Source organism: Rhamphochromis sp. 'chilingali', assembly GCF_963969265.1.
Source record: "Rhamphochromis sp. 'chilingali' genome assembly, chromosome: 12".
NCBI lineage: Eukaryota > Metazoa > Chordata > Actinopteri > Cichliformes > Cichlidae > Rhamphochromis > Rhamphochromis sp. 'chilingali'.
In genome coordinates, this window is record NC_137939.1 from 29,853,018 (window position 1) to 29,912,011 (window position 58,994).

General features: G+C 39.1%; 4 protein-coding genes across 5 annotated transcripts; 1 reads left to right on the plus strand and 3 right to left on the minus strand.

Moving 5' to 3' along the window:
• Positions 1–1,397: 1,397 nt before the first annotated feature.
• rnf41 (ring finger protein 41) lies at positions 1,398–6,280 on the minus strand. The gene is made up of 7 exons (XM_080898665.1): positions 6,144–6,280; positions 5,259–5,341; positions 4,040–4,148; positions 3,673–3,944; positions 3,435–3,570; positions 2,991–3,094; positions 1,398–2,888 (listed from the first exon to the last, which is right to left on the minus strand). The coding sequence occupies exons 3-7, from the start codon at positions 4,127–4,129 to the stop codon at positions 2,534–2,536; spliced, it is 957 nt and encodes a 318-aa protein (XP_080754791.1). The 5' UTR covers positions 4,130–4,148; positions 5,259–5,341; positions 6,144–6,280; the 3' UTR covers positions 1,398–2,533.
• A 2,273-nt stretch (positions 6,281–8,553) lies between these two features.
• ankrd52a (ankyrin repeat domain 52a) lies at positions 8,554–29,200 on the minus strand. Its single transcript, XM_080899581.1, has 28 exons — positions 29,009–29,200; positions 28,302–28,385; positions 28,133–28,211; positions 27,865–27,935; positions 27,459–27,659; positions 27,291–27,378; positions 27,020–27,162; positions 26,642–26,854; positions 26,075–26,153; positions 25,842–25,956; positions 25,583–25,665; positions 25,354–25,471; positions 25,150–25,218; positions 24,893–25,033; positions 23,688–23,750; positions 23,448–23,559; positions 23,198–23,269; positions 22,899–23,100; positions 22,690–22,777; positions 22,433–22,550; positions 21,508–21,727; positions 21,315–21,402; positions 21,153–21,236; positions 20,507–20,652; positions 20,289–20,371; positions 20,040–20,122; positions 19,567–19,658; positions 8,554–18,570 (listed from the first exon to the last, which is right to left on the minus strand). The coding sequence occupies exons 1-28, from the start codon at positions 29,033–29,035 to the stop codon at positions 18,299–18,301; spliced, it is 3,234 nt and encodes a 1,077-aa protein (XP_080755707.1). The 5' UTR covers positions 29,036–29,200; the 3' UTR covers positions 8,554–18,298.
• A 1,562-nt stretch (positions 29,201–30,762) lies between these two features.
• coq10a (coenzyme Q10A) lies at positions 30,763–35,253 on the plus strand. 2 transcript variants are annotated; one of them, XM_080900024.1, is made up of 6 exons: positions 30,763–31,327; positions 32,860–33,009; positions 33,091–33,283; positions 33,450–33,551; positions 34,381–34,559; positions 34,796–35,253. In XM_080900024.1, the coding sequence occupies exons 1-5, from the start codon at positions 31,191–31,193 to the stop codon at positions 34,546–34,548; spliced, it is 750 nt and encodes a 249-aa protein (XP_080756150.1). In that variant the 5' UTR covers positions 30,763–31,190; the 3' UTR covers positions 34,549–34,559; positions 34,796–35,253. The 2 variants fall into 2 exon arrangements, with proteins under 2 accessions (XP_080756150.1, XP_080756149.1); XM_080900023.1 differs by having other exon boundaries at positions 34,381–35,253.
• Positions 35,254–40,718: 5,465 nt separating this feature from the next.
• cs (citrate synthase) lies at positions 40,719–57,573 on the minus strand. The gene is made up of 11 exons (XM_080898463.1): positions 57,414–57,573; positions 53,488–53,538; positions 53,109–53,216; positions 52,268–52,333; positions 50,359–50,490; positions 48,316–48,504; positions 47,945–48,144; positions 44,930–45,059; positions 43,626–43,727; positions 42,453–42,662; positions 40,719–42,355 (listed from the first exon to the last, which is right to left on the minus strand). The coding sequence occupies exons 1-11, from the start codon at positions 57,462–57,464 to the stop codon at positions 42,185–42,187; spliced, it is 1,410 nt and encodes a 469-aa protein (XP_080754589.1). The 5' UTR covers positions 57,465–57,573; the 3' UTR covers positions 40,719–42,184.
• Between the last annotated feature and the right edge of the window lie 1,421 nt (positions 57,574–58,994).

Here is a 58,994-nt window from a genome sequence, read left to right on the forward strand (position 1 = left end):
TGCGTATTGATATCGAACGTGAACAAAATCCGGGACTATACTATTGCTGGCGAGTTTTACGTTAACTTCATCCAATTAGAAACGAGTATTTTGTTATTAAATTGTTGCAGGAATTGCTGTCTTGTGTGTGACTGGGTGCAGTAAGGAGTGTATGTAATGTGTGTGTGAGCATGCGCGTGAAGGAAACGCGGGGAGCGAAAGAGGAAAAAGAGAGTGAGAGAGTGTGTCATGGGTAGAGGGCGACCGGGAGCAGCGTTCTAACGGGCTACAGGCTATGCAGTGTGTTTCCAAAGTGTGCAGTACTGTTATTAAAGCCTCATCTCTTCAGTACTCTCCGGTGCCTCGGCTGATTTCTGTCTGCCTCACTACTCCACAAAAGTGAAGGGAGTTAACCCCGAAGGAGGACAAACTTCGGCCCTGGAGGAAGCATCTCCCCTCGTGTCTCCCGACCACGGTCAGGGGACTGACGGCGAGGAATGGTTAACAAAATAATAAAAGTTTTGTTTTTTGTTCCTTTTTACTTCATTACATTTGTACACCACTAACGACGGATACGTTACAGATAAAATGAAAAATTGAACTTACCATGCAAGATGTCTGTTATGGGTGAACGCCGTACAGCTTCTGGTGTTATCGCACAGTATGTGAATGAGTTGCTCACGCAGTAGCCCATTAATATAACAGAGAAATTCAAACAGTTGCACTGCCTGTTTATTTCCTAACAAACACATATATAGCTGCAGTATAATGCAACCACACTTTAAATTTTCTTAAATGAGGTGAATGCTTCCTCTGCGTCTCCATTAAACCAAGTTCTGTTTATTTAAATTATGCTTCTTGTGGAAAGGCTTAAGTACTTTATTATACATTTACACATATTCTGAGGTGTATTGTAATATTCTGGCCAGTGCGGTACTGCAGCATACCAGTCCTCAACCAACCACATGACATAATTATATGTGTGGACTTTAACAAGAACCACAATATTTGGTAAAGCACATGATTTCACATTCCACTGAGCACAATGGTGAGGGATTAAGCTGCACAATGAGGACGAGGCTGGCAGGAGAGGATAACAGACATGGAAAACATGTGGGTGTCTGGGTTAGAAAAGGAGAGTGAGTCAGGTCAGAGTAGTCAGACTTTTCCCCCCGTCTTTAGTTTTGTGGTTAAACTTTCCTCTTTTTTCGTAAACTGGGACAGCACCACCTCACACTCCATATCGTGACTTCTTACAGGCTGCAGCAGTTTTCTCTGGACTTAAATCTTTATATAAAGCAGTCAGCTGAAGTGAATTATGAAGTGTACTTCCCAGCAGTTCTCTGATGACATGTTGTGGTAAAATAAGGAACTGCATTTTTTCCTAATTAGGAAGCCAAATAAAAACTCAGGCTTTTCCAATGACAAAAATCCACCCAGATTTTACATTTTATTACCTTGTCTGTACAACATGGTACATAACAGACACATAACAAAAACAATAACAAGGAAAATAGTAAAGGGAATTATCCACTTGTGTGGGTTTCTATAACAACAGCTTTTTTTGCTCGTCTTACTACAGCAATGAGTGACTAATGGCGAAGCATTTCTCCTCTTGAAAGCCTTAAAAGTGACTTTACAAATACTGGTACAATCTCCAAGCTGTGTCTGGTTTTAGTGGCATTTCAGCAACAATGTTAGCCAACTGTGAATAATGAAAAAGATGTCCATGATGTAAATGTCTATATTTAAATCAGAAATGAGCCACAACACTTTTTCAAAGCTCATTATACATAGTCATATCCCAAACTTTAAAACTTTCACTAGACCCAACATACAGACTATATGTACAACTGAGGCAACAAACAGATAGAACACAAAATCAATTTCTTTCTGCAGTGAACTTCAAATGCACCGATAAAGGCAGAGCTCCAAATGTCACATGATAACATCTTCAAGCATAATTGTGTGAAAGGCAACACAATAAATAAAACAAATGGCACAGAAGGTCTGAACAATCTAAACTGAGAAGCACAATGTCTCTGGGAATATTCACAGGAAACTAAATACTAAAGCAAGCACGTCCCTGTAGACAGTAAGAGAAGCTGACTAAAGAGAACTGAGATTAACAAAAACAGAAAAATCTAATTACAGTGAGGAGTATAACATTTATAATTCAATATAGTATTTCTATTTACAAGCATTTATACAACAGAGCACATTAAACTGGGGTTTGGGCTTATTACTCTATCAGGACATGTAGCAGAACAATCAGATCATATAATGCACTAAATATAAACCTTGTAAACATCACATCTCACCTTTTATCTTAGATATCAGTCAGTTTAAGTTTATATTTGCCAGGTTCAATAAGCATTTGTCCTTACTTTAAGGCATAGGTATCAAGCTTAGGAGTAAGCCTAAGAGTTTACTTTAAATAAGCCAGATTTATTCAAAAGGTTTCACTCCAAAGAGAGAAATCATACTCATCACAGCAAACCCCCAAAGCAAAACGTCCCTATTCGTCGCTGGATCAGTTCAGCTAGCTGCACAGTTATAAGATCTCCTCGACTCCGTGCGCAAAGATCATAACCAGGCCGGGTTCCAGGATCATATCCTCCCCCATATGCTGATTCTCACAGGCCATCACCACCACTGCCTGCTTGCCAGGGATACGCTTGGCAACGTAGTTCTCATAGTAGCGCCTGTTCATCTGCCGCGTCTCGAGAGTGGCCAGTCCCTGCGGCCAATTACGCTCGTGGGCGTTTTCGATCAGGTCGTTTACAATCGAGAGAGGACAGCCGCTGTCTATGAGGGATCGCTTGATGACTGCTTGGAGGACAGCATCAGGAGTGGAGATCATGCCACCCCAGCGTGTCACTCTAGCAGGCTGCATGGAGTTTACCCACCTGAAGATTTAAAAAAAAAAAAAAAAAAAAAAAAAAAAGAAAATTAGGAACTGAATTTATTTCAGATCAAATATTGGGAGAGGAAAGGAAAGCTTCACTTACTCAAGTATCTCATTGTACTCGATGCTCTCCTCAAGGTTTTGCAAGTTTGGGTTTGCACTGCGAATTGCTCTCATGTAGGCTTTTAGCAGCTGAATGTCTCGTTTCTGGAAATGAAAAGCAATACAGTGAATGAAAAACCTCTCAAAACTGCCTCAAGTACAAAATCTGTAACTGTCCATTTAAAAAACCCAAATAGATTCACATCCACACCAAAAAAAAAAAAAAAAAAAAAAAAAAAAGTGCAATAAGAATGAGGAGACCATTGTTATTGCACGTCCATCAAACACATATAATAGGCATGCATCTGTGTCTTATACCACAAAGACATGGCACTCGAATTATTTCTGCCAAATATCATACAGACAGACAACTGTTAATATTTTATCAAGACTAGACTGAATATTTTGTCAAAAATATACTATTGTGTAGGCAAAATACTCTTACTTGTTCCCCCAGCTGGTGTTTATGTTCGGCTACAGTTTTTTCCAGCTCTGAAATTTTAGTTTGCTGCTGCTGGACAACGCTCCGCAAGTGTTTAATACAGTTATGATTGGGCAGCTCATCTTTGGGCATTTCAAGCCTGCAAGAGTGAGAAAAACAGAATATTAAGAAAGAAAAGAAAATTTAATACTATAAAATACAAAGGAGGCTTGTAAGGATTTATTCTATGGAATCCACTTACCCACATCCCTCCTCACAGTTGACAGGCCTTTTGGGGTTGTGCTCACAGTCCTTGAGATGTGACTGCAGCTGGTCCAACCGCAGTGTGGCTGTGCAGCCAAAGCTCGCATTATCACAGCTGATCTGAAGTTTGGACAACATGTTGCGCATAATGCGGGGCACAGGACGGAGGTGAGCCAGCGTCACTACTGTGCGGTCAACAGGACAAATCTGCTGCTGGGCAAACCACTGCGTTATACAGGCATTGCAGAAAGCATGCTCACAGTGTGGAGCCTGAGGTGGAAAAATGCATATGCATATAAAACAAATGTAATGTCAGAAATACAGATAGAATTAAAAGGTGGGGGGTATTTTGATCAAAGACTTGCCTGCACTGGTTCTTCTAACACTCCACTACATATTGGACACAACAGGTCTTCATCCACCTCCCCTTGAAACCTCGTAACGTCGTACCCCATGGTACATTACCCACACCTCCTGAACAACACACAAAAAGGTTTTTAGCCATATTAACTTCTTAGAGACAACTGTAGACAGATGATACTAATCTGTACAAAGACTAAGTATTTTTAATTCTTATGCAACAGAGAGGCACTGACTAATCCTAAATTTATTTGGGTGTATGATAATGACCCCAAAGTGATTTAAAAAAAACACTTTTAGTGACAAGAAAAACACCAGATGGTACTCAACTAGCCTTGAGGGGTGTACCACAAAGCGAGACTAATAGGTCAGCAGCGTATGTCAAGCTTAAAACTCAAGAGTTTTCAGTGTCACAAAAGTGGTCACCATGGTAACTCATGTTAAACTCTTAACCTGGTCCAGAGCAGGTGTGTTCAGAGTTCTGGTTTACAATTGTGAGCAACTGCCACAATTTAATTGGTACTCTTAAAGACAGCATGATCCAAGTGTGCTACAGATTCTCTGCTGAAGGAAACCATTTTATATATAGCACCAGCTGAACAACACTAATAAAAATAAATGAAGCCATCACAGTGCATACTGTGGACCACATGTCATATAAATGTACATGTATTCAGTTGTCATAATTCGTAGTAGACTGCTGAAAATACAGCAGATTAGAAATTAATCAGTCAATTTGCTGTATATCAGTCACAGAGTATATTTAACCAATAAAATCAATTTAGCTTTGATCTATTGACAATGTCTAGCAGCAACAATTGCCATTTGAGGTATGTATGTTCTTCATAGATCTCTATCACACAATCTGGCAATTTCATGCTGAGAAGCAGTCATGTGCATCAAATTCCCTTTTTTTATGCAAGTGTGAGAATGAATAAAAATCTTCGTTTTTTTAAAATAAAGTTTTAGGTTTGGTAAAGCCAGCTAATGCAAAAAAACAAACAAACAAACAAAAAAAACAAAACCCCTGGATATGTTGAACCTGCTTCATAATACAACTGTGCTCAACACCATCAGCTCAGTCTGAGTTTACATAAAGAATCAAAAGCAGTTCAGATTCAAAGAACAAGGGCAAGTTTACCAAGACATGTTGACAAATTACTTGCCAAGCAAAGCCAAATAATCTGCCTAAATCCTTCACACGTTCAAATATTTTAAGCCTACCTCACGCACAAAAGGCCTCAAATGTTTCCATTCAGGTCCTGATGTTTTGCTGATACATCACATCTGGTAAAATGGCCTCCTTGCTAAAAGAGTTTAAAAAAAAAAGAAAAAGAAAAATTATAATATTCACAGTGATTGTTAGATTCATTACAGTTCTTGCATGGGACAAAATCCAAGATCGACGCAATTTATCTGGAGATATATTAAAAAAGACGTGAGCTCAGTCGTTTTCAAATTTTCTTGCAATAATCTATATTCTTTACCTAACAGCATCTCACACCTGTTTTATCCTTATGAACATCGTTTTCTGCTTTAACCAAAAAAATGTTTTAAAGGAACAATGACTCAAGACATTGAGCACACAGCCCTGTATCGATGCCCTTGACCTAACGTTGTGTAAATTAAACCCTACTATCACCTATGGCACCTAATGAGAACATCCTGTCATTCCAGCTGACTGGCTGATGACCCAATTTGACTGAAAGCGGCACATGTAGGCGATTTACAGACCCCCCATTTCTCCAGTTGCTCTCAACATGCCCTGCAAACATTAGCATCGCTAACGTTAGCTATATGGAAGATATTTCGTTGACAACGCTGTACTTTGCTCCAGTTATTTGGGGTTTATAATTAAAGCAGCTGGGGTCAGCACACAAAAAGCACCTCAATGCTTGGATATAAGAACCCCTCTCTAGTCACGAATTACATGTAGCTATCGCTATTCCACTAACCATCCCTTTTAGCAAATACGGTACCGTTGGTTTTCCCTGGATATTAGCATCAAGCTAACCAGACAGAGCTCAGTCTAGGCGTATTACACAGAGAAATGTCCGCTTACAATTGCACACGCTAGAAGAAAATACCATAACTAACAGATATACTTACCTACGCGTGTATTAAACCAGTTCTTTATGACGAATTCTGTGGGGGGGGGGTTTTCAGACGTCCCAGTGTAGCTAGAAGCTTGATAGCCACGTCCTGTGCTACATCCTACACTTCAGCGTCGTTGAGACGCAAGCGAGCGGCGACGTCATGACGTACCGCTACAACGTTCGTTTGATTGGTCCTTTAACTTTTTTTTCTCTCTATCCATCTTTCTATCTTCATTCATCTACAGACCACATTATAATACACGTTTACTCAAATCTGACTAGAACTACCAGTTAATTTTTTCCGTGATGGTTTCATTTGTAAAGACAAATATGGCACAAATACATACAGTAATCTGAAACAGACTTGAGCCACCTCTCATGTCTTTATAATTTGCTTCCAGGAAGCAAAATCTTGTATTTTGATCTTCTTGTATTTTTAAAGTTCTCTTCAACAATACGTCTTTAGGTTTCCTGGATGATTTTTCAAAGATTTTCTTGGGACATTGGTTGCTTTTTTCATTCATTTTCAGTCTATCCCTATTACCCACCATATTCAGATAAAAACATTTTTGTCTCTGAAACTACTTACAGCATTGCCTGAACTCTATTAGACAAGCTTTTTGGTACTTGAATCATTCAAGCATTAAATTAAATTAAATTTGTCTGATTTTAAATTGCATCTTTAGGTACTTTGTTATTAGCAGCCTGTTGGAAGACAAAAGAAGTGGAAGGCCTACAAAAAACTGTGTCTGAATGTTATGTCTGTAACAAACAGGAAAACAGCCAGCAAAGACTTGACACAGGACCTGAGTAATGCATCATTAGAAATGGTCTCAGTGGAAGAGTGGCAGTCAAGAAGACATTCTTAAAATATGAAAACAGAAAATGCTGAGGTATGCCAAATGACTGACAATGAGTTGCAACGTGTGATTCAGTTTAGTTAAATTAAATTGTATTTACAGTTCATTAACAGTCGCCTTAAGGTGTTTTATATTGTAAGGTATACACTTGGCAATAATAAAGAGAAAACCCCAACAGTCACCCCAACTCCCTGTGACCAAGCAGCTGGTGATAGCAGGAAGGAAAAACTCCCTTTACCAGGAAAAAAAAACCTCTTGCAGGACCAGTCCCAGTGAGGGGGATCCATCTGTGATGACCTGTTTAGTGTGAGGATGATGAATCCAGATTTTACGTTTTTGTCTCAATGTTTGGAGGTGGTCAGGAGAGAATTAAACAATGAATGGCTTAATTTATAACCATCAAAATGACCACAAAAAGCATACTAAGTTAAAGAATACCCGGACTAACAAACAAAAAAAACATACACACACAATGGATCACGATCCGTCATGGACTCACCTTCCCAGAGCCTAGACGTCAACAGTGTGGGGGTGACTTTGACAGGGAACAGAACACAAATTAGCCAACATCCAAAGAAGAACTTTGAATCTCTTTCAAGATGCTTATAGAACTATTCCTGAAGACTACTTAAAGACTAAAATGTGTCTAAGAGAGTTCAGGCGTCCTTTAGGAATACCAAATATTGATTTTCAATCTTGTTGGAGTTGTGCAAACTGCCTAATATACCAAATTTCAAGATATGTCTGTGCATGTAACTGAATTGCTGAAACCATTTGCCATTTTCCTAGCAAAGCATAAAGAAACTGAGGGTTGCTCATTACTTTTCCACAGCACAGCCACACAAATATGACACGATTCTTTCTCAGCCGTGAAAGAACATGATGTTATATTTAGGACAGAAGGTAAACAGGAAGGGGGAAAAAAATAGGTAGAAATATCCAGACAGAAAATGCACTTTATGCAGAGTGGGTGGATCTGGTTTAGCAGAACAGGGCGCACACTGAAATGAATGACTCAGTCTATAACAGTGTGAGTGCATGCTCCTCCAACACTGACACTGTGTCATTGAACTGCACTGGTACTCTTATAAATATGTGAGGAAACTTAGAGCTAGTTACAGCAATATTCACATTACTTTTGCATGCAAGTCAGTCATTTTATTACATTAGTTTCTTATGAAACTAGTGGTTCAATCTCGTATAAACTCCAGCAGATCAATATTTTAATGTCGCTTGTTACTGTATTTTGCACAAAAACAAACACTTTAAGAAGTATATAAATTCCTTATGAGTAACACACAAAGGTCAAAGTCCAATACACTCCCATCATACTACTATAAAATGCGAGCTAACAGTGGTGGTAAAAACAGTCAAGTTCTTTGCTTTGTCAGTTCCTCATTTGAGTTGAGAAACCTCAAGCCTCAAGTAGATTCTCACATACACACACATTAAAAGGTTTAAATTGTCTACTCAGCTATATGTTTTTTTCTTGGGTTCCTAGTTTGAAAGACACTGCAGAAAACACAACACACGAAAAACATAAATAACTCCAGACTCAAGAAATATTTAGCAATAGCACTTTATTGAACACAAACAACCCTAAGCCACAATACTGAATGACGAGACCAATTGGCTGCAGCAAACATTTTATAAAATAGATTCAGGTTTAATGTCACTAAATTGTTTTTTTTGTTTTTTTCCTTTTAACGTCAGAAAGACAGATGCAGGTTTTTCCAAAACAGTGAATGATCTTTTACATATTTAACATTTCTGTAACAAATTATCATTCACATGTTCACACAAAGGAATAACAAGGCAAAGTGCTTTCAGGATTGCATTGTCGAAAAAAATTAAAATAAAACAAAAACAGAAAAATGAATGGCTTGAGGTTAAAGGTGAGACGGTGGGTGAGAGGGGAAGGGTGGGGGAGTTGGGCTGGTCCTGTTTTAGAGTAGGCATGGGTGAGCTGTTGGGTGGGTGTGAGGGTGGTGGGATGGTGGGGCCTGGTCTGAAAAACCTCAAACCTTTCACCTTTGTCCCGTACCCCTTTGTAGTCAAAACTGGATGTAAAATGTTGGGGCAGTGCGGAAACAAGACGCCTGTGTAGCAGAATTTGGTACAGAGTGGACAGATGGATTCAAAGGCATACGGCTCGAGGGGCTCAAACTCATCCACATTTACAAATACACCTTACTATCATCCCTGTGACAACCTGTGATATCATTACAACTGTAGGGGGGAGAAAAAATAAAAATAATGAAAATAAATAAATAAATGGCTGACCCAAAAGGAAGCTGTAAACGTTGAAATATTGTATAGCATAGGGCTAGATAGGGAAAGTATATGTATAAGAGGAAACCAAAGAAATAAATGCTGTTAAAATATAAAGCCAATGGTTATTCATTTTCTTAAAAAGATGATTCCTCTGACCATTCGCCACTGAATGTTAAAGGGGATAGACTATCATCATAATCTGCATCATAACGTTGTCTGGCTTCACATTCCAGTGGTATTTTGTCGTATAAATGCTTCTCATAAATATTTTTTTTTTCAAACGTCAAATAGACAAGTACACATACAGCACAACCAAGCACACTTTATGTATAACTACCATTGCTTATGATAAATCTGTATTCCCGCACTGTGAATAAACTTTTTTTTTTTTGTAAGTCAGAACAGGTGGAGAGACGAACAATACTCAAGGCTGCAAAACAAGGAGGTAGGAGAAATGCTACTGAAAAAACAGCAAGTGACGCTAACGCAATCGTTCACTTAAACAATTGTGACACACCAGGCTTCCTGAACCATGCTAGTGCCAACAGCTGCTAGTCCAGTTGGAGTTTGACGAGCTGTGTTTTAACAAGTGTTTGATTTTAACTTTGAATATTGACTTGGCTATTTAAAAAAAACAAAAGTGTATCTGCAGCTTTCTGACAGCTCCTGCATTGACTGGGGTAGCAGCTGTGGTGATGTACTAGTTAAAGAAATCTTAAGAGGCTCATTCATCTTTACACAAAAAAAGAAGAAGAAAAAAAATGTCTGAATCGTGTCTTAACCCTATATTCCCAGACTGGTCATATTTCAAAATTGACTAATTTCAACTTCATTGGTCCTGTTGTCATCACAGGTCTCGAGACCGCGCTGCTGGTGATGGCATTGACTCCTTTACACACAGTAGAATAGTGTATTTGCAGATTTGTAAATGAGGTAATCAGCGTTAGGCTAAATAGGGAACCCTGTCGTTGACACACACGCCCACTTCATTCACCAGCAAAGAGAAAAAAAAATAAAAATTCTCAATCAGAGGGACAGGACTGTGGAAAATTAAATCAACTTTGGAATGTTGGGTGGACAAGCCAACTTTTTTTTTTTTGTTTAACTTTCTATGAAGGTGCACTGTGAAACTCTTTGATTGTAATTCATCACATGACCTGATTCAAAGTCCTTCCACTCACGATAAGAGCTCCTTTGTCATTACCCCATAATAAGCCACTCAAAAAAAAACAAAAAAAACCACAAAACAGGCAACCCATTAATCTAGCGTTTCCTTTTTAAAACTCGCAATGACTTAAGGCTGCATCAGCAGCAGATCAACGCCTGCTTTAAGTCCAGTTGTGAGAGGATTGTTAATAGCTCGTGAGTTGCAATGAGGTGGCAACATCTACAGTGAAGCAGACTAAACATAAAAACACGGAGAAACAAAAAAGAAAGAGGGACAACCACTACTAAAATGTCACAGAACATGCAGTATACATCCTTTCCTACAGTAAGCTATTCCTAATAGCACATTCAAGGGGGCTCCTAATGGGCAAATTCTTTGATATGGCTCTGCTTTAGAGTAATCAAGCTTGGTGAGAGACTACTTCTATTATGGGCTCACAGAAGGAGCATGTCGATAAGGTGCTCCGTCAGAAGATTGCTGCCTTGGTTCAACTGCACGAATGCGTTGTGTCATTCAGTTCGACGGTAAACACTGGAAAGTGTTTCGAACATTTGTTTTCCTTCGTGTAAATAAATGTTTCCCCCCAAAGACACATCTTTTGCTGGTGAAAACAAACGGCACTTTCAAGGGGAATGTTTCTCTAAAACCACAATCACAGGACCTCCAAGTAACAAATTCTGAAAACACACAGGCTATACAGTAGATATAAATCTCATGAGTTTCTTAACTGTACAAGCTTTAGGCTACACACTGAAAAGGGAGGGACACGTAAGAACCCTTAATGCTTAACATTGAAAACAAATATAAGGCATTTCATATTTCCATTTATCCGCATACATCGCCGACAGCAGGTCTAAATATATTTTTTGTGTTTTTTTTGAGAAAACATTTCATTCAAGGAGGAAGAAAGGATGCATATACACATCTACACATGCAAATGAACATGTCTACACCGGCTATTAAACCAGAAGTCCAAACTACAATACCATCAAAGTCCATCCATAAGAAAGAAGAAGAAAAAATGCTCCTACTCAAATTTATCAACTTGTGCAGGGTCCTTTGTCTGAGCAGGCAGCTGTTAAAGATGTATGTCGATCACAGTTTTAAGAATGGAATATCACACACTCCACAATCAAATGCCACCTCTCTGATCACAAACAAGAGGACCACTTGAAATCCTTCATTTGCTACAGATGAGTGACTTTTGGTGTTAACAAAAAAAAGGGCATATTAAATATTTTTCCCAACTGAGGAAGCAATGATAAACAAAAGGTTATTGCACTTTTATCTTCCATTTCAAACGAGGTCAGCTTGAGAGAAGATGATCCATGCCTTAATGTCGAAGTAAGACAACAAATGTTACGTCACTCCTATAATATGATCACACTGTTATTAACACTGCACACAGCTACTACTGCAACCCTACTTGTAGTCAGTCTAGCCTAAAAATAAAAGACAAAAAACAATCTCCACAATCAAATCGCAACACAGTCACAACAAACAGTTTACCTATGTCTGATGTTGAATTCAGGTACCGCATCGTTTCACAATCTGCACTGTGAAGTTACTAACCGTCAACGAATACCCAAGAGTTGAGAAGAACAATCAGAAGAAAGCTCTGAAATTCCAGGCAATGGTCTTTCTACAGTTAATGTGTTACTGACAATCAAACCTCATGTTTCCTGCACTAGAGTTAGATGTTTTTCCTCACTTCTTTGCCTCAATTTGGTCTATAGGCTCCTTCGCTTCTTATTGTTGAGAGAGCCAGCTGAGCCCCGAGGTGCCTTCTTTGGATTTGTGCTTTCGTACTATTGATCCTCATCCATCTGATGTTTGATGTGCCCTAAATCGCATCAGTACTGTGCAAGTTATTCAGCCTCCCGAAGGGAGCAAATAGTGAAATCCAGACTAAAACTGTAGGAGTTCTTTAGAGTGTTTTGTTTGTTTTCGTTGTTTTAACTTGGATCACACTAGATTGAAGTAATAATGCTCAGTGGGAGTATGAGCCCATCTACTGTAGTCATGTATGTTCAGTGTAATTTCTCTTTCCCAATATAAGGCTTCTGGGAAATACAAATGGAAGACCGTACCTTTCGGTAGTAACAAATAAAAGGCACCATGCCAACACTGTGTTCGATATTACACAGGTCTTATTGGTGGGGGAAATTAATGACCAAGTGTTCAGGCAGGGAAGGCGGTCAAACGAGCATTAGTCATAATGTAAAACTTGTATTGTTCTGACTTACAGAGGTAAAGTTTTATAGCCACCTTCATTTCCCACCTTAACTTAGACTCTACCCTTCGCTCCACATGACTTGCGTCAGATAACAGAGTCATTGGTTGATCGTAATGAAGAGAAACATGTCGCAACAGGGTTAACTAAGCTTTTCAGTTCAGTTTTCAATTCAAAAAGGAAAAAAAGAAGAATAAAAGGGCTTGTGCATGTTTAGGTTCGACATGCATATGTTGAAAAGTCACTCACACTACAAGAGAAATCTTCACAACTGGCATCAGGAAGGAAAAAAAAGAAAGAAAGAAAGAAAAAAAAAGAAAAAAAAAAAAGAACGCCCCGCCCCCCCAAAATCACAGAGGATAAATGTCAGCATTGTCACACAAAAGATCACTGATGAGGTAAAACTGCAGGTCCAATAAAAAGTACAAAGTGCAGTTGGCTGCCCCTTCGCAAGGTAGGAAACATGAGACATCTACTGACACTAATCAAACACTTCCGCGTAGATACATCTGATTTAGGCTGGTTTAAGCAGAATTACACAACTCACAACGAAATGGATCGAAAGATCTGAACTCTTTGTTAGCATAGCTGTACAAGCAAGAATTTCTTTTCTGTCTGAATATTTCTGAGGTACACCACTGCTCTCCCCCCACCCCCCACCCCGGTCGTTTGGCTCTAGATATTACATAAGCCAAAGTCGATTGTTTACGAGTGAACTCTGAATTCATTCACAGTGGAAAATATGGCGAGATCCCAACCACTCCGAGCAATCTCTGCACCATGGCAACCTTGAGCTATGTGCTACCTCAATTTATTTGTGTGCTTCTTGACACCCAGAGATTTTTGTAAGACCAAACAAAAGAAGGAAGAAAAAAAAAAGAAGCCAATTTTCTTTTTCAGCAATCCAACCTAGCAGCATAACTCTGAAGGTGACAACTAAACAGGTACTGCCAGGTATCATTTTCTTTTATAGCTTTTAAGGCAAAAGGCTCAACAGTGGATCAGAGGGTTGAATTGAAATTTGCAATTTACTTCAAGTAAGAACCAAGACATCCATTGAGGCAAATCAATTCTATTCTGTATTTATACCATGCAGTTTTGGACATCAAAAATTGTTTTTTTCTCCTTGTAACACACTTTACAAACCACCTTATTTACCACAAAACCTAGGGACTGCTTTGCCAATACCAAAGGGACTAAGTATATTCTTCAAAAAATGTCCAATTATAAAATAGACTTCTAGCAACACCAATTTTTTTTTTTTTTCCAAACAGAATACTTGGTTTCAAGTATGAATATCCCATGCAAATATTTATAGCTTTTCTTTTGACTAATATAACTGGTGAAAAGCATGCAGCTCCAAACACAAAATTTATAATACTCCTGCCTATGTCTGAATATGTTACGGACTGAGTAAATGTGATTAATGTCTAAAGGCAAATCAAGGTTTCTATGGCACTAAATGGGTGTAGCTTAGGTGCATTTTTTTTGTCAAATATAGGCTATTTAACGTGTGATCGTATCTACTGAAGACCACCTTGTCCCTCTTGTTTTACTGTACTGTAAGGCAATCTCAATGGAATGGATGAATATGAATGTTGAATTCATCTGAACTCCTGTCCTCCGTTTACCTTGTAGGCTACACTCCACACAATATGTATAGATAAAGAAAAGTGATATTTCACAACAGTAAGCCTATACACCAATGATGATGCCAAAAGAAATATCCAGACTTTCGATGCAGGAAGACTACTACACACACAGTATAATATGCAGAGAATCATTTTACTACATGCTACCTGTATAATCATATCTATGCAAGACAAATGAAGAGCAACAGTTTAAAGTCGGGAGAAAGCAATTTGTCCTGCTCTAAACTGACCCTACATTCATTTCAGTCAGAAAATTCATGGCTCAGATTTGATGGTCAGACTGTAAACTGCTTGAATGCATAAATCCATTGCTGCTTTACTAAAGAGGGGTTTCCCCCCTTAACACATTTTGGCAATCAGGCCTTTTTTTTTGTGACCAAAGATTATGACATCTAACCCGCATTTAAATCTTCCATTGGCATTTATGCTTTGATTTACTAAACTGGCCTAAATGGATGGCAGTGCAATATTTGTGCTGCACACTATTACACACGCACGTGCGCTATTGCTACAAGTGGACCTTTCATTGCTTTCCGTTTCTGACTCCAGATATATTGTATATGCTCCATTTGTTTAATCGTTGCTATATCAAAATCGTGATCTAGCTCCGTGCACAATCATTCAGTTATTACTGGTACACACAAATAATAATTATAATAATAATGGAAAAAAAAGCATGTATAAGAACACTGTAATAAAACAAAAGGATTCAGTTACGACTTGTATAGTTGCAAGGGGCAATGGCTCCATTTACTAGTCAGATATGGACATCACAAGAGGCAAGCAAAAAAAAAATTTAAAAAAGGACACCCCTGCCTGGACAGGCTGGCCTGACAGCACCTACTGATGGCAGAAAGAGTATGCAGTTTTTGAGGAGCCTGCCTGAGGTGTTTAAAAATCATTGGACTGACTTTAAGTGACTTAGACCAGAGTCTATCGTCAGCAGTAGGCTGGGTAATGTAACCATATCACGCTGCTGGGCCATGCACCCAGAAACCGATAACTCAAGTGAGCGGGCAGTGGACACTGTCCCCAAAAATACACCTTTTTTTTTTTTTTTTTTCTTTCTTTTTTTCCCTATTTTAAATAATGCATTGTTGGAGTACAATTTCATTGCAGCCTTTGCTTGTCTTTTTACAACCCTTCTTTCCTGTTTTCAGCAGCATTACACATGCATGTAAACATAAGTACATACATTACATCTGCTCTATTTTGCACACTTAGAACCTGAATGTACTAAAGTGCGTGCTTGACTATCTAATTAAGTGCTGTGGGATTGGGGTTAAAAAGGAATTAAATTATGGAACATCCCATCAAGAAGAAAAGTGTAGACATAATAATCCTGCAGAGATCTGATTGGATTAATAAATTCTGCCTGTTGTTTCAGCACAGATCCTGAGATTACAACAAAGTATGTACCTATCCCCAGTAATATTATATTGGTTCTCGAGAAAACTATAAACTAATCAAGAGAACGAAGGCCGGGGTTCACCAATTAGTTTCGCGTCATTTCAGTCAGTTATAGAGGTTGTATTAAATGCAAACTATGAATCATGAACTCAGAAATCACTGCCCTAACGTGTACTATTGTCAGTTTTAGAAAACCAAGTTAAATACAATTATGCGAAAGTGTTTTTGTAAGATGTATTTAACAACATAGCCTAGCCTAGGTCCTCATCTCTCATCCAGTCAACTAACGTGTGCAATTGTGCCACTTCATTACCTGTGGATATGAAGTTATCGCGCCAATGAAAACAATCTGACTCAGTGTAATTTAACCACCAGCCGATGGTTTTTAAAAATAAAAACAACAACAAAATAGCATAGGTACAACATCTAAAAGTCACAAACAGCTCTAGTGGTCCGATACAATCATCTTTAGTATGCTTAGTACCAGAAAATGGGGTGAAGAGACAAAAAAAATGAACACAAAAAAAGCACATATTTGGATTTCTGCTATTCCTGAAATCTAAATAACAGGTATTGGCCTAAGCAAAGATCCCTCTTTTTCCTCTTAGCCCTATTTGATTCTATTAGGGATTTCAAACTCCCTGGTCTTTGATAATGCCGGGACACAAAGATAAGCCGGGCAGTTTTATTCCCACTAGATACTGTGGTTTAATGCTGTTCCAATCAAATTGGTGGAGACATGATTGGTCTCAGGGCTCGTCATTCTCTGCCATTAAGCAATCCAACTGAAATGATGTGTTACGTACGGAAGGCATGGGTCAAAAAGGCATTTCATGAGATGCCATAAAGGCAATCCAGTGCATTTGTGTTGACACTGACAGTAAAATGCCCGGCACACAGAGCCATTCGTTTAGTCTTTAGGTTATTTTTCCATGAAATATTAAAAAAAAAAACCAAAAAACTAACCCCCGAGAAAAAAAGAAAAATCAAAACACATTCCAGGGAAACAAAAGCCCTTGTGACAGTGATTGTCTATTCAATAACGCCAAACAAAAGAAGGCCAAAAGAAAATATTGCTTGAAAACTGCCCAATAAAAATAGCAGACAATACTCCTTAATCTGTTCTAATTGATCAGCGTTTACCGGTTGACATATAAGCTATTAGATGCTTAAGACTAGTTCATCAGCTCCGAGAAATACTCCTTTAGAGAGAGCTTGTTAAAACCGCAATGCTGATGGCCGGTTCAACTTCAGAAACACAAAGAGCAAAAACATCATTAGCGCCAAAACCCAAAATTGATCACTCTTTTCAACAATCAGGTCATTCAGATTCTAAAATCTTTTCCTTAAAAACACTGTTAAAGAGATGGGAAATAAATTGAAATGGCTTGTTCACTTATGTGCTCAGATATATGATGCTTTGATGAGGTGTTGCTGGCAGATATTACTAGTAAAGCCTTCATCTAGAATAAACAAGGCCTCAGTCAGTCACTATCCTACAGTAGTTCTCTAGTCCTACAAAAAGAGAACATTAGGCCTACGGACCCTGGGTGAAGATGAAGCAGCTGCTAAACGAGTTGACGAGGTATATCGAGATCTATTGTCTTTCTCTATACAGTACAGTTCATCTCAAATAAATAATTTATAGCCATAGTAGTGTTGATCAACTTTGGTCATAACTTATATGCTTAGAAACATTCTAGCTTAACAAACACTTATTTAGCATCTTTAAAAAAAAAAAGGAAGTCAGCATTAAGAACAGATCGATGTTACGATGCTGACCCGAGCATGGCTCTCCTTTGGAAGGAGAGCATGCCAATGTATTCAGCAGCATTACCAAATTATCTTAAAATGCCAAACAATTCTAGGCCGTACATTTAAAGTACACTATGGAATTAACATCTTTGTGACCCTTTTCCAAATTTGCAGATTGTACTGTAGTACACAAGCATTGCACTCTGAAGCTAAATTTAGATTTTTCCCTTGTGTGGTTCCTTCATAAAAATCTAGGCTAACGGACAATTTAAAAACAAAATTAAAAAGAAAAAAAAGAAAGTAATTACCATAAAAAACAAAGAAACTCTTTGATCATTAATTTGGGAAGGCTGTATGTTCCTCTACAAGGTCACTGCAACTGATTTAACATGATATGACTTTCTTTATAGTGAGTGATATGAAGCGAAATACAGTCGAGGATAAAGACATGCTCTTAAATGTTGGTTATATAACTATGTCAACATGATTTTAAAGGGTTAAATGATTTAGAGATGGCCAGATTGCTAGTGTTTATTTTGAATGCCACACTTTATCTGAGTGACCTTGTAGAGCAATGTGCCTCTACATATTAAGCACTATTAGGAGATGGAGGAATGGGATCTAATTGCATATTAGGTTTGACTGCACCTCAAGAGAAGACCAAACACTCACGCACACACAGACACACAAACACATACATACACAGAAAACAGACATGTGGGTGGGTGCTCTCCTGGTCCTCTGGGCCATTTTAAAGGGAGTCGCCCCCTGGTGGTGATGATGGTGATAGCAGCTGACTGAGAGGGCCGTGTGGCCTCACTCAGACAGACACCCGTCGAGGCCAACTGGTGCACCGTGACGGTCTTTGACGTAGCCGTTGTGGAGGCCGTTGCTGGGCAGCGGGGCGCAGGCGGCAGTGATGCCGCAGTGCTTCAACAAGTTGAGACCCGGGGAGGGGGAGACTGTAGGAGAGGAGCAGGAGCAGGAGGAAGGGTCCCGCTGGGGGAAAGGCTTCATGGTAGAGAGGATCAGAGCCAGGCAGTCAGCCACGTCCTTGTTGGGAGCACAGGCCAGAGCTGGGGTGTGTCCTGTTCCACATCAAAATGCACATTAGAGCATCATGTGTCAGAGATTTTCTAATCAATATTGGAACTACCGATAATTAACTAATGAAACATTTAAACAATTAAAAAGTAACTCAGTGGTACAATTTCAGAGAAATACTACATTTTCTTAATTCTAATTGCTTAGTTTGCCTCAGCTCCCCCTCTTAAAGCTCTTATTACTGACTCACTTCCAGTATATGGTTTGTTGTCCACAGGCATCGGTAAACCACTTTAATATTCAGTATAGCTCAACTTCTGAACACTCGCCTCATACATTGTTGCTTCCATCTCAGTGGCCAATCAAAATCAAGGGGTGAGACTTGCATCAACATCGTCTACAATGATCCTGTCTGTCACTGTCATCCAGCACTGAAGAAGGAAGCTTTTGTAACTAAGCAATAATAAGCACTTCAGAAAAAACCCTCTACAAATTAGATCACAGGCACACCCAGTGCAAAAGCAGCTGCCTTTGGACAATGACCCTCAGAGCACTGAAAGGCCACTGCTCACTACCTGCACAGCCACATGTATGCAAAGTCTGTGTTAGTTAGTGAACACAATGAAATGTTTTACATCTGAAGAAAGAGACATTTTGCACATTAGGTTATTAAGGTAATAGATCTTTTTCTTTCACCGCTGGCTACCTGCACATAAAGGGCCAAAATCCAATAAGTAATGGCTTTAATATCATTCCACTGCCTGCATATTTAACCCATGTGCCATTAATAAAGATCACAAGTTTCAGTAATAATATAGAGCTAAAAACAAAAAGAACACTTGGATATAATGGTAGCAGTGTTTGGTGGCCAATGCATGTTTGTTTACCAGACCTATTAAAATCTGCTTTCAACATTACTTCCCTCAAACAGTAACAAGATTAACAAAATAAATGAACTGATTAAAAATGGACTGCCTTTTGTGTTCTTATCTATAGAAAAACGAAACAAACTGAAAAATCTCAATTTCGGTGTTGCTCACCTTCCTCATCCACAGCCAGCACCGTGGCTCCTCTACTCAGCAGTGCCTGCACCACCGTAGCCAGGCCATTGCGTGCTGCAAGATGGAGGGGCCTGTGGACAAACAAGGTAGTGTGTGGGAAAATAAATAAATAAATAAATGCAAGTCATGATATTCAATAAAAGATCCATCCTAAATCCAATGCTCAGATGTAGATCCTAGTGATAGTAATTAAATTCCTGTACATCTGTTACTGCAACATGGCAAAATATCTTCTTAACAATACAGGGGATAAATTCTACAAATTAATTAATCTAAATTAAGTAGATTCCTGCATGAAAAATGTAATATATTAACACTTTACAGTTGAAAGGGAGAAAAAAAAAAAATCACGTTTGAAAAAACATGGACTATGCAGCATGTTGTGGGTGTCAGTCTAATTCCACATATACAAAAAAATCTATTGTTGGTTTAAAATGTTGCCAAGTTCTCACATTTGCAGAGCACTGTTGGTGGCATTTATCAGAGTGGGACTGTGGATCTCGCCCAAAATCAGCAGGGCGCACATCTCATGAGCCTGAGGAATAAAACAAATGACCATTAAATAAATAAATAAATAAATAAATAAATAAATAAATAAATAAATAAATAAATAAAAACAATAATAATAATAAAATGTCAACAGAAAGATATTCCTTAGAGAATCCTGTGATCTGAGGATCTTGTGAAAAACTAACGTGTACCTTGCTGCAGGCCAAGTGCAGGGCAGTGTTCCTATTCTCGTCCAGCAGTGTCAGGTCAGCCTTGGCCCGGTGAAGGAGGATGGCTGGACAACACCAAGACACAAAATTTGTTTATTTTTTTTTGTTGCACTAATTTGCCTTTTTCTTATTGTTATAGAAATGTTTCACATTCTGCAACAAAAACTAAATCCCACATAAGTAACAGTTGTAGTACTTACCCACGGTGCCGCTGTGTCCCTTGTCAGCTGCTACCATCAGAGCAGAGCGTCCACTTTTGTCCACTGCATTGATGTCTGCTCCATGACGAAGCACAAGCTGAAGTCCTGCGACATCCTCAGCAAATGCAGCAGCATGCAGTGGGGTCCTATAGAGACAGGAAACAAAAAAAACCCAAAACAAACAAAACCCTGTTAAATGTCTGTGCTTACGAGCCAACTTTCCTGTCAAGCTCTTTGCGGTCAAACAGGACCAGGCTGCTGTACGTCTTTTTAAATTGTCTTTTATGCCCCCTTTATTAAAGATCTGTTTCGGATATTCCACCAAGATCTCCCAGTCGAGAATGTGGGAAAATGTTTGCCCATTTATAAACTATGTAACATTTAACTCCACATCCTATCCCTATATTTTTGTTTATAGCCAAAATCACACTAAATCACAACAACAGTTGCCTCAAGGTGCTTTGTACTGTAAGGTACCCCTACAAGCAGGAAACCCCAACAATAACCACAATTTGGTAACCACAATTGCTCCACATTGGTCATCTTTTGCACAGTCTAAAAGTCCCAGGTTTTTGTTTTTTTTTTCTAAATTGAACAAATTTATTCCTAAAAACCTGATAAAGTACTTTTCATTCTGCAGCCTCACCTTCCTTTGGCATCTCTGGTGTTAATCATGTGGACCCCAGAGGTTTCCAGCAGTCTTTCTGCAGCACCGCAGTGACCATTCATCCTATCAGCAAGAAAACCATGTTAATGAAAAGTTAATGTTATCTAAAGGTAATTCGTTTTTCCAGACCAAGATACTCACAGAGCACAGTGCAGGGGGGTGAAAGGGTTTCCCTCTTCATGGATAAATGTTTTATATTCAAGTAAAACCTCCAAACAGTCTTCATGCCCTGAGAACAAACACACAAACACACATTTAACATTAGAGACAACAGATGTGACAGTGATTATGTGTAACATTAATGTTTGGGGATTAGGCATTAAACTGAGCAAACCTTTGTAAGCAGCCCAGTGTAATGGGGTGTATTGTTTGTTGTCCAGCAATTTATCTTGTGGGTCTGTTTCCATGGCGGCCTGCACCAGACTGGCCAGGATCTTTGTGTGGCCTCTGGATGCAGCATAGTGCAGCGGTGTCCTACCCTTGGTGTCCCGACATAAAGCAGAAGCTTTGTGCTCCAGCAGGGCTGTCACACACTCATCATGACCCAACACAGCCTGTGCAACGAAAAACAATGGGGAATGAGCTAAACTTCAATGTCAAAAACTGAATTCAGAATATTACTTTTTTTTTTTCCCTTTACATTTTACTTCCAAGGAGCCAGACTTTTTCTAAAGTGGTCTTGAACGATAGTATAGTTCTCCAGGCTTTCCAAAGGTCTTTCAAAGTTTTGTTTGGATACTGGCTGCTTTTTCCATTCATTTTTAGTTCAGTGCTTGTACGTGACCAAGTTTTGTTTTTTGTTTTTTCTTTAAAAAAAATAATAAAAAAAAAATGCCAAAGACAACACAATCTAACATGCATTTGGGTATTTTTGCAGCAACATGCATTTGCATAGGACTAACAGGTGAAAACTTTGTGCATCTGAGTAGTGTCCAGTTTATAAAACATTTGATGACAATTTTACAACTGGAAAAAAGAAAAAAAAAAAAATAGGGAGAAAATCCATCAAAGAGCTGAAACAGGACCAGAAAGATGCACCTGGCATTGTCATTGTCATTAGAATTTTCAAACAGGGGCACATGTTAAAAACCAGCTTTATAGTTACAATGTTGTTTTTGTTTGTTAATAACAACTTCCAAGTTTAATGGCAACATTTAAATTACTATATTTCAAACAGAGATGGCATTTAGGAGTATTCCAGCTTTCTGTCACAGTCCAAAGACATGCATGCTAGGTTAACTGTTGTTTCTTTGACCTACCCCTCTGTGCAAAGCTGTGCTGCCTCTCTTGTCCTTGGCATCTGGCAGGGCACCCTTCTCTAGCAGGAAGTGGACACAGTCAGTGTGTCCTCCGAGAACAGCCAGCATCAGAGGGGTCCTGGATGGGGACAAAAGCAACAAAAAATACACTTTAGCACTGGATGTTCACTCGTCAAGTTAGCTTTAAGCATTAAAAGTTTTTTGAAGCTGAATGAAAAAATAAATAAAAATAAAAATAAAAATATAAAACAACTCACTGGCCAAATTTGTCTGCCATGTTAGTGAGATCTCCCTCCTCCCCATAATCAATCATCATGCGCAGGCAGTCAGAGTGTCCATTCACAGCTGGAATGTAATAAGATACAAAAGAACAATTACAAGGTAAAAACAAAAACGAAACACAAAATCGACTTGTGGGAAAGAATCACAAACATTGCTGTATCAAGAAATCTTCCAGCTCAGATACCTGAAACATGAATTGGAGTCCACATGAGGCGGTTGTCATTGAGGAGACAGGAAGCCCCCTGGGCCAATAGCACCTCCACACAGCGTGCGTAGCCTTTCTGTGCAGCCAAGTAGAGTACAGAACGGCCTGCAGCGTCCTGCATGTCCACATATGCTGCTGTCTCCGTGAGCACACGCAAAGCCTGCCAGTGGCCCTTATCAGCCTGAACGAGCAGAGGAAGGTAGTCACAATTTTGCATTTAATTAAGATTATGAAGCTGAAGACGAGCAGAAGTGACTGCAAGTGAGTGCAACACTTACAGCAAGATGCAGTGGACTGACTGGAATGCTGCTCTCTATGTCTCCTAGTGCATTAAAGGACATCTCCAAGAGCTGAAAGCAAGGCAGAAGAATTGATGTTGTGTAATTTAGGAAAGAAACTAGTAAAAGAAAATGTTACATAAATTGTCATTAGCCTCATGAACTAATCCCCAACCTGATGCAAAACGTGTGAGATGACTGATTAATCTATGGGCCAAGTTATTTGGTGAGTTCAAAACAGGAAACTCACCAGCTCCAGATTCTGTTTGTTGCCATGGTAAGCTGCATAGTGAACAGCACTGTAACCCTTTGAATTCACCATTGATGGATCAGCACCATTGTCCAAAAGATGCTCCAAGCAGCTGTTATTAGAAGAAGAAAAAAAAAGACATAAAGAAGACATGTAATTTGCCTACAATTAACCGGTTATGGTCAGGTGATGAAAAGACAAAAAAAACAAAAACCCCAAAAAAACAAAACCAGAACTTACAAGTATGACTCCTTTGCCTCATCCTCATCATTCTGATGGCTCCCAGAAAAATGACGATCAACTCTGAAACAAACGAGAAATGCTTCCATTTAGTCAAACTTTCCTAAATTATGCTGTGACGTGGTTAAAACTTAACTTCTCAAACTTGATGGTTCATATGGGTCATATATAGAGTCATATTTGTCTGTATAGGCTGGCGAGAACAGTTTATCCGATACAGAGGAAAACGTAGTGTCTGCTGTGAGTAGTGCTCAGACCTTAACATGGAGAAACAAAATAATTCTTCCACAAACACATGGCACAAAATACCAGATCCACCTCAACAAGTGTACACCTGCATTTAAAGGGTGCAGGACCGTGAAGACAGCCGGTTTGAAAGAGGAGTAAACGAGGGACCACATCCACTGTGAACAACCATCGTTTAGAGGTGGTGGATTATGACACCACTTATCAGCCACTGATGATTCAGTTTTGAGATGCCTTCCCAGGCATTTCAACCCCATCTCACACCTTGCATCAAAGTGTGAGCTGCTGTTTTAGAACACCCAAATACCTAAAACAACCATCACATGTTTGAGAACTGAAGAAGCTTCTTGGACTGGGGTCTCAAACTTGTGGCCCACGTGAAAAAACATAATGCAGTTTGGCCCTTGAAGTTACTTTTTTTTGTTAGGGAGGATTTGTTTGTTGTTAAGTGCAATGTTAAAATAAGTTCTTTAAAAAGCAAAAAAAAATATTTAATATGAAGGCAATATGAGCAGAATGTACAAACATGTTGAGGGATTGGCTGTGTTTAGTCCAGTGAAAAAGTTATTTGTAAAGAAAAAATTTTCACTAGCAGTCAAAAACTAACGTGTACACTTCGGCCTGTGCTTTTATTTTGTTAAATACGAACAAAATTATAGCAGAAGTGCTGCCATGTGTAAGGCCAGAAAGAGAGTACCAATTTGTTTATTTGGTAGTTAGTAAAGTGGCCCTCACATGAGATGACAGTGCCAGCAGTAGCCTACAGCTCATTTAAGTTTGAGACCCCTGCTTTTGGATGAGAGGCAAAATAACGTATCTATATTACAAGTTTTTAAAATCAGCCAGCCATTTTTCTAAAATAACAGTTGACTTTTTGACTTGGGCTGAATTTGGTAGCTTGTATTGACTCGGTCTTTTCAAACAGAAAACAGAGAGAAGGAGATTAACAAGTGTCTAACCTGCTGAAGGCTTGAGAGGCAGCAGAATAGTGCAGGGGAGTACAGCCTGTCTGGTCAGGCTCGTTGACCTCAGCGCCAGCGCTCACCAGGGTCACAGTGCACTGGTACCTCCCATTAGCAGCCGCATAGTGCAACGGTGTCCTGCAGACAGAAAAAAGTCCTCACTTTGAATTCTAACCTGTGTTGAGTATGCAGGACATGATACTCAGATGCTGTTTAAAACCAGATGACACCTGAACAAGATGAGCAGGACTCACCTTCCCATTATGTCCCTCTTATTCAAGTCGGTACCGCTACTTAAAAGCAAGTTCAGACATTCAACATTTCTGGAAAAAAAACAAACAAACAAAAAAAAAGATCATGAGAATAAATGAAATGGAAGTAAACAATTTAATGTAATGCATGTGCAACATTTCTGCTCATTTTAATATTTTAGTGTTAAACCAGATTCTGCATCTCACCCTCCAGAGGCAGCAGCGTGTAGACAGGTCCTCCCAAAGTTGTCAGGGGTGTTTATGTCAAACCCAGCTGATAGTACATGCTCTTTACTCATAGATGAAACTATACTATACAGCTGACCTGTGGGGCAATGAGCAAACAGCTGGAGGTAACAACTATCTCAAAGTAATACACAGACACAGATGGTAAGGGATTAGTGTAAAGAAGAGTGCACACATTTATTAAACAAACCTGAGGAGAGTAACTTGCGACAACAGTCTGAAAACCCGTACAGCACAGCTAAGTGCAAGGGGAACATTCCATGGATCCCACGTCTGCAAAGAAGAAACAAAACAGTCGATGGTACAAATGCATCTACTTACAACCAAGCGTCTTACATCGTGAAACATAAACTTTAATGCACCCTCATGTTGGGCTATGCTTTAAACCATTTCTATAACCTCACAGTAACATTACTACATCAGCAACACCACTTAAAGTTGTCTGATACCTGGCCGTGTCTGCTCCGTTGGTCATCAGAGTGCTGATCAGCAGTTCATGGCCGTACTTAGCAGCAACGTGGAGAGGGGTATTGCCATACTTATCCACACAATCAATTTCCCCACCTGACGGAAATCAGAGTACAGGGAGTAAATCAAAGACCCATTAACAGAAGAGAAAGAGACAGTGACATGATCTTATAATAAAATAAAAATAAATATGAGACCGGACACTCTGTGTTACCATTTTGGATGAGGATCTGAGAGCGTGTAAAGCGTCCGTGAATGGCTGCCATGTGCAGGGGGCTCTTCCCTTCTTTGCTCTGCAGGGGGTAACAATCACATTTCAGGGTAGATCTTATGCATGGGGGGCATTTTTGCCTTTTTAGATAGTGGAGCAGTGAAGATAGACAGAAAAGTAGAGAGCAAGAGAGAAAGAGGGAAGACAGCCCAGACTTAAACCTGGGCCGGTGCACTCTGGCACTAGGATAAAGGCACCTATAGATTTTCGTTTGATAATTTTCTTCAACAAAAATGTGCAGTAATATTCTTATTAAGGCACTGTAAACTAGAAACTGAGAAATCATAAATGGTAAATGAAACCTTGGGACCTGGATTTCGTTTGGTTCTTTTTTTTCTTAATATTTGTATATGTTGTCAGAATGGCCAAAGGATCGAATAATCTGATCAACCCATCTACAACTATTCCAACTCTGACTCTTGAAAAGCTGCCCTAAATAAAAATGTGGAGTTTCACTACTTTCAGAAGCAGTGAAATAAAGTAAACAAGAAGAAGAACCAAAACAGCTACCTGCTGGTTGACATCTGCCCCATTGTTGACCAGCAACTCCAGACAGAGGGCACCGTTGGTGGAGACGGCAGCCAGGTGCAGAGGGGTGTAGCCACACTTGTTGGGTTGGTTAACATTAGCTCCATGGTTCACCAGCTCTGTAGCCACAGCTTCTTGCCCCATGTAGCAAGCCACATGAAGCGCAGTGTTTCCAAAGCCATTGGGCTCATCAATCTGACAATAAAACAGAACAAAACGACATCAGAATGTGCCAAAAGCCTGAAAAATAAATAAAGTGCACCCTGAGCTGCTCTCAGACGCTCACAATTTATAAACCAGACATGAGGGAAGACTACTTTGGCTTTTCTAAAGGTAAATATTTCTTGCATAGTTACTCACATCTGCCCCCATCCTAAGCAGGTACTTTACAATTTCAATGTGACCACTTGCAGCAGCAGCATGGAGAGGTGTGTAGCCCTGTTTGTCCTTGCAGCTCTTGTCAGCACTACGCGACACCAGTAACTTCACAACCTCTAGATGCCCTGTGGATAATACAAGAAAGACACAATTCATTACAAGTTCTACTTATTTCAACAGATTAAAAGCCCAGGCCGGCACTTGTCATCATTCCTGTAAGTGCTATTTGGCAAGAAAAGTAAAACTTGCTTACCCAGGTAAGCAGCACAGTGGATAGGCTGTCTCTCCTTCTTATCGATGGCACTCAGGTTGGACCCTTTGTTCAGCAGCAGCTTAACCATCTGCAAGACAAATTGAAGGAACTTTATTGCAAAGAAAACACTATGTCCTTCAAAAACAAAGCAAATCACTTAAGCCTCACCTCCTGGAAACCACTCTGCGCCGCATGGTGCAGGGCAGTCCTGCCACTGCGATCTGCCATGTTCACGTTGCTCAGCTGGGTCAGCAGGGCCTCTGCGCAGCGCGAGGCACGGTTGGCAGCAGCCACATGCAGAGGCGTCTGCCAGAACTTGTCACGTGCATTTGCGTCAGCTCCGCGCCTCAGCAGCAGACCCACTGCCCTCTGGGAAGAGGGAAGCAATCACCACAGCTTAAGGTGCATATCACATCTGCAGCTTCCCACATTTAATTTAGTGCAGTTCATGAGTGTGTAAGTCTAAATAAGAATTATAATCTCTGTAAATTAATACATAAAAGACTTAGATGATGAGGTCATCTGACTGGGAAATCATCAGTCTTAAACGAAAAAAAGGAAATACATTGCTTACGTCATTCCTGGAAGCAGCTGCCCTGTGCAAGGGGGTCAACCATATATGGTCTTTAGCATTTACACTGGCACCTGTGATACAGAAACAGAAACACTATTACATACTATATTACATAGTAGATTTTAATTATATTTCAGGTGATACAGAGGTCGAGTGAACCAAGAATGAGCAAGCTTATTTTTGTGGAACAATGATCAGGTGTTAGGATTACTTGCTAACAGAGGTGACCAATACTTAATGCACAGATAGATGGACGCAATTCAGTCACCTGATTCAATGAGGAGGTCCATTATATGGACGTCTCCCACACAGGCAGCAGCATGAAGTGGCGTACGACGCTCTTGGTCCTGATATGCGGGGGGAAAAAATTAAAAGGTATTTTTTGGGGGGTAACGTCCTTCAAAATCATGATCATGGTAACTGAATCTGCTTCATACCAGTGCATTGACATCCTCCTTTTTGTGCAATAATAGTTGAACTTCTTCAGCATTGCGACTGAAGATGGCCTGGACCAGAGGAGGCTGCAATACAGGAACATCAGTCAAATTACCGCAAAAAATAACGTTGCAAAAAAATTACGTGCAGCCGGAGCGCTGACTCTTATACGACCATCACACATCATCTACGTCTCATCTGAGGAGGTTAAACCATCGTTAAAGCCGTCAACTGCGCAGTGGAGAGGTTAAATGTACTCCCGTGACATTAAATGTTTCACTGAATATTTTTACTGTGTGTAACTGAATGGGTTTCTTGTTTGCTTCCAGCAGATACACCAAGCCTTTGGCTGAGGCCTATAGGCCATTTTTACTTACGTCAGCTAGCCAAATGGCTTCTGTTAGCTAATTCTGCAACAGAGCTGGCCCTGACCCAGACCAGGGCCTAAACTACACCATCAAAAAAATTAAAAAGTAAAACAAAAAAACCCTCACAGATTAACATTTAAAAGACGAAGATTGCTAATCTTTTCAAATAATACCATTACCATGCGAATATCCGGCTAAATATGCATGCACCCGCCGCGAGCTAATAATGAAAGCAAGCCGTTCGGCGGAGAAGACGTAGTATGTTGCGCACAAGAGCAGAGTCTCTCCCAGCAAATAGACTGCGCCACAGCACAAATTCGGAGCGCTTTCTTCCAGCGTACCTGGTCTGCAATATTGAGTACTCCCATCTCCCAAACTCAGCCAGGACGGAGCTCCTTCATGAGGATAAAACTTCGAGGTATATTGTGGTGCGCTACTGTGTCCTCTTCTTAGACTACACCCATAGCTGATTGCAAACAGAAATACGGTCTCGGTCTGTCACTGTTGTTGTCTGTATCCAGTGTCTGGTCTGCTGATACTGGCTACGACTGTGCGGGTCCGCCTACAGGCGTGGCGGTCTGTTTTCGTCTCCTCGGATAAAATGGCGACACCGTGCGGCAAAAGAACGGTAAAACAGCCCGGCGGTGTGACGTCTGTGGCATGGAAACTTGATTCTGCCACCGAAAAAAAATGTTTTTAAACTTGGAACCTACAAGTTAAAATTTCGGTTAACTTACTCAGTAAGTCGGAATTTCGACTTAGCTCTGCATGACAAAAGAAAAAAAAAATCCAACCACTGAAAAACAAAAAAGTTCCACTAATTTCAGGTTATTTCAAACTTTTGACTTAAGAACTCAAAATTTAAAGTAAATTTCTCAATTGTGAGTTATTTTGAAATAGTAGCCAACTCTTTATGATAAATAAATAACCTGACATTTTGAGATATTATCCCAAAATTTTGAATTATGGATGGTAAAAGTGTTCTATTTTGGGGGGTTTGGGGGATTTTTTATTCAACGGTTGAAGAAAACCCCCCAAAACACCATCTGTGGTGGTTACAGTTTAAATACAATAACACTTTATCGCATTGATTAGTCATGTATTCCCTTTTCTATCACTATAACTTAAAACATTAATTCCATCATATTGTTCTGCCCGCTAACTGGCTTTTGGCTGTCACTGCAGAGCCATATCCATGCAAATCTCCATTTCAGTTAAAGGGAGTTCTACTTTTTGTAAAACAAGAGCCAATAAAAAGTACGACATCTCCATTTCCATGTGTGAGAGTGAAACTGAAGTGAAAAATCACAGATGAAAAAAAGTAATGTAGGCCTTGGGTGTAATAATTAAGATCAAGTTAAATATCCAGATTTGCTGGATATTCGTCCAGGCTACAATGGTAAACAGTAAAATAAGCCTAGAAATTATTGACTGTTATTTTTTATTTAGCTTGAGGACCTTTGTTTTTAAACGTGATCTATCTCCCCTCTGTTATCGTTCTCGCCTTCACTGCCTCTGTTCCTTGCAGCTTCACTGTTACTGTCTCTATCGCATTCACACACTGTGTTCTGTCTTCTACTGACTTTCATTCTCTCCAGTGCTACTCTCCATCCGCTTCCTACTCACACTACAGATGTCTTCCACAAACAACATATTCCACGGAAGACTGGAGATTCCTCCCTGACCTCATCTGTCAACCTGTCCATCACCAATGCAAAAAAGAAAGATCTCAGAACCCCACCCCCACTTTCATTCTATCTGCCACTCCTACCACACACAACAAACAAACACTTGAACCCTGTTTATACAGTCTCACGGCATTTTGTTCAGGAGATATATATATATATATATATATATATATATATATATATATATATATATATATATATATATATATATATATATATATATATATATATATATATATATATATATATATATATATTGTTATACTAATATAAAAGTGCTTTCGTAAGTTAAATAAAATAAAACAAAATAAAAATATTTTTTCCCCGCCGTTAACCTCCTGTAGAGTAGGGGGCGGCATTTCTTCTCAGAGCTGTTGGGCAGAATCGATGACAGAAGAAAGGAACAATTTGTCCCACCGGCGTTTTATTTAGCAGCAGAAGGTCGTTCGCAGCTGGCAGCAGTTTGGCAATATTTATAGCCAGAAAGTGACGTAAATAATTTAACTTTGTTTGAAGTTTGGAACTCGACGCGTGGAGTAATGTGAGTATTACGTAAAAAAAAAACAGCGGAACGTAACCATACGTCGTGATTGGTTGGGCTGTTGGAAATCTTGCTAGCTAACGTTAGCAGCTGACTGCCGTAACTAACGATAGTTACGCTCGCAGTTCGGAAAGCGGCTGTGCTAACGCTACTTGTTCATTAATATACCCGCACCGAAGCAGCGTGCAGGTTGGACTGGACCCTTGAATCTCTGTGCCCTCGGTCTTAAAGCAGACCCCGGGCTAGCTCGACAGACCCAGGATCTCCCTCTCTTGAAGCGGAGAGGCTGACTTGATGGCAGCCTCGACCGGTGCCCGGAGATTACCCATGGGTGTTCGGACGTTCAGTGACTTTCTCCAGATCGCCACTGTGGGATCCCCTCGCTCGTGTCGCACGGCGGTGCAAAGAGGATGCCTGCGACAAAACATCAGGTGAGCCCGTCGGGGAGTTACTGGAGGCTGTTATTATTATGGTTAACAGCACCGAGCTGGTCATTCAGTACAGAGGAACTGACGCTCTGCCGCCACTGAGGGCAGACGATATATAACGAGAAGGTCACTAGATAATGTTATCAAGCTCCATAATTCTGGTTTCTTATCTTTAAAGTGTGACCAGCCTCCATTTGAGAAGCAACTGCTGATTAGTGTAACAGAACTACCAATAACTAGAACTGTCTCACCAGGTAAAGGCAGCTGTTAACAACTGCCTTCGACATGGGTTCTGCAGTCCAGTCTTCTTTAATGTTTTTGTAGAATACATACATAAACATAAATGAAAACAAGCAAGTTAATCGTTATAATTGTGCCATGTTGCTGGTGAAAACAAATTACAAGAAGCTAACTTGATAAAGAAGGATATTAACTACGTTTGCACTGTTGTATTGACTTCACATAACTGTAAAATCACAACTATAAACCACTCAACTTTGTTCTTTCATGCATGAAATATAAACATTACAGAATACCCACAGTTATTTTATTCCATAAGTAAACTGCTGAAAGTAAGAGCTGAAGAATGGTGTAAAAAATTGGGGGGGCTTATCCATAATGGATAACATGTTTCCAAAATGTGGAGAACAGTTTCCAAAACAGCCTGTTTGTGGTAGCAGTGAATAGTATGATGCATTGACTTAATGAATGAATGTTTTCATGTTTTGGGAAGCACACACACACATAATCACTTGCATTAACTAGTGATCAGAATCAGAATACTTTATTGATCCCTGGGGGAAATTATTTTTTGTTACAGTGCTCCATTTTAAACCAACATTAAGACAAGACAGACAATACACTAACTAAGAATAGTATAATATATACATATATATACATACATAAGTCACTCATAAATAAATAGTCTGATCACCCTGATCACAACCCATTTGATCAGGTTGACCTTGATCGAGGTAAACGTTGTGTTAATGGGTCTTTAGATGAAAGAATAAAAGAAATCACTGCTTCACTGCTGTTTAACTTGATTCCAACAAATGGCAAACAAATTCTCTCATAACCTATGATGTCTTATGGTAAAGTTATATAAAAACTTGAAAACTGGTGCTTCATTTAAGTGGAATATTTTATTCACAAGGATCTAATGTTTTGTGTCATAATTTGATACAGCAATATTTTAATTTGCTTATTTAGTTTGATCCTTGACTCTCAGTATGAGGAAAAAATGTTGCTCACCCCTATCCTACAGGCTACCTTCCAGAAAGCACAAAGCTAATTTGTTCAACCAGAGCAGGTAGGTGTCACCTTACAGCTTTTTGCTATTCACAAAAAAAGACCAGACGTGGAAAATACCAGCATGCTCTCAACACTGACCTTTCATAACTCTCTGGTCCATCCATGCACTCACTGACTGTTGAAACTGGAAAGCAGTGGACCTATTTTGTTGCAGACTGCACTCTTTCTAGATAGGGGCTTATGGCACATCACTTCAACACAGATTCTAATTACCTTTCCAGACACTTGTCGTCATGTGGCATTTTGATGACAAGAAGTCCCAGGGTGCTTTGCCTTCAAGATTGTGACACAATGACAGCGGTTTCCCAAAGCAGAAGCTTCATCAGCCTCACCAACAAAAGGAAGGAGTACTCTGAACGTAGAATACTTGGGTAAGTATTGATGAGCCTTTTTATAATCATAAATTTGATCATTAATACAAAAAATTAATTAAAAGGATATTCCTGTTACAGGTATTCTATGCAGGAAATGTATGATGTTGTGGCCAACGTTGACGAGTACAAGCACTTTGTGCCTTGGTGTAAGAAGTCCCAGACCATCATGAAAAGAGCAGGTCACTCCAAAGCCCAGCTTGAAGTGGGATTTCCTCCAGTAGTGGAAAGATACACATCTATGATCACTAATGTTAGACCTCATCTAGTCAAAGTAAGTAATGGTAGAGAAATATTATCCCAGTCTTTTTGAATTGTGATATGTGATTTTTAATGCTCCATCTGTTGCTAGAATTTGTTTATATAGAAACAATATGACTGAAACACAATTTCTGTGTTTTACAACTTTTAATTATTGTCTTTGTTTTTGTTATTTGTAGGCAGTGTGTACAGATGGAAAGCTCTTCAATCACCTGGAGACGATATGGCGCTTTAGTCCTGGCATTCCCGGTTACCCTCGTACCTGCACCGTAGACTTTTCTGTAAGTAGCCTGTGCCTCACTTTAGCCTGTAGCTCACTTTAACTGCTTGTGTGTACTAAACACCACATGGGATAGATGATACATCAGAAGACTGATATCATTAAAGTCTGTATTCATGCTCATTAGTTAATGGGGTTTTTTTATGCTGTGAAAAAGCACAAATGTAAAAATTACACTTTGTGGTTTTATGAGTGGTTACGTGTGGTTTTTCCTTCATCTACAGTGAACAAGATGAAGGAAGAGAGACCACCCGTGGAAGTGTTTCCCAAACATTTGATTTACTTGTGTCAGCCTCCTAGGTTTAACAGCAGCTACCCAATTATATCGCACTTTTTCTTTATATCTATTCAAGAGATGATTTACTGTTTGGTTGGCAGTCTCCAACTTCTTATTTTAAAAGGTCAGTTGCTTCTTATCAGCAGCTCCTGCCCCCTTCCTGTCTAATTTGTTCATTTTGGCTGAAGACTAGCAGTGGCCACTATCGTTTCACTCTCTCTAAAGGGTTTGTTGTCCTGTGGTCAGACTCCAGCTCCACCCTCTTTAACTGCAAGTTAAAGGAAATGCCACCAGAACAAGATCTATTTCTGCAGGAAACCTTTCAGTCAGGTGTTTGTTTGTTTTTTTTTGTTGTGTTTTTGTTTTTTGTTTTAAACCATCAGACTGGCTTCGTTCCACTTTTTTCACTCTTTATGCTAAGCTAACTGTGTTCCAATCTCATCTGATATCTTTGCAAGAACACAAATGAGCTTAGCTTTAACCTATCATGCCCACTATATATATTTGCCGTATTTCTTTAAACTAAATTATTATGTTTCTGTGTGTTTAACAGATATCCTTCGAGTTCCGCTCTTTGCTGCACTCACAGTTAGCCACCATGTTCTTCGATGAAGTGGTAAAGCAGAATGTTGCTGCATTCGAGCGGCGAGCCGGCAAGCTTTACGGCCCAGAGACTCGCATCCCACGAGAGCTGATGTTTCATGAGGTGCATCAGACGTGATCTCAGCAACTGTACGTCTTCATCTGGCCTTAAACCGTACCCTCTTTATTCCCTCAATAAACTTGCATGATGTGGCTTAGCAGGCCACTACATCAAATCTCCACTGCTTCATAGATGTTATAGCGGCTACCAAAGGTGTAGCGTATCTAACGCTTGCAAACATAATGTTGTAATTCCTGCCTTAGTAAATTTTTGCTCACATCCCTTCTCATTGTGTTACGTTTGTCCATTTTCTGTCTACCTCCAGATCCTTGTTTAGCAGAAAGAACAGTAAGTCATCGCAGCATTGTTACATTGTGCTGGACACTCAGTTATTACTTTAAACTTAAACTTCGGTTTTTCTATAAGACACAGTCCCTTTTGCCGAAGCAGTTGTCTCACTGTAACTTGAGGTTACTACTATCAAGTGAACTTCAGCTCTAATATATTGGGAAAGCACATTCTTTGCTTTTACACTTAGCATTGACTTCATTTCAAATGGAAATAGTAATATATAGTTTGAAATAAAGTACTGGTATTGCTGCAAAATAATATTGCTTTTAGTTCTTTAATTTATTCAGCAGCACTTTTCAACCAGTTTTATAGGGGTTCATATTGACAGTGCCATGCTATAAGAGCATTATTGTAGGTTAGTATGAAGTGCAAAGGAGGAAAATTAGCTGTGGCCTCAGTATGCTAGGATTTGAGAAATGTCACTTTAACTTGGATGCTGTGAGGATTGGGCTTTAGAACGTTAAAAAAGAAAAATTAGCATAGTAGTTTTAATACTGCCTTGTTTTACAGCCCAGCACTAGTATCAGTCAGTAAAGGTGGGGAAATAAGAATTAGCACAACCAAGAACCCCTGTTGAAACTGAAAAATCTGCAGTACTGTAAAAGGTATCACAAAGAATGTAAGAAGAGTACAATGTTACACTCAAAAATTATCTTTATGATCGATTAAAAACAAAAGAAGAATTGGAAATTAAAGATGGCTTCTTGTGATTTGAATGTGGCTTATATTGTAATTGGATCAAAAATAAACATTGCCATGTTATGTGGATTCTAACTGTTAGGAGTCAGTTTAGGTTATAGTTTAAAAAATGTAGGTGTGTCCTTGCTTAGTGGGCTGTTTTGTGTTTAGATTGTTTGAAGGTGATCCGGAGGATGAAACACTCGAGTCATCTATCTATAAATTGTAGCGGTGGGCTGTAGAATAAAACATTACTTATTTATCAATGAGTTTCATGCTTATTTGTTGACATTTCGGCTTATCTTTACACACATTTTGATGCATGGATATAAGTAACAAAGGCAAATATATTTGTAGCATTTATGTGTTGCATTGTCAGGACTTGACTTAAATTTAAAATCAAGCAGCCCCTTCACAGTATTCTGTGATAAAGGGCTATTAAAGGTAACTGATTGTATTTTGCTACATTTTAAAGGTGACTCGTAAGTTGCTAAAGAAGTAATTTAGTGTGACCTTCTCTGTGAAAAATGTTTCATTTTGTCCAAATGGTCCAGTAAACCTAAAAGGTTTTTTCGTATTTTTGTGAAACTGAAGTATGTTGTTTTATTTTTGGTTAGTAAAGTGATTTGGGAATTGAGGAAAAATGAGTCATCAAAACCCAATACAGGCGTATTCAGTCTGAGAATCACTGTTACTATTTAAAAAAATAAATAAATACATTTAAAAATGGTTTGAGGTAAAATCATTGAATACCACTTTTGTGTATTATGTTGCAATTTGGCCTTTGCTTCTTTTCAAATTTTGATAGTACACAATCAAGATATGATTGAAGTGTAGTTCCAGCGTCTTTTTTTTTTTTTTTTTCTTAGTTTAACAAAAGTATTGCATTAACTGTAGTTTTATTTAAGATGGTCCTACCATTGCCAGACTCAAAGTGGACTAACATAATTATAAATAATGTTAATGAAAATTTTGTGTCGTGTTTTTAACGTTGCATCACATTAGAATTCATCTTTACTCAAGTTTTTTTTTTTGTCTTTAAGTGTATTACAGAGAGTTTGTTTTTCATTGTAAGTGCCAATCCTTATTGGAAAAAAAGGGGCAGTGTAAACAGAAATATTTTCCGAATTAGCCTATTATGCTTTTCCTGATTTTCTGACATATACATATAGATTCTTATAATAGTGAATGCTCGTATTAAATATGCCAAAAATTGAACATAATGAGGTCAGCGTATGCACAAGTAATGCCTGTGAGCCAAACGCTCAGGTTCCAGGCAGGTTTTTCTACTGTCTGCACTATATGATGTCAGTGACAGTGGTTATCTCAGGCACACTGCTTGGGTTATGAGCTCAGAAGCCCCGCCCACCTGCTGTTCTAACCTCCTGTTTGTAAAGGCTGCCCAATCAGAAAGGTGGAGGAACTAAAACAGGTTATTTCAGACAGTGGATGAACTGAGGGGCTGCACCAAGCTGTAGTATAAGATGAACTGATAAATGAACTGTGACTCATGCAAAAGCTACTCTAGTACAGTCCAGATGAGCATAATAGGGTTCACTTGAAATTATTGTAACCCTTCGACCCCTCTGTACATTTCCACATCAATATTCATGCTGCAGGCGTATTAATGACCACTGGTCTTAATACGGGCAGCCTTGTATGTATAAAAGGCTGGCGTATTAATGACCACTGGTCTTAATACGGGCAGCCTTGTATGTATAAAAGGAGATATAAATAAATATCAGTCACTTGTTGCTTCAATCAAAATTATTTTCACTGTTTTGGATTTCAGTTGCTTTTTTTTGCAAGCAGAAAATGTATCTATGTAAATATCGGTGTATTTTAAATTTGTATTTAAATAAAAAGGAGCTGTCACATTTTGCATATGTGCTTTTTTTTAAAGGTGATTGATAAAACAAAAACAAAACCGACTCCTGAAGGTATACCTGCATTAGTGCCTGAGCATTGTGTCCTTCACTTGCAGCAGCTGCGTTGTAATGCATTTAGATGACACCAGGTACCGTTTTTAGACTGAGCTTGTGTTCCAGAGGATGGCATTGAGTTGATGTCCCTTAGCACTGGTTGCCTTTGTTGCACAAGTGGAGTGGAAAGAGTGGCACAGCTCAGCTGACCAGCAAGAAACCAGAGTGGGGTGATGGTATTTGGGCCAGTTATTAATAACAGCACATAGGAGAGGTGGGCATTTGGGCCATCTTCTTCTCATGATCACAGTATGGGATAAAGACTAATTGAAATTGGAGCATTACAACAGGAATCATTGATGATCATGATATTCTTAAATGAGCAGGTTTTGTATCTGGTTTTTGAATTCAAACACTTGCCTAGAGCTGTATGTCTCATCGGAAAGAGAAAATTACTCAAAGTTTACAGTGTAAATACATTTTTTTTACATTGTGCCATCATCCTCATGTTACAAACATGACGAGAATTTACCTAACTGACCTCACCTGTCACTGTCATAAATCATTTTGAAATGCCACACACCATTGCAAGAAAAAAAAAGTCTGTAATCCCTTTGAAGTTATCAAGTAGCACTAATCACTCATAAAATATATTTTTTTTTTATCTAAAGTCACAACAGCTGACAAGTTCAACATCTTTAAACATTTATGCTTTTCATATTTTATGGTCCACACTGAATAACCACACAGTGTGAGATGGAAAAAGGTAAACCTCTGTGGAACAGCTTCTCCAAAAGGAGAAGTGAGTTTTGAGGTCAAGTGTTCCAGCTAAGGATCTCATTTTGGAAGTGTGAGTTGAAGAGGTGCCCTTCCTATAAATAAAGGCATTCAAAGTGTGTGAACTGACAAGAAGTGATGTTCTCAGTAAAGATTGCTCAGTGTGAATGGTCTTTGAATCAGGAGCATTACAGCGACACACAAAGTCCACAATAAGGGAAATTAACTGCTGTTAACAAATGGACATAAGGTTTACTAATGAATTCATTGGTTTGAAGATCATTATCTGGTTATTATAAAAATGCAAATTATGTTTATACATCTTAGTAAACTGCTAATATTTACTGTGTAAAGCATTTTCAAAAATTATTTGGATGCAAGTGTAAAGTCTAATACTTGTTTAAATAGATAATAAGTAGGTAGGTAAGGGTGTAAATCACCAGACTGAAGCTGGAGAATGCAGTTTTGGTCCTGTTATATTCACTGTTTATTACATTTGCTCCTGAATTTTAGGTACACTTGTTCAACTGCTCTTTAACCCAAATATCTAATCAGCCGATCGCATGGCAACAACTCAATTCATTTAGGCATGCATGGCATGGTCAAGATGAACTTGTGATGCTCCAGTCAAGCATCTGAATGGGGAACAAAATGAAATGTCTAAGGAGCTTGGAAACAAAAGCGTCTGGACTTCTTTTCTTTAAGTTTTGTCTTGAAGATGTTTCACCTTTCATCCGAGAAGCTTCTTCAGTTCTAAGCGCAATTGGTGGAGAGTCCCAGATTTTAAGCCCTATGGGAGTGTCCGCAAGAGGGTCATGGACCCTCTATTGATCCTCTACCTAATCACAAGGTCCAAGGTCTGAAAACGGGTGTGTCTCACAGTCAGCCAAGGTTTCAGGTGAATCCATTGTGAAACCCATCCCCACCCTATCATGTGATTTATTGAGGTCAAATTGCCCAGGATGTGAGTGGGCATTAAGGCATCAGTTAACACCTTACGGTAGTTTAACCTAACCAAGAAACTTAAAAGGTAGGAACACAACAAAGGATGTCAATATAAAAATATAGATGGCAGACAGTTGGTGTGGTGAACCACCGCCTCTGTTCACAGTTGACATAGATGGGTTCTTTCACACCATCCTTCTGCTCTGTCCAAAATGGGAACACTGGCATCCTCCTTTAGATGCAGATGTCCTGTGGAGGTGGCTCTTCTATGTTGTGCCATGCTTTTATGAAGTGTCTGTTTGGTCTCTCCGATGTAGAGGTCTGAGCATTCCTCGCTGCACTGTAGAGCATACACTACCTTGTTAAGTTAGTGTTTAGGAGTTTTGTCTTTGCAAGCTCCTTAGACTACGATGACCTGGATGACTGAGAACCTTCACAGACACTTGACAAATCTTGGATCCGATAGAATCCAGCAGCAGAAGAGCACACTGGGTGCCACTCCGGTCAGATAATAGAAAACTGAGGCTCACCATAACTGGAAAACAGTAGACTGAATGTTGGGTTGATGAATTTCCATTGCTGTTGGTATAAACAGCCTGAAAGCATGCTTCCACACTGGCTTGTATCAACCGTTCAGGCTGTTGCTGGAACCTTATGAGTGATATTTTCCTCAGCCCAGTTTAGATTCCAACTGTACCAACTGAGTATCGTTTAAACGTCAAAGACATTCACATTATAGATGTACAGCCAACAGATCAGAAGCAACTGTGTAATGCTATCATGTAAATATGGACAAAAGAAATTTCCACTATCTTGCTAAATGCCATGATGAAATAAGGCAGTAATGAAAACAAGAGTCTAACCTGGTACTAGCAGGGTGTAACTAACAGCGTCCAGTAAGTGTATAATACGGTATCTAACAAGTGCAAATTTAATTGTTAAAAAATTTTTTTTCCACAGCCATTAATAATGATTGTTAACTATTATTTCAGTCCTTTTTAAATCGTGAAAGCTTAACAACTGTTAGCAATGGCTAAAAGACAGCGTTTTGTGAGACTGTTTGTGTATTACAAGGAGGGTATAGAGCATTTGGGTAATCACTTCAGAAATCCTGGTAATTTCAAAGGTTACATGCAACTGGACCTGGAATTACATCACAATTTCTTTTTCAAGCACTTATGAAGAAAATGAGACCAAACAAGTGTTAATAAAAACCTTTATTTTTCATTTATTTCTAAGGTTTTCCAATAGTTGTTTCAAGCTTTTCTTGCCCATTTGACCCATCCAGCCCTGTCCCCCCGCCCCCAAGTGTTTCTCTAATGATTCCCCCCCAGTTACAACCCTTAAGCTCCTCTACGATCAAAATAACCACATCTGTTGAACAACCTGCCAAATGGAAGAACGCTACAATAAAACACAAAACACGTGCGCGAAAAAGCCAGAAGAGCAGAGCAGAGAGAATCAAGTATCGGAGCGAACACGTTAAAGAGTATTCTTAGGAGGAAATACGCAAGAACTCTAACTAGACAAAAATGGAGTGTTGAGAAACCCAGAACTTAAGAGCAAGCTTGACACATTCAAGTGAAATACCTGAAATACAGCACCAGCTGAGGAAACAGAGCTTGGGAATAAACTCTATATACAGAAGATAGCTGCAGTTGTTTTTTTTTGTTCATTGTCAGAAATTCACAGTGACCAGCGAAACTGGACATATAGTGGGCACGACTACACTGCTGGTAAACTGTGGTGCTCATTGTGGTTATAAGCAGCAAGTGAATGCTTACAGCTCATACATTAATGCTATACATATATATACCTATGTACACAGAGTATAAATAAAACCACAACAAAATTCAAACCCAAATATATTTTTATACATCATTTAACACCAAAAGAAAAAAAAAAAAAGGGGGGAGATTTTCTACTGTTACAATTTAGGAAATCCAATCAAATACATCATAACTTTACAATTGTCATTTGAAGTGCTCTGCTGCTGGGATAAAGACATGAACATACAGTCAAATAAAAGAAGACTTAAAAACAAAACAAAACTCTACAAAGCCCCCCCTCCCATCCTGTTTTTATTCAAGCTTGCTCTTAAGGATTTCCTACAGGTTGCCAGTTACAACACCCTTTGCTCAAATCTGTATCAGTTACCTTCATTAGTCCTGATTCTCAGCGATTCGTAATATAAGAAACCCATTAAAAAAAATAGGAAATTATTTTGAGGAAAATAAGACCAAGGAAACAAATTTTAATAAAGACTGTTATTTTGATCATAGAGGTATTACAGGTCATCTAGAAAAAAGAAAAAACTACAAGTTAGAGAGAGAGAAAAAAAGGGGAGACCAGAGATTTAAAGGGGCAGTGTCTTTAAACAAATATTTTTTCTTAAACGGCTTTCTAGGATTTTTACTAGTGAGGACCTTTTTTTCCCGTTACACTGGAGTGTTCATAAGTGGGAGTGAAACGCATCGATCAACTGGGTGGGATGACAACTTTGCATAGACGAAAAAATAAAATTAGAGCTGTGTGACAAAACTGTATTTTGCTTGGAAGTATCCTCTACAACACATCACTGTAGTGGCCAAAAAGATTTAGTCAGATTTTTAAACGTAGAAGCTTAAATACAAAGGAAGTGCACAATTCCCTTTGAATGCCACTACCTATTCTTAGTTTAGACCCAGTGTCCAATGAGAAGCACTGCTCAGGGGAAATCTTAGCAATGCTAGCAGACCTAAAAGTGGTAGGTAGTTTGAGCCTACCGTGGCCATATATAAAGTTTGTTCTGCTCATGTTTTAGATAGAGAGACATGATTGGAAAGCCTGTCAGTGATTAACTAAACACACTTGAAGACTAATGCTATGACAATTTAAAAAGGCCCTTTTTTTGTGAAATGGCATTAAACACATACTGTCTCTTTGAATCCTCTAAATCCCTGGGGTTGGAAATGACAAGGGGTCAACTTATGTCTGCTTTTTGATGTTTCCACCTCCTCCCACCCTTAACACTAACCCACAGCTACTTCCAGGTTGGTGCTTCAGCCTGACTTTGCTCCAACCAGAGACATCAGTCCATCTGTGCTCATGGACTTCGGGCGCTCCAGGGGGAAGCCCAGGGCTCTACTCCACACCAGCTGGGCCAGCACGCCGAGAGCACGGGACACACCGAAGAGCACAGTGTAGTAGTTCATTTCAGTCATTTGATAGTACTGAACATACACACAAACAGGAAAGCAGTCAGTTACTTCAGCATCTGTGATTATTTCAGTTAGATAACAAATGCATGATTATAATCCCAGGTCTTACCTGCAGCAGCACTCCACTGTGAGCATCTACATTGGGCCACGGGTTCTTGGCCTTACCCTGCTCCAGGAGCACATTGGGTACAATCTTGTAAAGCTGGGCAACCATCTTGAACATGGGGTCACTGGGCAGATGCTTCAGGGCAAACTCACGCTGGCAGGTATAACGTGGATCAGTCTTCCTTAGGACAGCATGGCCATAACCTGGAACCACCTACAGCCAAGAAACCAACATTTTTAACCTGACAGTGCACTCTTCTAGTCTCTCTGACAACTAAGTACTCACGAGACCTTCAGAAACGCATTAAGAACTTAAACACACCCATAAGGTCAATTTACAATCACTAATTACCCTAGCATGCATGTTTTGGGGAACAAAACCAGAAGAAACCAACCAGGTGCAGAACTTACATGTAAAACCACTTGCTGTTAGGTGACATCAACACCGTTCTATCTGTGCTAAAATACTATTATTTTACAAATTCTTTATGGTATACATTAACAATTTTAACCTATTATGAAAGACAAAAACAGAATTTAGTTAATCGGTAAATCAAACTAGAATATGAAGGTTTAGATGAAGGTCATAGTAAATCAGGTGTAAAATATAGTAAATTATAAAAATTGTAATAATAGCAATTTCTTGGTTTTGGAAACAAAAAAAAAAAACAAAAAAAAAAACTGTTGTAATTACACAACTTTCTTTGTGCCAACATTAAATCAACTACTCCTCTTAGTCCTGTAGGTGAAGGAAGACTATAAAAAACAATGATGCCATATAAAGTGACAACACTGCAACAACAATAAGCAACTTGTTGTGTTGATGTTGCTTTCGAGTTACTGCTTTGACAATGGGGTCCTAACAGATTTCACACACTTTTAGGGAGATTAGAACCAATTAGAAATGTTCAATGCAGAAAGCCTCATGCCCAAAGTTTCTACTCTTTTAGAAAACAACAAAAGCCCACTAGGGACTTTTTAAAGTGTTAATTTTTTCTTTTAATAAAGAATCTGGTTTGAGCTCCTCCAAAGGTTCCTAAATCTAGCTGTAACTTCTGGTAGAAACAACTGGACCCCTGACATCACCAGAAGTGTTATTCTGAAAATGAGTGAGAGTGGAAAATGAAGTCATAATAATAACTAGAGTTGTTTGTTTGCGGATGTGGTGCTTATTTACCCTTCCAGACTTGAGTGTGTTCCAGATATAATCCCTCATCCTCTCATCAGACACCTCTCCTCCCAACTCCTTCTGCAGAGCAGTCAGCCACACCAGTACCTCCTGTAGGTGCAGCAAAAACCCACAAAACAAGACAAAACAAAACACACATTCATAAGCTAAGTGAATTTTCTGCTGTATTTTTGTTGGCACTGTGTTTGAAATCAAACCAAAACTCATTTTAAGTGTCAATATGTCAAATATGTGAGCAAAGCGCAAATTGAAAGAAAAAAAATCATTATGAACATTTTAATCCAAAAATCATAGGTTACTGTACAACTGCTCATAATAGTTGGTCATATCATATGACTGTATTTAACTAGTTAAGTAGCTAATAAATAAATGAAGCAGGGATAGGCTCCAGCCCCCCTGACACTATAATTGGATAAGCACTTAAGAAAATGGATGGATAGTAATTAAACAGATGCCAAAATTTATTGGAGGAGGTAGAAGCAGCTTTGACAAATTGCTAGCTAATAAAAGGAGGGTAGACCTTCCCTCGGGTGCTGGTAATCAAGCAGTGCTTTGTGAACGTTATTGAACTCTAAAATAATATTTATAATTGAGCACCACAGCAGTTTGACTCTGAACTCTTGGTTCTTTGTCATTTTCACCTTTAGTGTTTGTCTACTGCACTGACCAAAAAACAGCCAAGTCCTCAATGATTATGTTGCCATGTTGGCACAAAGGTGACAAGGTTGTTTCAAAAAAGGCTTCTACCACAGTGGATATTTTGATGTGTGATTAAAAACACAGAAGTGTCTAATAATTTAATGATCCGTTTTAATCAAGTGTTGTGACAATGTGACAGTAAGCTAGTATTCAGAATACCAGGCCTGTGACAGTAAAGCTGATTAGCAGAACTCGGTCATCTTTAATATTAGTAAGAAGGTATGGCGAAATAAACTCTAACCCATCTATATGCTACAGAAGAGATCTATGAGATTATAAAGGCATTAAATAATTATGAACCAACCATTAAACTACACATTAAACTTGTTTTCAGTTTTTTTCCCTCATCAGATTTCTTAGTTTTTTGGTAAAAATCAAATAATTAAAGTGTTGTATGTAGTGTTTTTGGAACAATTGTAATAAACTGACTGAAATAAAAATCATTATCACATAATATCCACTGCAGTCTTCCTAATGAAAATGCTTTCTTTATAAAAAGATGAATGGGGGATTAACTTGGGATCGCCAAGTTGTTTCTATCAAATCTCTCAGTGTGAAAACAGAATGAAAATGATGATCTGTGCATTACTAACCTGATTGGCCAGGCCATGGAGAGGACCGGCCAAACCATTCATGGCAGCGCTGAAGGACAGGTAGGGGTCAGACAGGGCACTCCCCACTAGGTGGCTAGTGTGAGCACTGACATTGCCTCCTTCATGATCACTACAATTTTACAAACACACAAAAACACATAGTAATGAACACATTAAAATTATAATTCTAACAGTAAGGTTTCTAGAGTGTGCCATTTAAGTCTACACCGGCATCTGCTACACTTCATCACAATGGCAAATAGTAACACTGGGGAGGCTGGAGAGTTGTCAATCCTTTTTATCTGAGCAGAACCATCTGTGTGGGAGATAAATTGAATTTGCTCCTAGAGTTTGTCTGTTTTTTTTCAGTGCACATATCCTACATGGCATGTTTGACTGCTAAACAAACTGCAGACTGTGTAAACCAATATCTATTTTTATTGTATATTGCATCAAATTCAGGATAAGAGGACTGCTGTCACAGTAAAAAGCAGGAATTTCTCCACATAAATAACTGAAGATGCTACTTTCTTGGTTAAATTTCTTTTTTTTTTTTCCTTTCTTTTTTTTCAACCCAGCATTTCTTTTGAGGCAAGAAAAAGCCTCGCTGCTCTAACTTCTGTCTGTCTGATAATAGCGATTTTATTTATATACATGCACCTTAGCAACAGTGGATTCTGTTTATTCAGGAGCACTGAGATTCATTACCTCAGCACTCAAACCTTAAAGCCTTTGCACATCATTGCACACTCAGGTTGGATGGTCTGTTTTGTCATGTTGTAGCAGTGTTAAGTTACTTTAAAAAGTAATTAATTACTAATTACTTAATCAATATTGTATTTAAAATACTTATCTAATTACTGTGTCAGAAAAGTAACTTAATTACTCAGTAAGTAATTTAACTAAATACTTTTTAAAAACCATATAAACCTTGAGTGGACAAACAATAGAAATTAAACTCTTTAAATAATAAATACATTTTTTGAAAGACGGAGACTCTACAGTACGCAGCGGTAGCATCTCTTCCACAATGTAGCCTGCAATCATTTTTTAAGCTCACCTTCAGACAATTTCTACGCTGCTGAAGTAAAATCAAGTTTTGCCTGATTAGCAGGAGTTGCCGCGGTGTTATCCATGGATGATGAACAAGGATCACTCAGAAGTGTTCGTCTATGCTCTCGTGTCAGTAGATTACTCATGCTATTAACAACGGCTGAGTTTTTTTCTCCCCAGGACATAGCTTACATATTACTGTAATGTTCTTGTCTGCTTGTTTCAGAAAAGTTAAGAGACGGGAATATTTCCGTTTCATAAAACAGCCACACGCTTCAGTCGAGTCCGACATCTTCCGCTTTAGAATACGACTATGCAGCAAACTGGCGCGAAATGACGTGCACCTGCACTACAGCGATGTTAAAGCGGCAGAGTTTACTTCTACGTTTAGAAGATAAATTATTGAAATGAAATAATGATATTCAGCGAGTTTAATTATTCTACAATGTAACGCAAGTACATTGTAAGTAACTGTAATTAAAATACCTAAAAATGAACAGTAATCAGTTACTCTACTTTTTCAGTGGAAAAGTAATTTAATTACAGTAACGCGTTACTTAGTAACGCATCACACCCAACACTGTGTTGTAGACTACACTACTACATAGGGCTGCACGATTTTGCATAAAATGAGAATCACGATTTTTTTGCTTAGAATTGAGATCACGATTCTCTCACGATTTTCTTTTCCAATATAAATATTTATTGCACTTATTAACTGCACATCAACTTTGTAACAGTTGAGACTGAACATAAAAACAATAAATAAACATAAAAACAACAAATGTCTCACGTTTTGTTGTTGTCGCAAAATGTTGTACTGCTTGAAATTCCGTCTCCACCGTTGCTCGACACTGTGTGTATAGAGCAGGTAGTGCAACAATAGAAAAATAGTTGCGGGACGGCACTGTGTAGCGTTTGTCTAGGATGTTGATCATTTTCCTAAATCCCTCGTTTTGCACAGTGTTGATGGGAGCCATATCTTTGGTCAGGTGATAAGTGATAGCCTCTGTAAGTTCTTTGTGCCTGCGGGAGTTTGACGGGTATAGGGAAGCGCTGTATAAGGTTCCCGTTATTGATGTTTGGGTGGTTGATCGGGACGGATTTTCTCCTGTCACTTTCGTCATCCCTGACGTGCTCTCCGTTGTTTTTTCCCTGCCAATTTTAGCATCACACGGCACAGCTTCTGTATCACGTGGTATAAGGCTCCGCCCTTGTCATTTGTTGAGCAGGAAGAGTGAGCGCTTGTTTTCATGCAGATTACATCCCGGATGGATCAAAATGTGGTACAATCGTCATCTTTTTTTTTCTTTTTTAAATTGTTGTCATTTGGAAATGAGATCGCACATAAGTATGAATCGAGATCGCGATTTTCTAACGATTAATCGTGCAGCCCTACTACTATATATATATATATATTCCTATTTACAATACTATTCTCAGTCGGCTCCCATCTTACTTAACTGACCTACATCAACCAAAAAGTCTGGGAAGAGTTTTTGCTTCTGTCCATATTAAAATTGGAGAAACAGTCATTACATTTGCAGTTCCTTCCACCTGGATTAAGCAACTAATTCAACTAAGCTTGAGAAAAAAAAAGAAAAAGGTCATGCTAAATAAATTTAAGGTCACTTTAGGAAACCTGTAGGTAGTTACCTCAGGCTGTGTTATACCTGAGAACTACTGCTTCTGTTTGTAATAGTTTGGTTAGTTTTGATGGTCAGATGATGAAAAAAAACAAACCTATCATCCTCATCATTAATCAATCAAACCAAGTAGTGACATAATGTCATGCTGTCTAACTCCAGATAGGTTTGCGAGTTTCATTCTCATCTTTTCGACATCTGACTTAACATCTCTAATTCTTAGATTAAAAAGGCAAGACTTTGATTCAAGTGTTACTAGAAAAAAAATAAGATTAAATCCAACTTGTTTTATGTAAAAAGGCATCTTAAGTTGCACCTGTGGATAGTGAGGTAGAGCCTCATAAGCTCAGTGAACTGAGGATCACTGTAGCCCAGCATGTTGGTGAAGTTGTGGGACCAGTCGAGGTTGGAGTCGATAGCTCCGATACTGCTGCCTTCACGGTACAGGTTACGGTAGATCTTGGCAGCAATACAGGGGAGCTTGGCAATCAAGTCCATAGAATCTTCATAGATAAACTTTAAAAAAAAAAAAAAAAAGATAAATTACACAACAAGAAAAGACCACATGAAACCAAACTGAAAGCGTTCTTGTGTCTAAAGTGATTCAGTCTCTTGAGCAAAAAAAAAAAAAAAAAAAAATTTCTATTAGTCCATATTTTTCAAAAAAAGGTATGGGTGTAAACTCACCTCCCAGTACTTGGACTTGTGGACTCCCTCAGAGTAGGCCCGTGCAAAGCTGCTCTCACTGTTCAGAGCTGTAATGGCAGCGCTGAACTGGGACATGGGGTGCAGATTTGTGGGGAAATTATCCAACATGGTGACAACATGAGAGGGAAGTGCTGCTCTCTTTGCCCACTCTTTGGACACCCAGTTCACCTGGAAAGAAAGATGGACACAAAATAAATAGATGAGGCAGAAATCTCAGAAAACTCTTCGATCAATAAGGAGACAAATGTGTGTTGAGAATAAACATTTCCTCCTTGGCTGATTTGAGCAGATATGAGACGCAGGAAGAACAGATAGAGAGGTGCGCTTGAAAGTTGCAAGCATTTGAAAGGAGCATAGGTTGTCCTCATATCATTCTGTAAGGAGATAGTTGGCAGCAATAAAATCCCTATAGATTGTGTCTTGTTTCTCAGTTGTAAAAACAAGATACAACCTCTAGTTTATACACGCCAAATTTCAGAAACAGTTTTTCTTAGATATTGACTTTGGTTATTGATTCCCTGTAAAAATCAAGCTTATTCTTGTATCTACTTTCTAAAATTCTCACAGCTCCATATAGAAAACTTCACTCAGCCTTACTTGTGCTTCTCAGAGCTTTTAAATTAACATAAGTAGCTTTTATATTTCAGCGGCAGACGCTGTACAAAAAACTAAATACTGATGATTACAATTAGGGGGATAGGTTAATTGATTAATCCAAATTGCCTATAGGTGTGAATGCGGGAGTGAATGTGAGCACGAATGGTTGTCTGTCTCTGTGTGTTAGCCCTGTGACAGACTGGCGACTTGTCCAGGGTGTACCCCACCTCTCGCCCTATGACAGCTGGCATAGGCTCCAGCGCCACCCGCAAACTTGAAAAGGAAAAGTGGAAGCAAATTGATGGATGGATTGATGGATACAATTAGAGCTGGCTTAGTTGATTCTGACTCTTGCTGCTACATAGGCCTATGTTACTGAGACCTCTAAACTCACAGAGCACCTGTCTTGTGCTGTTCTGTATTTCACTCTGCAGGCATTTATTTATTATAGTATTGTATGTCATTTGCTTCTATTTTCTTTCTTGTAGTTTGTGCATTTTGTTCTGTCCTCTCTGTCCCTGTACCTTTTTCTGCAAAAATTGCAAATCTTTGAGTTTAAAACTGCATGCATTTCATCAACAGTGACTGGCCCTACCAACCTGCCCAGAGGTTATTATTGTTGTGTCATTTGGTTTGTAAAATGCTCATCTTCGCTTTCCTCAACCCAACCAATCAAGGCAGACTGCCACACACACAGAGCCTGTTTTTTTACTCCCCACTGCAAACAGGTTCTTGCTCAAGGGTGGGTTGTTTTTTTTTTTGAGCCTTAAGTGATTCTCAAAATTTTGGTTACTCAGCGCAAATATATTTTTAAAGGCTGCACAAGAGAAATGCTCACGTCAAGACATTTAGTGTAATATATCACTTCAGTTGGTTGTTTGTGTGTATTTGTCAGTTTTTCACTGAGTTAGCTTTTAAACTACTGTTAAGCTACCATTTCTTTTATTGTGAACTTAAAGAAAAATTAAATGTAGAGGATAACTAGAAACGAATGAAATTAAGACATTTCTGAGTTAAAGATTACTATATAAATTTTTTCCTTGACAAGGCCACGGAATTTATTTATTTTTTAACAAGGATGGCAGTTTGCACTTTGAGAAGAACCAAGGTTAAAATTTAATGTGCCTTGAGCCTTTGTACATTTGTATCTGTCATTACATAAATACACTTGAACTGAACACACGCCAAGCATCTTGTTATTCACCTTTCCATGATGCAAAAGAAAATGTCATGATTCACGTATTTGGTACCTTAACTGATCCAGGTGCCAAAGTCACCTTATTTACTGCACTGCAAGAATATTCAGTTTTGATGAAGCATTCTGAAGAGATTTGACAGCATCTGACATACCATGACAGATAGCTGCTCACTGAAACTCCAGTAGGCAACAACATTTTACGACAATAACTTCTTGCATCGACTCACCTGCTCCTCGGTTGGGACCTGTCCTGTGACCAGCAGCCAGAAAAGACCCTCGGGCAGTGGCTCCTCACCTCCTGGAGCTTTAGGCAGCAGCTTCTGACACTCTGGAATACTGTAGCCCCTGAAGCGGATGCCCTGATTATCAAAGTAGAGATGAGAGGGGAGAGAAGATGTTGAAGTAAATGTTATTTGTGATAATTAGCTACATATTCCTGTTATCATCAAATGCACAATCAATTGAGTGCTGGCAAGCTGCTAATATAAGCTGCATCTCTACCAATGAATGCCTCAGAGTGCCTCAGCTTTGGCCAGAAAGCAATCAACTCAAGTGCCTACAGGGAATGCTAATGCGCATGCAGCTAAGAGTAAAATAACAGAAAAAAAGCTTACCATAATAATACCTTGTGCTTTTTGTGTTTAGAGTCTGACTGATAACATGTTTGTTCAAAAACCTTAACTGATTTAAATTTAAGATATCATGTCATGCCAGTGCAGCTTTCTGGCTGCTGCCTTTTCTACATTACTTCCAAGAACTCGCCGCACAGAGCAGCAAGTGGTCACTGCTATGAGAACTTACACTATGCACTCTGCGCTTTTGTCATCGATGTTGAACGTGAGCAGAGAGCAACCATTAATCTCTAACATAGATTAACCTGAATTTCAAGCTATAATATACAATATACTGTTCACAGTAATGTTGGGCAATGATAAGAAAATTAAATATCGCGACAGAATATGGGTAAAACGCGCATGCGCAGTGCCTTTATTTTCATACACACATGGTGGAAAAAGCGTGGCGGCGACAGAGAATGAGAAGGGCGAAAGCAGATCGTTGAATGAAACAGATGAACCAGAATTGGTTTATAAAAATGGTTCAACTTCAGTGATGTGGAACTGGTTTGATTTTTGTCCGTCAGATAGCCACCAAAGCAAAATGTTTTGTAGAACATGTAAGCGGGCCGTCCTTATTACTGTATTTTTCAGACTATACGGTGCTCTTAAAAGCCTTTAATTTCCTCAAAAATTGACAATGCACCTTACAATCCGGTGTGCCTTTTGTATGAATTCTGGTTGTGCGTACTGACCTCAAACCAATTTTATGCGGTACACAGCGCTCAGAAAACTGTCAAAAAAAATGTTGAAGCTTACCAGTCGTACTAAAAAGCCGCACCGCTTGATGGATTGTCGGAACATTAAGAGTACCGTAGTCAGGAGCCTCGTGGAGTAATACGTACAGTGCTTCAACATAATTTTACCGTATTGTGTGTGTGGCACTTATGCGTATGAAGCGGATTTTAAACTCAAGGCTATCTGACTGTTTTGTTTCGCTTAATCTGCCTTATAATCAATCCCGTGCACCTTATGGTCTGAAAAGTACGCATTTGACTTATTTATTTGGCACACTGCAGTTTCATGTTGCAAAGCACCTCTTTTAACTTTTGTGGATATTATACATGGTTATGCTGAGGATACGTTGGCCCATTTCCACTGGAAATGCCTTTTGGTTAAACTGTCAGCAAGGAATTTGCGTTTGCACTGTTAAATTTGTACATGGCTTTAATGCACATAAAAAAACAGCTGCTTTTTTAAGTGAAAATAAAGTTATGCAGGGTTTTGAGGTATGGAGTTGTAAAATATTTTGTCTTGCATCAGTTATAACGTCAGTTGTATGGTTATCGCAAATTTTCAAATATATAACGGGCTAAATATTTTTGGCCATATTGACCTGCACTACTTTGCAGTACTGACTCGTTCTGTTTCTAAACAACCTCAAACCTAGTGTGGCACCTCTGTCTTGCAAACCCCCCCCCCCCCCCTTCTTTTTTTTTAAAATACAAATGTACCAACAAACGCAGGCACTAATAGATCTGCAATAATATATCAGTGTATTCTCTGTAGCTCTGATACTGACCTCCTCAGGATCCAACACAGAGGTTTCATACACCAGACCCTTCATTCCCCTCATACCCCCATAGACCTATGGATGAAAACAAACAAAAACATGGAATGACATTCAGAAAATTGTCTTGCCAATAATATATATAAACAGCCGTGTGTGTTTGTAGTAACAAAGTTACGCTATACTGGACTTTAAAACATTTTATCTACTGCTTATTTTTATCAGTAGACCATTTCAGAAGCTCACCTCTTTGCTTTTGCTATCAGTGTCCACCAAATGTCTTTATAAAGGCAGGAAGAAACATCCTAAATACTATTCAGGTTTGTAATTCTGCACACAGGATAATAAGTTAATAGACACTGAATGCATTATTGCCGTGACACATGAAGCTCAACTTAAATCTACAATGCAACAAGTTAGATGCAGTGTTTGATAGATGGAAGAGGATAGATTTGTTGCAGTGGTGTGTGTGTGTGTGTGTGTGTGTGTGTGTGTGTGTGTGTGTGTGTGTGTGTGTGTGTGTGCGCGTGCGTGCGTGTGAGAGAGAAAGTGCAAGTGCCAGTTTACAGTGGAGGTTTGAGTGAGTCAGCTCAAATATCCCTGTTGGCAGGAAGCAGCACAATTTGTGACCTTTGAGGGAGATGACCGAACAGTGATACCTGGCACAGTAAACAAGACCAGGCAGGCCTACATGGATTATGTGCAGCTAACATGCCACAGCTAATCTGCATCAAGGTAAAGCCCTCCCTGAATTAATATAATCGATCTGAGGAATCCAGCTCAGTGACTCGCTTGTGTGAGGGTCTTATTTTATTCAGCTCACTAAACGTGTGCAAAAATCTCCGCCACTTACCATGTCTACAGTAATCTGCCCTATGTTGGTTTTCCCATACTGTTGTTTGAAGTTCTTGATCCTGGTCTGTTCTTTAGGAATGAGGTCTGAGAGGACATCCTTCAGATTCTGTAAAAGACGATGTTTACTCTTTAATGCCCTTGAATAAACATTCAGCCTTAAAATAGACTACATTCCCTTGTGACCTGTGGTTAAACAAACTTTATGCAAACATTTCAGGAAAAAAAATGATTTATTGCTCCACAAATGTCAATATCTTCACAGAGACCACAGAGTAAGAACCAGTGTCTCTTCCAAAGGTTGTTAACACAAACAGTAAAACTACAGAACAGCTATATAAAACAAGCAGAAAACAGTGGAGTAAATTAAATGCACTTACTGTTGTTGATGCGCTGGCATTTCTGGCAGCCACAAATAGGAAAGAGGCATTCTGCAGAACATATTAGGAAATACAATTTGGATTGTTAGTACAACAAAACAACATTATAGTAATAACAGAATTTCTAGACTACCTACTGCTTGTATTTAAAATGAAACAACCTTGGAGGACCTTAAAAGCTACAAAACATTTCTAAGGATAATACTGCAATCAGTCTGTGAGTGAAATGGCTCCAACTCTTTCTCTGTAGTAAGCAATATACATGTTAAACGAATCACCGTGTTCTTACCAAGTGTACAGAAACTTTTACACAGGAAAAAAAAAAACATTTTCTATAATAATTTTTTTCTCTTTCCCACAGTAACAACTGTTCTTATTGTGGTCCAGAAAAAAACATTACACTACAAGCAAACAGTATTATATTTATATAATACCGTATGCTTGTTTTGTCCACAGCACTAGCATGGCTGTCACTCAGGAGGTAGCACTACTAATTGGAAGGTCAGTGGTTCGGTTAGAGGCTCCTCCAAATGTTAATGTATCCTTGTGCAAGACTGGTGCTACACCAATATTACACTGATTGTTACAAGCACAAGCCCATTTCCATTCCTGCTCTTCATCAAACAATTTCTGAACACTAACCATTACATGGTACCAAATACATATCGGCTACTGATGTTGGTAAATGCCATCTTATTTTTTTAATATGACGATAACAGTGTAGAGCACCATATTTTCAGTAACAATGTTTGTTTTCTGTACTGGTGCATGCCTAATACATATAATTACAGGTTCTTTCTAGCATTTTACCTATTAAAGTGTACCTTGTAGCATAACACATAGCTTTCACTAAACTAAGCAGTTATTCAGAGTAGTTTCTCCATTTTCATCCTCATCGTTTTATAACTGCCACTCAAACTTGCCCAAAATTTAGAGTTAAAAAAACAACAACACTTATAACTGGGTAGTTCACAGTACATGGCCTGCAACAAAGGCCACTAGTGACAGCCATTTCAGGGCATTCTGCACCTGAAGGTTTCAGGTGCATTCAAAGTCTGACAACCTGGCCAAAAAAAAAAAAAAAAAAAATCGGATCACAAACTGGGGCTTTGTGTTATCTGCCAATACTGTGGAGATGTTCCAAGTCACAAATATTACCCCACCTCTTTCAAACAGCACAGTGTGCACTTTTTCTAAAAATCTCACACCACAATCTCATTATAATATAAACAAATTATTCACGCTCGTGTGTCATTTCTAGTTTGTTTTTTTTCACAATGTTAATGCTGGTGTAAAACAATCAGACTGGTCCTGTAAAGCCAGGAAAAGTACATCTAGTCTTATTCTTTCAGATCTAACTGTTGGTAAAATGTAAACCAGCCATTACATGTATCCAAGGGGCAAATCCAGAGTGAAGCAACCTAATTACTCACAAACTAGGAAAAGATGCCTCCTTCCTTTCATGTCAAGGCATGAATTAAAAAAAAAAGTTTTTATGAAAGTATTCTTAATGGAAACTCATTGATAGTATTGAGAAGTTCAGCTGGCTGTCTTGCTCACTAGTGAAATGCGACTCCTGTGTGTTCATTTAAACATATCAGTAGATTATCAATGGGCAGGAGACAGTTACTCCTTATAACCACAACCGTTTTGAATAATCAGGACCATCAAGGCTCAGCGAAACAAAAAGGTAGGGTGCGTCACTACACACACAGTTTACCCAGCTGAGCATCGGGGAGATTATGTAACAGCTCAGTGTCTTAAATATAGAGCACCAGTTAAACTCACTCACTCCCAACTGTCCATCAGCCAGGGTTAAAGAGCAACTATGGCAAGTACTCCACACAAAAAGGCAACCCCTCCGGAGGCTGTGTTTAGAAGAAACACATGATACTTGAGTGATTAGCAACAAAGCCACCCTCTCTATGGACAAACAAATCAAAACAGACATCTTGGTATAAGGAATACACATTTTAATGACATTTAAATCTAGAGGTACTTAAAACAATCCCCTTTTTCAAAAGATGAAATGATCTGAAGCAAGAAAAAAATAAATCATGAGACTCTCCTTTATAAGACTTCATTGTGTTACTAAAAATCACATGACTTTCATAGTTCAGACACATACGTTCTTATGCAACTACAGCTTACTAATAAATCTCCAGAGCAAAGATTACAAATGATAAGAGAGAAAGGTAACTGTGACATAGGTGAGGTCCCCACATATGATAGAGATTTCAAAGAAAGAGAGACACTACTTAGTCGCCATGACTGAAAAATTATCTCTATTATTTCAGTAGTAGGAGACTTGACTTGATATGGCAACCAAGTAGTTCATACTGAGAGGTCACTGGAGTAAAGCAGTAGACTAAGGTCACTGGAAGGGTACTTTAAGATTGACAGGCTGGCCAAAGCATATTTTAAATGATTTAATTAAAACAAAGTCATTTATCTGTTCAAATAATCACATTTTTTTCAATGGACATTACAGCAATATGCTCTTCCAAATGCAACTGGATATGTTGGATATTTATAAAAACATAAGATATTAAATGTGCCCTGCCCATTTCATAAACCATAAATCTTACTTCTGTCTCCATGTCAAGATAAAGCCACATTTAACTGGTTAATATCCAACCTCACAGACAAAACCCAGACTGCTGCTGATGGGATTATATCATCAATCATGCAATTTTACCATTAGAAACAGAACACCACAGGGGATCTCTAGTTGTCAATGTAATTATTTTAATGAATACCTAATTGTCCTAGCTCAGAGTATGACTATGCTTCATCTACCTTTAACATTTTCCAAGCAGCCAAATCTGAGTTTTAAAGGCAGAAAATAAAAATGGCTATATGCCCTTACAAAACACTTTCACTTAAGGGAAAATAAAACTGTTTATAATTAAAGAACCCTGACTTCCTCCACTGTAGTCAACCTTCATGCCTGTCCTTGACCATGGACATCTTCAAGATTGTGGGGTGTACCTATAAACACTTCTGCAGTTAAACCACGTCTAATATACAACATTTTATACTCATCACTGCTCTTTTTGAAAAGGTTGAATGAACTTCCTTCCCGTCATGAATTAAAAGCTATCTTATGGTATTCATTTGTAAAGCTTTCAAACCATCCCATAACTATTATATTATTAACCACACAACATAATAAATACTTCACCTCTTAACCCCAGATGTTCCAAAGGTATGCACCCTTCTACCTTGTAAGTAGTATGATCTCTACCTTTAGATATCATAAAGTTTTATTATATGATTTTTGCAGCTTTTTTCCGCTGTAATTGTCTGCTGACTGCCTCTTCATAGCTCTTATTTTAAGAGAGGTCTTTTCAGTGGACCTAACCTGATTACATAAAAATTGATTTATGAAAAATGATTTATACCGGCTATTCAGCTGTATTTTAAACATAAGCATTATATGGTTGGTTAAAATCTTAATATGAAAATCAACTGCGATGGTGAATAAACACAGAGTTTAACGTGAATTTAAAAGAAAGTACAATTTAATGTTATTACGCTATACTACAAATAGTAGAAACTCGTAGCGTAAAGTTAAGAGTCTGCTCTGTGCTGGTTGGACAAACATACCACAGTTATGACACTACAAGGCCAACATGAGTGCAATGATTCATGCGCTACCGTTAGCTAACAAGATACGAGCTGTCAAACAGAACACGGCTTCTGTCTCTGAATAAGATCTACGAAAAACAGGGTCCATACATTACTATGATTAAAGTTCTTGTCAGTGTTTAAGCAAATTGCAAAAAACTCGGCCAATTGCATTTCACAATGTGGTTGACAGGGCTAAGCTAGCCTGTTAGCTACCAAACCCGACGTTAGCTTAAAGGAAACGTCCACAGATTTAACCAAGAAAGCGGCATCGAGGCTCATTCTGTTTCTCTTACCTTTGAATTAAGTAGTTTGGGCGCTAGCCTGGTGACAGTGAGGAACGACATTGTGTCTGTCTAAAAGTCTTATTTCCAGTTATTCTTTACAACTAAGACAGCCGCTGCCAGTGCACCGCGGACCTGGTTGAAGGTGCCCCTCCAGAAAGCAGAAGGTTGAAGAGGGATTCAGGCCCGCATTTACAAACAGCGTTGATTGGACAATGGGCTGGATCGGCGCACTTACGTAAAGGCATCTGATTGGTTTACATACCGTTGAGGTTATTTTCATTGGATAGAGATTCTCCTTCAACCTGTGACGAGGGCTGAATATCAGGCTCTGTTCACAAACACTGACATTATAAAACCGCGCAATTATTTAGCTTAATCTGACAAATCGAACAAATTGAAGGATTTTTCTTCTAAAATGATCTTTATCCTTCCTATTGTTCAGATGCAGTTAAAGAGCTTTTTTGTGAGGCTACAGTAACATATACTTATGTTTGCCATGCACTCACACACCTGGACAAAAAAGACTCATATGTTCGAATGCTGTTCATAGATTTCAGTTCAGCATTCAACACTATAATCCCCCAACAGCTCACTCAAAAACTGGTCCAGCTGGGGCTCAACACCTCACTGTGCAACTGGCTGTTGGATTTCCTCACCGGAAGACCTCAAGCAGTACGGGTCGGCAGTAATACATCCAGCACCATCATTTTAAACACGGGGGCCCCGCAGGGATGTGTGCTGAGCCCCCTCCTCTTCACTCTGCTGACCCATGACTGCACTCCATCATATAGCTCCAACCTCTTCATCAAGTTTGCGGACGACACAACGGTGGTGGGTCTCATTAGCAACAGGGATGAGACCGACTACAGAAGTGAGGTGAGACGCCTGGCCACGTGGTGTGTTGACAACAATCTCTCTCTGAATGTGGAGAAGACGAAGGAGATTGTTGTGGACTTCAGGAGAATGCACACCCAACATGCTCCTCTGACCATTGACGGAGCGTCTGTGGACAGAGTGAGCAGCACCAAGTTCTTGGGTGTGCACATCACAGAGGATCTCTCCTGGACGTACAACACCACAGCACTGGCCAAGAAATCACAGCAGCGTCTCTTCTTTCTCCACAAACTAAGAAGAGCAGGAGCACCAGCCCCCATCATGTACACTTTCTACAGAGGCACCATCGAGAGCATCCTGTCGAGCTGCATCACTGTGTGGTTTGGAGCCTGCAATGCGTCCTGTCATAGAACCCTCCAACGCATAGTGAGAGCTGCAGAGAGGATCATTGGTGTCTCTCTCCCCTCCCTCCAGGACATTTACAGCACCCGACTCACTAAAAAAGCCCTTTGCATAGCGGCTGATCCCACACACCCAATGCAAAGCTTCTTCAAGCTGCTGCCGTCAGGGAGGAGACTGCGGAGTCTCCAGGCCAGGACCAGCAGACTGAAGGACAGCTTCATCCATCAGGCTGTCAGGAAGCTTAACTCCCTCCCGATTCTGCCCCCTCTCCCCTCTTCTCCTCCATGGTCTCACTGAACTCTGTCACACACACACACACACACACACACACACACACACACACACACACACACA

Excerpts from the sequence above, each read along its gene's own strand:
- coq10a (XM_080900023.1), top strand. The coding sequence starts at position 31,191 with ATGGCAGCCTCGACCGGTGCCCGGAGATTACCCATGGGTGTTCGGACG. Across the intron at positions 33,284-33,449 it reads TTAGACCTCATCTAGTCAAA|GCAGTGTGTACAGATGGAAA; the intron begins GTAAGTAATGGT and ends TGTTATTTGTAG. Across the intron at positions 33,552-34,380 it reads CCTGCACCGTAGACTTTTCT|ATATCCTTCGAGTTCCGCTC; the intron begins GTAAGTAGCCTG and ends TGTGTTTAACAG.
- ankrd52a (XM_080899581.1), bottom strand. The coding sequence starts at position 29,035 with ATGGGAGTACTCAATATTGCAGACCAG. Across the intron at positions 23,751-24,892 it reads GCCTCTCAAGCCTTCAGCAG|AGTTGATCGTCATTTTTCTG; the intron begins GTTAGACACTTG and ends CGTTTGTTTCAG. Across the intron at positions 20,372-20,506 it reads GGGACACAGCGGCACCGTGG|CCATCCTCCTTCACCGGGCC; the intron begins GTAAGTACTACA and ends GGTGTTGTCCAG.
- cs (XM_080898463.1), bottom strand. The coding sequence starts at position 57,464 with ATGTCGTTCCTCACTGTCACCAGGCTAGCGCCCAAACTACTTAATTCA. Across the intron at positions 53,217-53,487 it reads ATGCCAGCGCATCAACAACA|AATCTGAAGGATGTCCTCTC; the intron begins GTAAGTGCATTT and ends CGTCTTTTACAG. Across the intron at positions 48,145-48,315 it reads ACAAGTCCAAGTACTGGGAG|TTTATCTATGAAGATTCTAT; the intron begins GTGAGTTTACAC and ends TTTTTTTTAAAG.
- rnf41 (XM_080898665.1), bottom strand. The coding sequence starts at position 4,129 with ATGGGGTACGACGTTACGAGGTTTCAAGGGGAGGTGGATGAAGACCTG. Across the intron at positions 3,945-4,039 it reads TGTTAGAAGAACCAGTGCAG|GCTCCACACTGTGAGCATGC; the intron begins GCAAGTCTTTGA and ends TTTCCACCTCAG. Across the intron at positions 3,571-3,672 it reads AACTGTGAGGAGGGATGTGG|GCTTGAAATGCCCAAAGATG; the intron begins GTAAGTGGATTC and ends TCACTCTTGCAG.